The sequence below is a fragment of the Coloeus monedula genome (assembly GCF_965178545.1).
Source record: "Coloeus monedula genome assembly, chromosome: 2".
Classification (NCBI taxonomy): domain Eukaryota; kingdom Metazoa; phylum Chordata; class Aves; order Passeriformes; family Corvidae; genus Coloeus; species Coloeus monedula.
In genome coordinates this window covers 46,307,990-46,378,872 of record NC_138782.1, presented here as the reverse complement: position 1 = coordinate 46,378,872, position 70,883 = coordinate 46,307,990, and the positions used below count along the sequence as shown (strand labels likewise).

General features: G+C 42.9%; 3 protein-coding genes across 3 annotated transcripts; 2 read left to right on the top strand and 1 right to left on the bottom strand.

Annotated features, from left to right (window-relative positions):
* Positions 1-11,975: 11,975 nt before the first annotated feature.
* Positions 11,976-46,562, top strand: EGLN1 (egl-9 family hypoxia inducible factor 1). The gene is made up of 5 exons (XM_082302921.1): positions 11,976-13,321; positions 38,190-38,309; positions 40,402-40,538; positions 41,865-41,932; positions 43,753-46,562. The coding sequence occupies exons 1-5, from the start codon at positions 12,407-12,409 to the stop codon at positions 43,815-43,817; spliced, it is 1,305 nt and encodes a 434-aa protein (XP_082159047.1). The 5' UTR covers positions 11,976-12,406; the 3' UTR covers positions 43,818-46,562.
* A 10,581-nt stretch (positions 46,563-57,143) lies between these two features.
* SPRTN (SprT-like N-terminal domain) lies at positions 57,144-62,443 on the bottom strand. Its single transcript, XM_082277047.1, has 5 exons — positions 62,131-62,443; positions 60,800-60,899; positions 59,897-60,025; positions 58,881-59,148; positions 57,144-58,578 (listed from the first exon to the last, which is right to left on the bottom strand). The coding sequence occupies exons 1-5, from the start codon at positions 62,397-62,399 to the stop codon at positions 57,857-57,859; spliced, it is 1,488 nt and encodes a 495-aa protein (XP_082133173.1). The 5' UTR covers positions 62,400-62,443; the 3' UTR covers positions 57,144-57,856.
* A 173-nt stretch (positions 62,444-62,616) lies between these two features.
* On the top strand, positions 62,617-67,613 carry EXOC8 (exocyst complex component 8). Its single transcript, XM_082302381.1, has 2 exons — positions 62,617-64,229; positions 64,882-67,613. Exons 1-2 carry the CDS (start codon positions 62,706-62,708, stop codon positions 65,488-65,490), a joined length of 2,133 nt encoding a protein of 710 aa, XP_082158507.1. The 5' UTR covers positions 62,617-62,705; the 3' UTR covers positions 65,491-67,613.
* The last annotated feature ends 3,270 nt before the right edge of the window (positions 67,614-70,883 follow it).

Sequence of the window (70,883 nt, the reverse complement as noted above, 5' to 3'; positions counted from 1 at the left end):
AGTTTACAGACAGACTTATGCACCTCTGCACTGATTCGCCCCATGCACCCAGGAGCTGACTTTGGCTTGTGTTCAGTGCAAGCTACACCAAGAGGGCGAGTTTGGTCAGAGGAACTCCAGATGTGCCCAACACTTTTTCATCCCTACATGCTTCTTGACTGCCTCTTCCCCTCAACTGGCAGTCATGGAGAAGGTTCCATGTAGGTTCCATGTTCCAGCTGAGGTCAAGCAGAGCCACACCACCCTGCACACACTGCCAGGGGCACAGGCCCTCCCTCCTGGAACAACAGGGTGTGAAAACAGGGGGTGTAGATGGTCCTGGCCATGCAGGGTGCATTCCCTGTGCCTCAGCAGACAAGAGCATGATGCTGCTGAGCTGCCTTCTCACACCAGCAGTTTTCATGCCCCTAGTTGCTTGCAGCTAGTGAGAAATGGTTTTGGTGATGCTTTAAACGCTCAGATCTTGACTACTGGGGCCTAGCAATGCTCTTCTCCTGCATATAATACATGTCCTGTGGTGTAGATGGGTTTGGGGTTGAGCTTATGAGAGCACAGAATTTGCAAGTTCTCACCTCTTCCTTCCTTCCTTCTCAAGCACTCTCAAACCAAGATGCCACAAACAAACCACTTTCTTGCAAGAGCCTGTACTACTGTTTTCTGTAACTCAGAACTGCAAAATCACTTTCTCTGGGTACCTTAGCAGGCATCAGTGTGGGATTCTCTGACAAGGGATCAAAGGAGACCTGGTGTTGACTTCTCTGTACAAGCAAGAGCCTTAATCTCTAAATAAGATAATTATCAAGATGGTGTTTGTGCCCATTCTTGTTTTTGGGGACTCTCCTTTCTCTTTGCCACCATGACTCATAAAACTCATTAAGCCAGAGTATGCCTAGCAGAACATTTAATTACACAGCAGTTGAAGGGCAGTGATGGGATTTATGTTTAGCAGGCTGACAGCAAGATGGCTTTATCTACAAAGCTGTTTGGATGTCAGTATAGCCAGTGGCATCCGTAAGGCTAGGCAAGCCATACCGGGCACCAAACCAGCAAGGAGGAAGGTAAAATTTATGCCAGAAGTGGGCTCAAGACACTAGTGATTTGCATAAACAGTCTGAAAATCTGCCTGTCATCACCATGTCTGGGGCAATGTGTGGAAACATTATCTGGTAAATCAACAGCCTTGCACTGCACAGTGACCTAGATAGGAAATACAATGCAAGGAGGGGGAAGGTGAGACTCTGCACTGTTGTAACACATAGATCAGGTTATTTACTGCTGCTTTTATTCTAGCTATGAGTTTAATAGTCAATAAACCACTTGAAAACAAGTTCTAGCCTCTCCCTTCCTTCTCAGACACTCTCACAGCAACACAGCATGCAGCCAGACCAATTTATGAACAATGTATTTCAGTACTTAGCAAAATGTTAACAAAATACTCTTAAAACCACTGTACACATCTCAGCTACACGAGCAGGACTTCAAGAGTACAGCCTTAGGGTGTCTGAGAAGCTGCTCAGAGGGATTACACCAACATTGGAGTGACTACTTATCTCTCATGTGTGTGAACAGCCTTGTTTACATGAAGAACCTCTTTCCATTGTGGCCTTTGAGATTGCAGGAGGCGATTCAGTTGCAGCCAGCTAGGATATGCGAGGATGATTTTGCTCACTGGAATAAAAAAGCAAAGGGAAGTTTTTGGGAGCTAATGCATGACACTGTTAGAAATCCTCTCCCAATTGTACATTTTGTCCTGATTACTTAGAAGCCAAGCATAACCAAGTGATTTGTCACCAGTTTCGGTTTTGTGAGGTTTTTCTCCTTGTAATTTATCTTACAATTAGCACATTGTATCATATATTCTAGCCCATCTAAGGTCTGATCTTAAAATTCTACCATAAAACCTCAGCACACTGAAAGAAGTAAGTACTGTTCTGGTACAGAAAACACATCTCCCTCACCTTTAAAGAAATTGTAGCTGCATGACACTTTCAGGAAGGCAGAGGAATGATAGCCTTGTAGGGCAATGGCTCAGTGTTCCTATATTATTATTATTTCCATATTGTTTTTACATCAACAAAATAAAGATTTCTCTTAACTCTGAAACGCTGCTGGCAGGAAGAAAAACATTTAAAGACTGCATATCAAAGGTCTTCGAGATCAAACAGCTTATCTATAGAACAGTGTTCAATATGCAATCTGTCAGCAAGAAAATAGTTTGCTTTCATTTTTCATTCTTCTGCAGACAGAATACCGTCTCCAAAATTAGCGTTGTTCACTCCAAATTACTGAGCTTAGCCAAAATTAAGCCTCTTTTTTATATTTTCAGATTTTTTTCCCCCAAAAGTAACCAAACAAGTAATGGAGTATGCCTCTTTCAAATGTAGCATATACAAGACTTTGATATTGCCATGAGGCTGAGCTATCAGAAGTCAAGAATGAAATTTTCCTTTTTCAATCCCATTTTTTAAAGTTATTTCTTTTGAAAATAATACATGAAACTTTACCCAAACACAATTTCCCCCTCATATTGAAACTGTAGCTAAATCTTGGAAAATACACTGTAGCTAAATTTTGGAAGACAATGCTTTTTCATCTGCCATCACAATCAAGGGACCTACATTAATGGAAAGGGAGAGTGTTAGGACAGATTATTCTAGCTTCTGTAACAGTCACCCAGTTTTCTTCTATATTTACATATTTTTTAGAAACAAAATTCCAAGTGTTTTGCTCTTGGGACTTAGTCCAGAGTTATGTTTATGATTACTCTGTCACATATTATTACACTCGTGACAGTTCATCAGAGCAATTGAATAATTTCTGCATGGTAAACTACAGCATTTCTTACAGCATGTATTGGTGTTTTCACTGGTCCCAGTGAAATCATTTCTCCATTTGTTGTGGAAAGATCCCCTCTTCAGGAGTGTTTCTTGACTGATTGAGGCAGGTATTTTTTTTTGTCGTTTGCAGCTGATAGTCACTGTGGCTGCATTTTCCACATTGCTGGCAGTAGTTTCTGTGTAGCATCTAAGGGAATTTCTCCCTGTACATGCATTTTTGGGAAGAGCCTTACATCTTAATTATTCTCCTCTCAACCTGTCCTCACACCTCATCTTAAAATGTTCCTGTTCCCCTTCCTGGTCCCACCACACTGCTCCACAACTCTGCTTCCTCTGCCTCCATTGGAGCTCAGCACTCCCCCACACAACGACATTGCAAAACCTCCTCAGGGATGAAGACCTCCTCTATTTATAGAGCACTGAGGCTAGATGAAAGTTTCCAGAGAGTTTTCTGGAAGAGCACCCACTTAGCTGCTCTGAAAGCTTACAAAGGGAAACAAGCTTGGACCTTGCTTCAGAGCTTTGCCTGGCATCAAACAATCACTAAACCTTTGCAGTACAGTATATAGTGCACCAGGCATGCATTTGATGTTATACATTGGCATTTATGAACCTCTGAAAAGTTTTCTTCCTGGCATGCTTGGGGCAGATTCTCTAGCATGAACCCATATTCTCAGTTGATTTTTGTCCTAAGTCTGTGATTCAGTGCTATCTTAAGATAACAGAGAGGAAAAACTGTTTTTAGCTTTGTGCTGTGGTTTTTTCCTTAAAAGATTGAGGCTGATATTTTTAAATCAAAAACAAGGTTCCATTAACAAATGCGCTGCTGCATGTTGCTCCACAAAGATATGACTCAGCGTTTCTTTTACTCATGTCACAAGTTAAATACAGAATATGCTTTAAAATAGTGGAGAAATGGTTGCTGTAACTACAGTATGGTAGGAGTCAGGCTGGGTTCACAGGATGGGCATATCCACAAACACGAGTCTGTGTGTGTATATGACCTAGCCAAGCTCAGCCTCTCAAACTGATAAGCTGCTGTTTATTAAAAAAAGAAAGAAAAAGGCAGCAAGCCCTTGACTACTTTTGCCCACAGCACATGGCTTTTACTGGAGGATGTGTTTGCATAAAGGGAGGAGTGTTGCCTCCCACACAAATTTCAACAACCATTTGAACAATTTGGTAAATAGATGAGGACAGAATCTTCATCTATTGTCTGCCTATCCCCTCCAGTTAGAAGTCAATCACACAGTGAGGAAGTTCTAATATAGAAATCCTTTTTAGGAATCTGCTTTTTAATGAAAACTCCTGAACGTGGTCCCAGCATTACCAACAATCTGAGGGCACATACACACCCCAAAACAAACAAATGAACAAATAACAAAACACACTCAAAACAACAACAAAAAAAGAGATAATAATTCCAGGGAGAAAATGTAAGCCTAATGCAACAGGAAAGGAAGAAAAAAAGTGAAATCCACCTCCTGACAAGATAAGCATAATCATCTTCCATTGCACTGTAAGTGGATGAAGAAGCAGCAAATTCTTGTTGACCTGTTTTTGCTTCTCCATAAAAATGAAAGGCCATTTCTTCTAGTACCAATAAATGCCACCTTTTCTCTAGGTCACTAATTAGCTAACTGGGTGAGCAAGGAACAGGTTCGGGTGACTCTAACAGTGACAAACTGATGCAGAATGATAGGAAGACTCAGACACAACCCAGCACTAATTACAGCTCTGTAGCACATACTATCACTCTGAACACAAACCAAGGATGTTAATGATACAAATTCAGCTGTGTGTTTGCACAAAAACCTTGTAAGCTTAATTTTCCAGGACTTAGTATTTTGGTACTCCTTTGGAAAAGCTCTCCAATGTACAATTCCAACATTATGTTTCAGTGGATTCATGAACAGCGTTGTGCCATCTGAATGCCTATTGAAAGAGGTAAAATGAATAGTGTCAGTTTAGATCATGCAGGGAGGAGACACAATTTCCATAATATGAGAATTCAAATTATTGTATATCCAGTGCTAGCATTCCTGGTTTAGTAAATATCTGTCCTTGGTATAAGTGGCTTGGGATGTGCTTTAAAACACGATGAAATACCTTACTCTGGTATTAGTCAAAGAGTATTTGCACAGAGGGTTGTGCTTGTTAGCATAGGAAGAATAAGAATACAGAGAACACTATCATAATGAGTGTGCATCAATATCACAAGTTTTAATACCATATTTATTCAGTTCTAAAATATCAAGAACTAGTATCATCAATAGCCAGAACCTTTCAACTACTAAAACCTGAAAAGAAAAAGAAACAAACAAAAACTTACAAAATCTGAGTCCCTGGCATGCTGTTGGCACCATCGATAGCCTGAAACACCTCTCCTTGCATCCTTAGATAGCAGTATCAGGTGACGCTAGCCATTATCCTGTCTTGGTATACAATATCCTGCACTTTGGATCTGCTGATTCCCTGAATACAGTTTCAAAATGAAAAGCTTCAGTCAGAGAGAAAGTAGAAGTGGGTGAAGTTACATAATATGAAGTAAATAAGACTGAAGTTACATGACGTGACTGAGTCAGCTTACTATTCTGACTTGGGTGGTCCTGCTTTTCCCTCCCCAACTCCTGGCCCTGCTGGTCCACACCCTCTCTTACACCACATCAAACCACTTGGTAAACTGATCCAACTTGTTAATCCAACAGAAAACTACTCTCTTGAACTGACTCACCAAAGGGCTTGACAAGAGTGATGCCAAGGAGCATGGCTCTGGAGGGAGCAGAACCACCCTTTCAGGTGGCAGCAACTCAACACCATGTCTTAAATGAGCTGCAACTGAAGAAAGCGTTGAAGAAGGGCACAAGAGGAGCACTGAAGGCAAACAGAAGGGCATGGAGTAAAATCCTGTGTCTTTGGGAAGAATGCAAATGCAAGAATAGACATCACAAAGCCCTTGGGATGGGGTAGACACTGAGGGGTGCAAGGGCAGGAGAGCAACAGGATATTGCATTGTATTATGCATCAGAGGGGAGCATGGGAACAGGCACTGTCCTGGCAGAAGGAGGAATGGGTAGTGACAGAAGACATGCTACTGAGTCCACCTTGATTGTGGTGACTCTTTGGGATTCAGGCTCACAGTGCTTGTGTGTGTGTGTGTGTCTGTAGCCAGCCCTGGGAAAGGTGAGCTCTTCAGGACAGATGTGCATTCTCAATAGTTTTAACAAAACATGAGCTATAATATTTTATCCCCATTGTTCAAGAAAAGAGGGAGGACACCATTGTTCACTTGAAAAACAAACAAAAATGAAGCTTGTCGCCATTCTTCTCAAGAAATTGCCTCATCAAAAAAAGAACAAAAATCAAACCACCAAGTGTTACTGAGGAATACTACCCAGTCAGTCTTACCAGCTCACAACCTCACTCACTATTATCTTTTCCTTCCTCTCTTAAATTACTGAGACAGGTCTCTTCTTTCATAGCAGCAAATGTTTTAAGCTCACTGTTTTCTTGGAATCTCCCCTACTTGTACAACTGCCTCCATAAGAAAAAGAGTTTAGGGATAACAGAAATTGTGCTATCTGGAGAAAAGGAAAAGAAACTGCATCTTCAACCCAATGATAAAATGTCCAGTTTTTTAACAAATATGTCTTCATAATTTCAGGAACACTTCTTGAGTTCCTCTCTTCAGCTCTGGGTAACTGTTTCTAGGTAATCCAACAAAAAAAAACAAACCACAACTGGAGACTTTGTAACTCATTACATGGCTCGATATATTGCAAAACATGAGCTGAGGTATTCTCAAGCTTCCCAAACCAAGGGGCAGAGAGCAAACTGTCCTTGCCTACACCTCAGGGCATCCCTGTTCCCTTTTCCAAATACAAAACCAGGCACTGGCAGAAGTAAGAACTACGTGCCTGGCAGCCAAAAGATGAGGAAAGAGAAAATATGATGTGCAGCAAATCAGGTACACACAAAATAATCACGGCAGGTCACATCATCCTAACACTGCACGGCATTGTTTCCACCTTAATGATCTTTCAGCATGTCACCATGCTGAATCATGATGACAGAGGGGCAGGAAGCACATATCACATGCAGAATGAAAAGGTCTTTTTGTGATTGTGGTGCTATGAAGTGCTGGACTTTATGTTGGAGTCACCTGTTCTCACTCTGGAAGACTTGTCTGCACCAAAATCAAGAGAAGTTCCTGGAGTAGTTCAGATAAATTTGACCTACATACAGATAAAACAGGAATCTCTCTCTTTTTTTGCCCCCAAAACTGCTTATTTCTGTATCAGTGCATGAATTTCAAATGGGTTTAACAAATGTTCTTTGAAAGTAATTTTCTGTTCATAACTGGACTTTAAGCACCCTGAGGGCCTGCTGGCTTGCTAAAGTTAGAGACCAAAAATGTACATAATTGTCAATCTTTAGCAAGACAGGGAGTTCTTTTCTAACCAGAGCCAGAAATACTCCCTCTGGAGAAATCTCACAAACAATGTGAAAAAAAGGTTTTGAACTTTCCATGGTACAAAGTTGAAAATGAGGACAAAACTGGAATGAGTTGGTCTTGAGCATTTTCTAAGCTATGTTGCATTTCCACAGCTTTACAGATACAGACATCTGGAAGTAGAATTTTCAGCTAAAAAGAAAAAAAAGCCATTGTTCTGTACTTAACTAGCATAAATAATTTTCCTTAAATGTGAATAAAATTATTACAGTAGACAAAAATTTTAATATGTATAAATATCTCTGGATCAACCCTAACCATATTTTTGGTGTAATAAAAGTAGGCTATATTCCCAGATATGAAAAGGCATATAATTTCAGACAGATTCAGGGACAACAAAACCAATTTTAGTTAAATAGCCTAGAGGAATCTCATAATATTAAAGGCAGTATTAAACACAAGTTTACATAGAGTAATTGAGAATACTCCTTATAATTTAGTCCAACACTTATAAACTCAGACTATAACGAAAGGTTTTTTCTTTTAAACATTAGACTATTATGATATTCAGTGACAACCAACTTATTCTATTACTTTAATTTCAGCAAAAACTTTTAGGGAAACTCTACAATGGCATCAACAAGCACTAAGCAGGATGAGAGATGGTACAGGATACTGCAGATCATTTTCAGGGCTCTGAGCCAAATTCTCTGTTGTTCCAAGTGCCCTTTGCTACTTCATACTGTGGAAAATACCAAGTTCTTGGCATATCAAAGCCTGGATCTCGAAAATTTCTGAGACCCCTTCAGTTATGCTGCCCTAGTGATTGGAGGGGACCTTGTGTTTGGTCATGTGCTCCTCTGTAATGGTCAGCACTAGTCTCGCAGGGCAATGACCCCCCCACCTTCCAGATCACCTCTATTGGGTGACCCTTTCCTTGCTTTGCAGAACAGGGTCCAGGGGAGGTATCTGGGAGACAAATAAACCATCCTAACCCTTTGAATACCTCAGGAAAAGAGCATGCATTCAACAAAGGAGCACTTGCATAGCCTTGTGGATGTACTTTGTACACTTTGTCCTGATTAGAAAGGAAGTGACTTTAACAGAGAATCCAACTCAGACAAACAGTTCTCTCCTTTACTTTGGAAAAGCTGCAAACCTGTTACAGTTCACTTGCTAGTATGAAAAGCAAGCTTGAAAAATGGCACTGTTGAGACCAGTGAATAATGGTCTAAGTGGAATAGCAGCAGTCAGGCTGAAGAACATGGTGGAGTGGTCTGGGTGGAAGAGAGCAAATGCTACAAGCCCCCAAGTTCTGACTTTTAATTTTGACACCGTTGTGGACATGCATCTGTCTCACTGACACCTTACACTACCACCTACCTCAGGAGCACATGTAGCTTCCAAGAGGCCTGCTGGCAGCAATGAAAAACTTAGCCTGGAGTCCAAGCATTTTTTTTCCCATTCACAGCAAAACTATCTCAACATGAGATTACTTTTCATTCAAACTTTATTTCTAAACTGACTTTGTAACCTTCTATAACCTTGTTACTCTGCATTCCCCTTCTCCCCGGGCTTCAAGGATTCTTTTTTGGTTGCTTGTATAATCTCAGCGCTGCAGTACGCAAGCTATGTAAAGCATGGTATAAATGCAGCTATTATTACTACTTAATAAAAACAGAGAAGTTATTCACTGACCAACCTTTTCTTCTTTCCCTTTCTAATAAACATATCAGATCCATATCTAAGTGGTGATAAAAAACAATGACCTTACACTGAGTTTATCCCACAACATCCTCATTATGACTGGTATTTAATTTTAAAGACTTTTAACTGCATTCTCTGCAAAGCAGTATGTCTCATCATTACCTAGTCACTGGTAAAGCTCTTTTCCAACATCCACTGACAGACAAGAAATTAGCTATCTTGGAAAGGCCACTTTAGGGAGCAAGAGTAACCAGCTGAAAAGAAAGAGAAGGAAGTCCCTTCCTCTTCAGTTCTGGCAATCATCATATTGGTCATTTTACTTTGTATACCACATGTTCATTTTTGTTGTGCTTTGTCCTTACAGTCTTTTAAGGAACAAGGTCTTTGGCAATGAATAGGGTCTTATATGCTAGGAAAACATTTCTAGCATGTTGCAGACAATATTGTAACATAAATACTCATTGTCTTCCTGAGTTTCCTTACCACCACTGCTCCCCAACACAGCTTTGTCACTGTAAAACAACCTTCATTAAGTTGTTTTGTGCCACTGATGTAGTGCTGTAACAATAAAATAAGGCAAATGCTTCATACACCCAAAGATGGATTTTGTAGAACGTGGTATTTCTGTTGACCATGCTGTGAAACAGTATGATGTCAAGGCAACCTGAAGTAGCTTAGCACAACAGCAAATGTGAAAACTAAGACCTTTAATTGCATCCCAAAAGACATGTGGAAAAGAGAGGGAAAGAACAAAAGACTTCTGAAGCCAAATTAGCCTGTAAATTAATAACTATCATTAGATTTTAGCCAGGCACCATACTTGTGCCTTGGTTCTTTTCTTAGTTGTTTCATGGTTGGATGATTGAGTTTCAAGTCTGTGACTTTCATCTCCATTATGTTTGCTGAAGGAGTACACAACAAATGCAAAAGATCTTTAACTCTTCAGTTTCTACCTGGCAGAACACCATTGTTTACATTTCTCAAGGTTTTGAAAATAACAACCTTGACTCTCTTCTCATTTAGCCAGTTTAACAATGCTGCAAGTTCAAGGAAATCAGCTGAATTAATCTCATTTTAAAGCAAACTAGAGGAATGCCTAAGCCTAGTATTTTTGACATACCTCATATACCTATAGTTGAACGAAAAACTCTCATTAAGCCTACATTAAAAATCTGTCCACTTAATGCTCTGGACTTAAAACTTGTTTTTAATCCACTTCCTTCTGCCCTTATCACAAAGAAATTACTAATCTGGAACTTTGTTTTTAGTTTCCATCTCTTCCAGTTCATTTGCCACTTTTTTGTTTGTTTGTTTGTTTTTGGTGGTTGTTGTTGTTTTTAATTCACCCTTGGAGCTCGCTGGTCATATTAACCTTGAAATTTTATCCACTGGGCTTTCATGACCTTGTCCCCTCAGTACTCCTTCTGCCTTTCTAATAATTCACCCTGGTTTTCCTTCTCATTTTTCACAGGCACTTGTAGCCTTGGCACATTTTGTTTCTCCTACATTCTTCATATAGTACACTCAGGGCCTAACATTCCTCCAAGTCCTGTTACAATGCCAGTCAATCTTAAATCCAATTCTATAGGAGAGATGATAAGAACAAAACCATTTTATTTGCATACATAAACTCATCTCACTATAATACAAGTATATTACAGTCTTAAGCCTCACAAAAGCCTGTGAGAAGCAAAAGCATTAGTATTCGTCTTCTACAGTGGCAGAGAACAAGTCACTTATCCAAACTCACGTGAAATCCTGTGGCAGCCTCTGGGTTACCAGAGGATTCCCCTTTCCACACCAAGATCTGTATATTGGCACACGTATTTTACACTTCTTGAGCTATAGAATGGATTTGCTTAACTTACAGGCAGTGCAGACCAACTGTATGCATTGTGTCTCACCAGCCCAGCCCATGGAGCAGACTTGCTGTCTGTTCACCAAATGGTTCTCTGAGAAGATGGGCGGCAGAACATCCAACCCCAGAGCAATCCTTGCTCCACCTCACCACACGGCTCTGAAGCACCGACCACCGTGTTGGGCAGTACTGCAGGAAACAGCAGAGTACACTCCACTTTCCTAAACTATACCACATGCAAGCAAAGCCACGCTTAATCGGATCAGTCGAAGCTTAAACATCACCTCACAGGAGTCCAGGTCCACATGTGGCTTCTGACAACCGACGTGACTGAGCTGAGACCTTTGTCCCTCCACCAGCACCGCTCTGCCAAACGAACTTCCTTTTTCCTGTCAGGGACTTTGCCATGTTCATCACAGCACAGGCCGCAACTCCTGGCATCTCCTTATTCTGGCAGCTACATCAACCGGCTCCTTCTTCCTGCTTTTTGCTTTTTCTAATCAGCCTAGCTCCGGCCTTCATTACCACCGAGTTAGGTGGGACACAAGCCACGTGTTATTTATGAAGGAGACAGCACATGTCTCTCCCGCTCTACCAGCTATCCAGCGGGAATATTTTGGGGCCTACGGGAGTGACAAAACCTGCCCCTCCACAGTGGCCGGATGTCACCGCCGCCACCCTGCCTGTCATTCAAGCCACAGCGCCCAACTTCCATGTCACCCGCTGCTCCACGGTGCCGCCTCACCTGCGGCAGGCTCACACCCCGGAGGGGCAGCGGGGCAGCTCGCTACTGGGGTCACGGGCACTCACACATTAGCGACCTGCCCAGCGACGACGGGGCGGCCCCGGCAGCCCAGACCGGTGACATTCCCCAGCAATTTCCTCACTGTCCCTGCCGGGAAGGCCGCACTTGTCATAGGGGCAGAAGGGCGCCATCCCCACGGGAAGAGTGGCCGGAGGCCTGTCCGTGCGCCCAGGGCCGGGCCCCACGGCTGAAGACGGCACCCCTCAGCCCCTCACGCAGCGGCGCGGAGGACGCGCCCGGCCCCGGCCCGGCCCCGCCCAGCCCAGCCCGGCCACGCCCGCCTGACGCGCCAGCAGCGCTGGCGGGCTGGAAGTGGCGTACGTGCACAGTGGGTCGCTGGAGTGGCGCCTCCTCCTCCTCGCCCCGGCACAGCGGCGGAGGCGCGGTGGGGTGAGGCGGTGGCCGCGCTCAGCCGCACTGTACCGGGCAGAGAGCCGGCGGGGAGCGGAAGGCAGTCCCGCTCCGCGCCACCCTGCTCCCCCTCGGCCGTTCCGCCGCCGGTGGGGCAGCGATGAGGCGGCGCTAAGCGGCGTTAGCGGCGCAGGGAGGGTGGCGCGGGCCCCCGCGCCCCGGAGGAGGCCGCGGGCCGGCGGAGGGCGGCGGCGGAGCCGGAGCCGGGCGGCCATGATGCAGTGAGTGCTCCCTCCCCGCGCGGCCGGGCGGGGGCCCGCGTTAGCGCCGCTCCCGCCCGCCTCCTTACATAACACAACCCGGCGGAGCGGGGCTGCGGCGGCACCGCCAGCGCCATGGCGAATGACAGCGGCGGAGGCGCCGGCCAGGGCGGCCAGGGCGAGAGCAGCGGCGGCAGCAGCAGCGGTAGCAGCAGCAGCAGCAGCGAGAGGGACCGGCAGTACTGCGAGCTGTGCGGGAAGATGGAGAACCTGCTGCGGTGCGGGCGCTGCCGCAGCTCCTTCTACTGCAGCAAGGAGCACCAGCGCCAGGACTGGAAGAAGCATAAGCTCATCTGCCGCGGCGGAGGCGCTGCGGTGCTTGGCGCAGCAGGGGGCGCTACCGAGCCCCGCAGCGGGCACCCCCCGCCGCCCCGCGCCCACGGCGGAGCCGCGGCGGGCGGCGGCGGCAGCCGGGCGGGGGTCGGGAAGGGCGCAGCGCCGCCGTCCCCGGAGACCGCCGGCGAGGCCGCCCCGCTGACCAACAACCACGTTGCCGCTGCAGCTGCCGGTGATGAGGTGGAGGCCCCGGCCGCGGCCCAGTCCCCGTCGTCCTCCGGGGAGGCAGTGTTGCTGTACCGGGACAAGTCGAACCTGTACCCGGGCGGCGTGCAGGCGGGGCCCGGCGGGGCCGCGCTGCGTCCCAACGGGCAGACCAAGTCGCTGGTGCCGCAGCGGCTGGCGCTGGAGTACATCGTGCCCTGCATGAACAAGCACGGCATCTGCGTGGTGGACGACTTCCTCGGCAAGGAGCTGGGCGGACTGGTGGCCGAGGAGGTGCGGGCTCTCCACCACACCGGCCTCTTCACCGACGGGCAGCTCGTCAGCCAGAAGAGCGACTCCTCCAAGGACATCCGCGGCGACAAGATCACCTGGGTGGAGGGCAAGGAGCCGGGATGCCAGACCATCCGGCTCCTCATGAACAGCATGGACGATCTCATCCGGCACTGCAACGGAAAGCTGGGCAACTACAAAATCAACGGCAGGACGAAAGTGAGTGAGGGAGGGAGGTGGGACCCCCGGTGCCCGTCCTCCCCCTGCTCCTGCAGCCGGGGGGATGTTGCGCGGGGGGGCGGGAGCGGGGCGGCGGAGCCGGCGCTTCCCCGGGAGCGGGCGTGTGTGCGCGCACGTGTGCGGCTGTCTGCGGGGCTGCGTGCGTGTGCGCACGTCCGTCCGGCTGGCTGGCTGGCTGTCCCTGCGGGACTGTGCGGGTGTCTGTGCGGGGCTGTGCTCCCGCTGCCGCTCCGCTCCCCGGAGCCGACTCATACTTGCGAGTCGTGTCCAGTTCTGGGCTCCTCAGTACGCGAAAGAAATTCCTTGTCTTTCTCTAGAGGGTCACGCAGATGATTGGGGGCTTGGAGCATCTCTATCCTGAAGAGAGAATGCGGGAGCTGAGCCTTTTTAGTCTAGCGAAAAGAGGACAGAAGGGATCTCATTAACGTATGTAAATATCTCAGAGGTTGATGTAAAAAAAGATGGTGCCAGCCTCTTCAGTGTTGCCCAGTGACAGGACGAGGAGCAGTGGCCATAAACTAAAACACAAGAAGTTCCACCTCAACAAGAGGAAGAACTTCACATTGAGGGTGGCAGAGCACTGGAACAGGCTGCCCAGAGAGCTCGTGGAGTCTCTATGTGGAAACATTGAAAACTCGCCTGGACGCCTTCCTGTGTAACCTGCTCGAGGTGACCCTGCCTTGGCAGGAGGGTTGGACTGGATGATCTGCAGAGGTCCCTTCCGACCCCAACAATTCTGTGATTCATTCCCGGCCGCGGTGGGACCCCCAGACCCAGCCGGCCTGGGCCGCAGCCTCGACGGGCTGGTCGCTGTCCCGCGGTCAGCCTGGGGATTGCTCTCTACCGGGAAGGTGCGAAAGGGTTTGTTTGCCTCTTCACTTTTCCAAAGCAGGAAAAAACGGTGATCTTGTCTATATGTCTGTGTCTTGTTAAAAACCCCTTGACCTGGAAGCTTATCCACTAGGCGATGAGTATTGAAATGTGAGTTCTTTCGTGGACTCCCAAAAAAAACCCAGGGTAACAGTGATCTGATGGGCTTTGGGAAGCAGGGGGCTGGCTGGAGAGTGTGGAAGCGTTCGTAGGCTCGCATGAATAGGCCGGGTTTTGGTAAGCCTTGGCTCAGGATGTGGCCTGCCAGGTGCAGGACTTAAAAATGTGGGCAGGAGACCCGCATCAGTGAGCGAGTGCCCCGGTGGCACAATAAACCCATGAGTTACAGTGCAGCACTCTGGCAATGGTGTTGCAGCAGGAAGCGGAGTCACAGTGGAGCAGGGCGGCTTTGGGCAGAGTTTTTATGTTACTGTCATCAAACCACTTTTCCGCAAAAATCTTAGTCCTTAGCTCTATTTCGAGACCAGAGAACTGAGTCAAAATCTCCCATTGTATTAGCCTAATTTGCGATTCCCTTCCAGTCCTTTAAATAAAATTCATGCCTTTGGTAGAGGACTAGTAATGAATATTCATTAGTATCTTTTCAGTTAAAAAAAAAAAGAAGAAGAGGGGTGAAGCCCCTTCAGACTTTGCTACCTCTGTTAAAGCATAAGGAAGCCAGTGAAATGGTAGGAGTCATCCTGCCGAGGTGGTTGCACTGTCACAGATGAACTGTTGTTGCTGCAGCTGCAGAATCTCAGCTGGTAGGAAGCTGCGAGAGGGAGGAAGGGAGAAACTGGAAGGCAAAAAACAGCCCTGGATTTGTTCAGGGCACGGGAAACTCCCATGATAAAGAAAAGGGGGTGGGAATTTTTTTTTTTTTCTTTTTTTGTGATGCTGTCTTTGCATTTCTTCAGTTGAACCAGTACTGTGCTAAAACTTTCCAATGGGAACATGATCTAGAGTCCTCATAGGTCCCAGCAGGACTTTTCTAAGCAACTTATATTTCAGGCAGTCTTAAATCTCTTCAAGGCTTCAAACTTGCACTCTAAAAATATCAGTGGTTTTGCTAGATTTCAGTTTTATGCAGCAAAAAGGAATATTGCATCTGTTTTTATGTGATGTGGTATGCTTCCGTAAAGAATAGGTGCTGGGGCTTTGGAAAAAGGCTTTTGGAGTTGTAATCCTGAATCACACATGTAATTCCTGGACTACTGTATTTTACGTTCCTACTTGGTTTTCAGTCACTGCTGAAATCCCTCTCTTTGGGGGATCAGAACAAGTGCAGGAATCGGATCAGTAAAAGCACAGTACTTTACTCCTTGGTGGCATGGAAATGCATTACTTTGTCTTCTCACTTTCCCTTGCTTATTTCCCCATGGAAGTCAGTGCTTTTAGTGTGCAGGAGAGCTCAGTTCTCTAAAATTTCAGCAAAAGCAGAATGAAAACTGTCATTCACTCTCACACATTTACCTCAGAGTCGAATAAACAGAAGCAGGTGATACCTAGAGTATCACTTCAAATAACTTGTATTGTAACCATATAACTTGTAGCCCACTGGTGGTGTTGGCATTGAACTTGCTATCACTTCTATAAACTGTCTAGAAGCATTGTATGAAAAAGCAAGAAGAAATTGGTCTGAGATTTATAGCCTGAATCTCTTGGCTTGTAAACCTGCCTGTCAGGGAGAAAGCTATGTTGTGTTAATAGGATCTAATTCAAACTGATTTACATTCACCAGGGCCAGTCAATTAAGGTAAAGGACATGAAATAAGGTAGAATGTTAATTGTGAGCGACCTGAGATTTTTACATTTTAAACTCTCTGATAGGTGTTTTCTCTAGACTACCTGGGCTACCTAGAACTGATCTACTTAAACTGACGTGGTTCTGCCTAGTCCAGAGTGTCAGCAAATTGCTCTCCAGCCTGAAAGACATCTATACAGTAGTAGTTATAAACTAGCCAAGTGCCTTTGAGGTGTGTGGAGACAACAGCAAGTATAAGAGAATGGCTAACTATTTACTCATCTTGGAAGTCCTGACTTACTGCATTCCTTGCTTTTGTTCTCTTACTTTCCAGACTCTGCTTCCTTCTTTCTCTAGCAGAGGGTGGCACATACTTGCATATTTGAGCACTCGTGTCTTTCTCCTTCCTGTTATTTTCTAGTTTTTCCTTCTTTCATATTTTCATAAATTCTCTTTTTTTTTTTCCTTTGTCTTATCAGTTGCCACATTTGTACATGCATGTATTTCTGTTTCCTGCCTGTCCTTTTCTTACATACTTAGTGGAGGTAAAAAGCTGCTCATCAAAATCAGGAAAAGTAATCATCCTGAATCTCACCCAGGTGAGAAGTTTTTTCCTCCTTCCCCATATGGAGCATGAAGAAGGGGTTAAGGGTGGGGGCAGGTTTATGATTTTTTCGCTAGATTTTTCTTTCCCATATTGCAGACTCTGCTGATCTGAAGCTGGTCCTGGAATAATGCTGCAACTTCCCAGTTGTGGACTGGGTTCCTAATAATCACCATATAACCAGACATTAGATCTATCTGCCTATCCCTGTTTCTGCTTGCCATTACAGCCAGTGCCAACCATCTCCTAAACCCTACCCCCTGCCTTTTACTGGAAGGACATTAAATAGACAGTTTGACAGGCCCTGTTACATCCCTTTAGTTTTTCGTTCATTTCCACTCCTAGAAACCTGTCAGAAGACCAATCCTGTTCAAATTGCTGCATTTTAGTGCTCTCCTCTCTCTACTAGTAGGCCAGTGGCACCCACTGCTTCTCAGCCACCTGTAGCTTAAAAAATTGCTTTATTTGTTACACATTGTGCAAACATGTGCAAAGCTTGCTTTTCTGCTTTTTCTGGCAATTGCTCATCTCTTACTCTGGAGATCCTGGAGTTTTCTGAAGACCTAGGGGACTCTGGATTCAGACTAGTCTGACTGTGCCCTATTAAATCAGATTCTTTCAAAGCTAGTAATGCTTCTTCAGAAAATAATTCTCCAAGAGTGAGTGGATTTCTCATACCCTGCTGTTAGCGTTTTTATAAACTAGGCAGAAGAGGCTCTCTGCTCTTGCCACTTATTTATGTTACGACTTTTCTACAAACATGTTGGATTAATGCTACCAAGAAAAAGTAAGGTTTATGGGTTTTCTTTCCACTATATCTTATTCTGCAAAATATGACTTCGAGCATGTGTGGCAATACGAAAACAAATGAAAAATAAGAGGTAGGGAAAAAGAACTTGCCAACCAAGCAGATACTGGAAAGTGATGATGATGCCAGAACTCTGGTAGAAGAAAGGAAAGCGAGCACAGGTCCAGGTGTGCAGCTTAGGTAAGTCCTGCCCTGATTGAAGAACCCGAGAGCTGTGGCTGGAGATCTGGGCTTAGGAATGTCTATAAAGTGGGGTTCTTCCCTTCATTTTGCTTGTGGCGTGTGCAATTACATTAATCCTTCTGTATCATTCTGGAGATTGTTTCACTATCCCACCTTGAATTTATTTCTTGGTGGAAAACTTACTGATCTAAGTAGTTCCTCATGTATGGGTTTGAATTTGCCACTGACTTGGGGGAAAGTGTGGCTAGGTCTCTCTCAGTCTCCCAGTACTCACTTGTGTTGCTTGACCTTGATACAGAATATGACCAATGCTTGTCCTTATCTGTTCTTCCCCTCACAGCAGTGTTTCTGTTGATGTTGTTTTCTTGTAGATGAGTGTGCCGGTCAGCGAAGGATTGTGTGGTGATTCATGGATAGGCATCCCACACAGTTCTTAAATCCCTATTGGAGTAGAGCCCTGACATGTGATGACTATAGTTTTCATTTGTTGTTCCTCATGTACAAGCCTTTTGAGTCCCAGGTGGAGCAGATGATCGGAAGACTGACTGGGGTTTCTCCTGCAAATGATCTTTTGATTGAGAAGCACAGCAGCATCCAGAAAAGAATCTTGTTTACAGCCAACTTTGACATTGCTGAGATTCTGGCAGGTTCTCCTACTAGAGAAAATTAAAAAGATATGCTGGTTTCTGAGGGGCAGCTGTGTGGTGATTGTAACTTTGAAGTGTGGTATGAATACAGTGTGTCTGAGGGTGGGGAGCAGCACCTGTGACTGCTAGAACTTCTCCACACCCCTGTGTGTTAGGCTGTAGTTCAATGAACACTTTGGGCTGGCAGTGCTGGAGAAGTAGTCACTCTTCTTTGCCAGCACAAGTATTTACATGGCCATCCTGTGAACTGGTTTGGGGAACTGATCCATCTGAAAAATAAACTGGCAAAAGAAGTGCTCCTGGTTCAGTGTTCGGATGTTTGTGCTGGCACAGGGGACTGGCAGATGGTGAGACTTTCTTTCAGCAGCAATGCAAATTTATGCCAGTTTAAAGTGTTTGCCAAACTACAGCCTTAGTTTAGCACTTGGAGTCTGATTCTCCCAAAATTTGCCCTTGAAAATTCAAACACAGTTTAAGAAATCTTTGCTAGCTATGTATTTTTTTTCTTTCTTTTTTTTTTTTTTTGTACTTTTGTGTTCAGTATGAGGCTTGGTTCTTGCCATCAGAAATGCATTCTTCTGTCCTCCAAGAATCTTTCTTGTGACAATTTTATACAGAAACTTTGCTTGTCTACCCACCAGGTGATCCTATGTAACATGTACAGTGGAAATGTATTTTCTCCACATGAAAACTGATTTCCCTTACGCTCCCAGCTTCAAAACCAACCTACTCTTACAGTTATTGGCTGTTTCTATCCATTACTCTAGAGTTTTATTAGCATCAAAGACATTCTTGACTTCCCTGTTTCAAGACAGAGCTGGATTGGCATCCTCTGCCATGAGCAGTGTGCTGCAGCTTGCTGCTGTTTGCTGCTGGTAAGGAAGGTCCCTGGTCAGCTCCATCCCCTTGTGCCAGCTCCAGCACTTGTTCTTCTTCAGGGGCTCTGTCTGATATGGGCAGTTCCAGTACTATTTCACATTTCATGACCTGCTCATTTTTTCTCTATTGCCTGGTGCATTAGGATAGCTGTATGAAATTCTGGGTTTGTTTGTTGCTTGCTTTTCCAACCTTTTTTGACTGTAACTGGAGTTAATGTTTTTTAGTTGTTACTGTCCTGGAGGTAAGGAAACTGTAACATTGTAGTTTATGCACATCAGTGATTTCAGTACACTGTGGATAATGAATTTTTTCCTGTCAGTGATAATCAATGATTTTTTGACCGTGTTGCTATTTTGATGTTCTGTGCTGTCTCTTCTGCACAGAATGGGCTCATTTAATACTGCCTGAGAATCAAGTGGGATGCTTCTCATCATAGCTGTACAGCTTGAGAGGAAGAGCTGTCTTCCCTTCCCTGTGGCCTCTTGGACTGAAATTCTTTGCAAGTGATGTCCTGCCAAGTCATAGGACTGTCTGAACAGCAGTTCTCAGATCCCTGGGTTAGTTGTATCAGTAACCTTGACTGGTTGGTTGAGAGATGTTTTCCTTTTTTCTAGATGGTGCTTAATTTCTGAATAGGCTGCTAGCTATTTCCTGAAAAAAAAAAAAAGGGCAGCATATTATTCTCTTCTGTGGTATTTACCATGTTCATTATATTTGTAATTCAGTTGTGTTTAGCCTGTCTTGGTTAATATCTGATGGCTCTTGGCTTGAACAGGCTAGATTGCTATTGGAATTTTGCGGGATGCTGTCTTTCTAGTTGCTCCTGTGTTGTTCTGTACTGGGTGCTAGTATGTATGTTTGTACCTGTAGGTATGTACATAGCGTACTTGGAATTTAAATGAAGGCTTTCTACTGCAGCAGAGAGGAAGCTTGTTAGAAAAGGGAAACGGATACTCTGTATAAAGCAAAAATTTCTTCTTGCCCATCCGCAGACTAAATAGTTTCTCTTTAGGCTCCTTAGAGAGCTCTTGTACAAAGACAGCACTTTTTTCAGTTCAAAAATTAATTTTGGGACTGTTGTGAGTGGGTTGATTAGTGAATTCTTCAGTAGGACACTCGTGGGGCTCCCTGGCTCTTGTGCTGCTGTATTTTGTTACTTTTCAGTGGGGGAGTAACTGCAGACAATGCAAGGACTGTACAAGTGTTTTTTGGAAATCAACATACTCAGATTATATCAATTCAAGTACTTTGTCATTGGCATGTTTTTTACACAGCTCTAAGAAAACAGTATTTTGAAAGTAGTATTTTTAGTGAATAGAACAGTAGAGTTATTTGACTTTGCAGTTACTACTGAGTGAAATAATCATTATTTATGATACCCTTTTTGTCTTCTGCATTTGTGGTTTGCTATTTAGACCCTTCAGAGGGAGGACTAATTCTAGGCTTTGAGGCTTTTTGGAAAAGTCATTTGGTGCTGATTAAATCCCTGTAAACGTCTTTGAGTTTCTGAAGGTTGTTGGTTAATGATGGGTGGTCAGGCATATTTCCAGTGCAGGCTTGTGCCAGAATTAGCTGGTAAGTGGCAGTCGTAAGCATCAGGTCAAAATCCACTCGCTGTTCCAGGGCAGTGTCTGTCAAAAACAGAGCAATGCTTTTATGCACGTAACAGCTGCTTACGCTTGAAGACTTTCTTGTTCTTTGGTACTTAACTTAAAACTGCTTCAGAGTATTTTTGTTAGCGTATGGTGTTATAAATAGGAATCGGGTAGAAATGTGCGTGTCTGCACGTCTGTGTGGAGGTTGTGTGTGGAGGTATGGTGGTTATTGATACATTGTGTGCCTAGTGCTCTGACAAAGAGATGAAGGCCATACCTGTAGGGTAATTACTGGGGCCTAAAGAGAAAAGTTATTTAATACTCAAGGATTAATTTTACACATTAATTTAGGCTCAGACCAGCTTAGAGCACAGAGTTTGACCGTGAAGGATTCTGGACTGTAGAAATTATGTACAGCTTTGAGGAGGTGCTGCTTTGTCACCCCAATGTGCTGCAGTGACAGCAGAGCCTGAGATTGCCTTGCCTTTTTTCAGCAAAAACAAACATGTTGAAAATGATACAAAGGTGAATGCACTGAGGGAGTTCAGAAAGCTGTTTTTCCTTTTAGTCCTAGCAGGGTAAAGGAATTGTTGCATTGATTGTAAAGTTATAAAATGCAATAACAGCTGAAGACTTTAGGGGCTTATATGTATTTGCTTGGTTTGGTTTTTTTCCTGGGTTTTGTTTGATTTGTCTTTTTTTTTTTGTATGAAGATATTTTAAATCTGTTTCCAGGAAGAGCTTGAATTATCAATTCACATCAATTTGTTCTGTTGATAGCTTGAAATTCTTGGTGAGGTGGCAGAGGCTGCAGGATTTTCTGCTGGGCTTAGCCTTGCTGTGGTTTCCTGCCCTTCTGGTGTGCCAGGGTCTGTTATCTTCCTGCTTGAGTAGGTCAGAAGGCTGCAGCTATATAGTTACAAAAGTCTTGAAGTTACTTGTCAAATGAAGCAAAAAAGTTTCAATAATAGTTTAGCCTGACTGTTGTGATAATGTGGAATTTAAATTGCTATAGATTAAAAACTTGTCACAACTTTGAGGCAGAAATCCTCATATGTTTAAGTTCTCTGTGCTGTGAAAGAATCCAGGGATGCAACACGTGTAAGGTTTCCAAAGCAATTTATAGTTGGTTAATAACGTATCTCTCTTGTTGCTGCTCTCTGTCCTGTTCAAGCATCTGTTCAAGCAGCTAAACCTTGCTGTGGATGCCAAGATCCCTCAACAGCTTCTGATGTATTCGAACAGTGTGTGGTCTGTTCTCTGCTGAAGGCATTGGGCCCTTCCAGTTTCAGTGGCTGCTGCATTGTTGTTCAGGCAGCTGGCATGCAGCCTTACTGCTGTGAGAAAGGAAACTGTGGCCAGTTGATAAGGGCATCTTAAACTGACTCCTTTTCAGTTGGCACGCTGGATGATGCCCAGTGAAATAGATGCTGGCTTAATCGTACTTCTGTTTGGCTTAACCTTATTTGTGTGTGTTTAGCCCCTCTATGACAGCACATCAACCAGGCAGTAGCACTGTTCATAGTGGTGGATTTGCTCTTTCAGGTCATACTGGGAGAGACTGAGAGAGCTGGGGCTGTTTATGCGGCAGAGGAGAAGGTGTGAGGGGACCATACCAGTGTGTACAGATGCTTGATGGGAGGAGTGAAGAAGAGGGAGCCAGACTCTAGGCAGCAGTGTGCTCAGTGGCAAGGCAGTGGTACACCGAGATGCAAGAAATTCCATTGAAATGTAAGAAATGCTTTTTCCACTGTGATTGAACCAAAGAAGCAGGTTGCTACAGAGGTTGTGGAGTCTCCATCCTTGGAGATACTCAAAACCTGATCACTGGTCACCCAGCCTGCTCTGGGTGACCCACCTCTGAGCAGTGGGCTGGACCACATGGTCTCCAGAGGTGCCTGCCAACCTCAACCCTCCCATGGAAAAAAAATACTGCAGTTTGAAATGGAGGAGATACAAAACAAGCCAAATTTTGCAATCTGTTAAAATATTTTTTCCAGCAATGGCACTGTCAGTATAAGTCCTGCTTATTGCATGTCTGAATGAAGTTACCAGGAGTCTGTCTTTCTACTAGTGGTCATTTGTTCCCTCAAGGATCATTGTGGTCAAATATGCCAGTAATGTAGCTGTTTGAAATATTCCTACCTTGGATCCCTTTTGGTCATCCAGGGGGTCACTTTTACTAAGTCTGTGCTGCTGCCTCTTTCCTGTTTTCTCCCAAGTTGCCTGTTTTTTCCATTCGTATGTGCATATGCTCATAGCACAGTCCTTTCCTAGCATAGCTTGCTGATACAAAGCATGTGTATACTTCACAAGACTGATTTAAAAAATTAATTACCTATAGGGCACTCATACTTTCTCTTCAAAATTATTTTATATAATATATATGATTTTGGGGCCACTTCTGTACTGAGAGGGCACAGTACAGCAGGTATAGTTATCCTTTTATTGCAAAACAGACAGAAAAATGAAATATGCTGTTTCAAAGCCATAAACTACCAAAAAGTGCTTTGCTTGAATATTTTGCGTATTTTTATTTATGGAGGAAATTTGTAACGAACATCTGGCCAATATTTTTGGTACATTTCAGTTTTATTTTCCTTATGAAAAATGCCACCCACTCCATTTTAAAAAATATGAGTGTGAGGAGGAAACATTTGAACTGATAAGAGTCAAGCTTATGTATTTTGCCAGGCTGTTGAATAAATCAACAACCTGCAGCTCTCAAGTTACAGTCCTTACCTCTTCCATCTACCTTCTAGCAATTTTCTTTCATCTGTATTCCCCACACAAACTTGCTGCTCCTGCCCTCTTCTATCCTGCCTGTGCTCCCCTGAGGACCTTGTTCTGCAGTGGTATGTCCCTTTTGTGTTGAGGGAGAGGAGAAGGGAGAAGGAACAGGTGCTGAGAGAGGCCGGCTGCCCCAGCAGGGGTGCAGAAGGACAAGGCTTGCCTCAGTTGCTGCTCTGTGCCAGGTACAGCAGTTACAGGCACCCTGTCAATGGCCTGTCCTCTGCAAGGACTGCGTTAGAGAGATAAGAGCCATGTGCCTCTTGGGAGATGTCAGCTTGGCCATCCATACCATATATCTACTGGGAAATTGAAGCCAGATGGAGTTGTGTTCATCTGAAGTGGCCTTCTGTAGGAGCTAGATGCTAGGCCTTGAATTGTAGGTTAAAGCTAAGTGGTTTTGAGGAGTATCCATTCTTACTATAAAAAACCCCTAAAATTTAAAACCATTTGTTCTTATTGTTCTGATGCTGAGGACCCACTCTGCTCCAAACTTACACATTTTGCACTCTGGCTAATTTGGTTTAGGTTCTAGCAGGCTGCCTTCTCATGTTTGCTCAGTGGGAGTTCTTCCTTATCAAATGTCTGTTTCACACAAGGATTTTTTATCTATGTTTATACTATTTGTATTTGTTGTAAATAATCAATAATTGTTGTATATACAAGGCTTCAAAGTGTAGATAAAATTATGTTCTCGTATACCATCTACCTCTGGCAATCCAGGAGCTCTGAGCCAGAGGTTGTATCTAGACCACAGCTTGTAATACGTGCAGATAGATGAATACATTTGCCATTAATTTATGTAATCTTGTTTTAAAAGCCATTTGTACTTTTGGCCTCTGCAACATCCTGTAACAGCGAGTCCTGCAGTTTGATTAGATGGAAAAGGAACTTCCTTTTGTTTAAAACCCACTGATGGTGATTTCAGTGTCTCCTAGACTGTATTGTGAAAACTCACTTCCCAGTAGCTTTACTTGTCATATTCTTTAAAAAAGTCTGGCATTTGCTTGCATGCATTTTTTTGGCTGACACGCTTTCCCTCCTAAAATGAAGAATTGTAGTCTTTATAGTGTTTATCCAATAAAATATTGTTCCATGATTCTAGTTATTCCTGCTGCACTTCTGTGCAGCTTTCCTGGTTCTGCTAATCAAGGTAAGGCAAGCAGAAGCACAGTATTTGATGTACAAATATATCCTGATTCTGTATGCTGACAGGGTGATGTTGCCTTTCCTTGTTTAGTGATTTATGACACTTTAGGTGCCTCCTCTGCTGTGCTGAGATGAAGTTCTTGGGAGAACAGCCTGTATTTAGTATTTTTTTTTTTCCTAAAGTGATGTTATCCAGTTTAGAAGACATCACTGTATAAAGAAGCTCTTTTTTCTCCCCCAAGGGGTATTTCTTTGCACTTACTCTTTCCTGAGTTTCACCTCCCATTTTGTTGTCCAGGTGGTTGCTATCATTCTACACCTTTCTGTGTTCCTTTCTGCAGCCAGGGCTAGGATGCGCTGCAGCATATTTAGGTACTGCAGGTAAACACGATCACACTGCTCCTTCATCCCCTTTTCCCAAGTCACACAGGAATAGTACAGGTCTTGTGGGAATCCTGCTGGTAATATCTCATTTTTCACTAAAAGGAGGTTAGTTTGCTGTAGTGAAATTGCAACTGGAGTTTACTATTTTATTGGTCTTTCCTTTGCCTGTTCCATTATTTTGAAATGCCTTGGAAGTAAGATCCATGGTTAAAGTGCTTTATATTTAAAAATGTCTAATGTTTGCATTAAAATTAATGGGTTGAGTAAATTTGTATTAAATCTCCACTATAGCTTGGACAAAATGACATGTAATGACTCTTGAAGGCCTCCTAACACCTGGCACAGACTCAAGAACAACACAGAAGTTCCTATACTGGAGTCCTGACTTTGTCATTTTCCTTAGTGAAAATAGAAAATGGGAGTTGTCTCTCTCATAAGCCAAGGCTATGCCAAAATTATATTGTGGGAGGTAATAAGATAAACACACATTATTTTTACCTCTTAAGTCCTATAGCTTTATAAAGGACCTTGTAAAAATGAAAAATAATATTCCACTGCAGGACATGAAATGTAGATGAAGATGCTATCAACTAGCTTTGCATTCAGTTTAGTTGTCTCATATAGCAACTTGAATTTTGCAGATTTCTAGTTTTTACAGTGTCCTTTACTCTTTCTACGCTCACATCCTGCTACTTAGAAGGAACACACCCACCAAAAGACAAAGCTAGTAATAAATGATGCTTCCTCACAATTGAGACTTCAAGTTCTGCAATTCAGCTTAGAATAGCTCCATATTAAAACCCCAGAGAAAACTTGCCTTTGAAGAACGAAAATTCCAATGCACCCCCACCCCCCCCTTCCTTCTGCCCCCCCCTCCCTTTGGGAACAGCTTTCTGGAGGGAGTGATGGAATTCTTTAGGGTCTCAGTGGGGAAGAGAATTTGCCAGTGATGGGAAGATGGAGTCCTTTTGAGATTTTTTTTCCTCTGAAAAATCTGTTACACTTTTTTTTGTCATCTAGCCTTCATTTTTATAGAAGGGTTATCTTGGTTTGGGAACCCTTAATTAAGGGTTGTCTTTACAGAGGAAGTAAATTCTTGGAGTAACTCTTAGTTGTCTTTGAGGTAGCTGTATAGTATTGCTTGTATTGATCCTGGCAATGAAATACATTGGTCTTTTTAGTGATTTTTGTGTGTGCCAAGTGGGGGGATAAGTTGCTAGACAGGCTGGAGGGCAGAGCTGCCATTCAGAGAAGTAGAGGTAGCTTTTTACAAGGCCAGTCCATGTGAACCTTTTACCTGGAGTACAGATGATGTGAGTGGCCTTCTGCACGCAGTGGGTGGGTGCTGTGCTGTGTGTGGAGCGGCAGCTTTTTTCCTATCTTTGGTTGCAAATCTGTGTGCTGAGAGTAACCTCCAATGTCCAAGATGTTTTGTGGTGTGGTTCATTAAGAGGCCAGAAGACGCCCAAAAGCAATTACAGCTGAGGCCTGCTGAGATATCTCACTTGTTAGTGCTTGCAGCTTGATTTCATGGGGTTAGTAGCAGGGCAGTCGCAATTAAAACCCATGCTGTGGGATTTGCTCCCTTCATTACTGCAGCACATGGTTGGCAAGTGCATCCACTGTCCACAGGTCCTTGTCCACTCCTCCCCTTCCTCCCTGTTCTTCTCTACAGCCTTTCTCTGGCTTCACAATCAGCTTTCCTCTTCTTGGTTGCCCGTCTCCAAACAGGTGTGACTTAGGATACAAAAAGAGTTTTGGGATCTGTAGTGTCTTTAGCATAAAGATACAGGGCTATCTACTACACATAGTAGAAATTAGTAAATTGGTTGGCTGCCCACAGATAATTTCTTGAAGTGCAGTCTCCTATTTAGAAACTGCTATCTAGTGTTAGTGTGCAATATTAGATACATGTTTTAGGAGATCTGTTGTTTATTTTCAATATGGTCTCTGCCTGAAAGACTATTTCTACCAATCCTGAAATCTGAAATGATTGCTTGCTGACTTGAAAGGGAAGTTGACTGTACAGAAATCTGGAATCTAGAATTTTTAGAATTGGCTGCTTGTTCCATTTGTTCCTTAGTTCTTGTGATATTCGGCATTATTTTCCCCCTTCCAACAATGCAGACTTTTGTCAGTGTTGCCATTCTTTCCGGTGTCTGCTTGCTTCATCTTCCTTTCACTTCACTGTACATTATCTGTCCACCAGTAATTTCCACTGCTGTTGCTTGACTTCATGATGAGTTCATACCTTTGGGTGTGAGTTGTTTCAGGGTATCTGTAGACTGAGGCAAAGACTTTGTCATCCGTTATGCTGTTGCCTCTGGTTTTTTTTCTTTTGTCTTTAATTGGTACAACATTAAGCTGGGAACAGGCTTTACTGAAGATCTGCAGATCTTACATGTAGGTTGCATAAAGGTGTGATGTGGAACACTCCTCTTGGTCTGACGTGACACCTCTGATCTGGGCTACTACTGCTAATCCCTGCGATCTCTCTCCAGTGAGTACTGTGGATTGCAAAGCCCTAGCTGTCCTTTGGCTTACCGGGAAAGTTTCTGCTGATTGGATTTTAGGGACATACAAATAAGCCTTTTTGCAGAAACATGAAAAAAGGAGGTGTGCATATCCTGTCTTGAAATCCGTTATTTATAGGTGGGGTATGGAATAGTGTGCTTCTCTTTCTTAGTAAATACAGTGCTTTTAAGAAGGCTTAAGAGTATGTAAGTGCTGGCTGCATGCTAACACAGCTGGGGTTGAGACTTTTGACTTTCTGTGTGGGCATTTGAGGGGAGGGATCCTGGTTCTGTGCTCTTCCGAATACCTTCGAAGAGGGGGGGAAAAAAGTCTCTGTGACAACTTGTTTAAGAGAAACTTTCTTGTTCCTGTCAGGTGTTGTACAGCATGGCTTTTCTGCTTGCATCATCACTTTGTGTGGAGTTTGGATTCCATTACCTTCTGATTTTTAGAGTGGGAAATTTGGAGTTTGAGGTTAGCATGTGTTTTCCAACCACAATACTTGTTGAGTTACAGACAGTCATAACCATGTCAATTGACAGGAGCCTTGTCACTTAACAGGCTTTTCAGTTGTTCAAATGAAAGGACTGATCTGTCAAGAACCCTACTTGCCTTTTAGAAAGGGTGAATAATATGATATATATAAAAAATACTATTTTTGTTATTGAAATAGTGGTAAAGACGAAAAGAGGTCACTTTTTTGATTGGATTGGTTTTCTTCATAGCAGTTTCCTCATGCCAAGTATAAACAGACTTGGAACAAACCAGATGGGTCCATTTTAACCAATTTATAGTTGGTAATGCAGCAAGTTCTGTTTTTCCCGAGGCATGAGAGTGATGTGTTTTTCCATCACCCTGGTCTCCTGGGCCAGTGGTTGTGATAGACTAGGAAAAAGCCTGGTGAAGCAGCACCAAGGAGCTCTGCAGGAGGTCCTAACCTAGAAATGATCTTGTTGCTGCCATGAACATAAACTCACTGTACGATCAGCTGAATTGGCATTTCAGAAGACAGTGGGGATTTTGTATCAGCCAGACAAGCACAGGCAGTTTCTTCAGGTGTTTTTTTTCCTCCCTGAAGTCAGTGTTGGGTACGTTCAGATCTTTCTCGTGCTCACGAGGCCACATGCTCCTAGAGCAAGTACACGGCGTTCCTGAGCCACTCCTCCAGGAGATCCACTGAGCCAGTGCAGCCTTCTCATTGCAGCAGAATGCCTCCTTAACCTGAAATGACGTGGCTGACTCTGCTGGGACATACAGAGTAGGGGTGGGTTTGGGAATCGCTTTTCTGACTTGGCATGCCAACGTCAGCAGTCCTACTCCTGGTGTTTATGATCAGCCTGTAGTGCTGCATGGCCTCAGCTGTTCCTCAGGGCTTTGCCCAAGGACTGGTAGGAACTGAGACAGCTGGAATACCAGTAGATTTGTATAATGCCTGTGTGCATTTGGACTGGATACTCTGGATGATCTGGTTAAAATAACAAAACCCCTAAGTGTTGTTTATGCCAGCTGGGAAAGAGGCCCTATTACGGGACTGTGGTGGGACTGTAAAGAAAAACTGTCTCCCTCCAAGCCTATGTGTGAAAGCCCATAAAAAGTGACGTGGGCAGAGTCAGCATTTCTTGCATTTAAATTGTAGGTGGCTTGAAAGTGTATTACAGGCTGTTCATTTCTATTTGGCTTTAAACCTTAGTCAGACTTCCGTGCAGTGCTAATATAAATTAAATCAATGCCTAGAAATAAATGTCTATTAGCATTTCAGTGCATAGTTATTTCTTTTTCTGTAATATATAAATAATTTCAAAGAATTGTCTGGACTCTAATAGTAGGAGTGAATGATATAGTATGTGGTGTGAAGTTTGGAATTCTGTGGTCATGCTGAATCACATATGTCCCCTTGAAAATAGCCTTTAAAACGGTTTTAAAATCATTCTCCTCAGCATACCGTTTATGACAGCAAATCTTGATGTGGTTAAAATCTAGAGGTGGGTACCTGAGGCCTAGGCTTGGACACTTTACTGTATCTACATGAACATTTACTAAACTTAAGGAACTTGCAGTACACAAGTACTTCCAAGTATCTGGCTAACCATAGTACTAAACAAACAATCCTGTTCCCATGCAGCTGTGCAACTTTCAAATTTATATAAAGATACCTTTCCTGCGAGCTAAATTTCACTTTGTGGCTATTTTGTTCTCTAAAACAGAAACAAAATTGCAGTTTTAAGTAAGAAATGAATCTCCCTCCTAGTAGTTAGCAAAATGTGTGGTTTGTCTTCTATAGGAAAGAAATTCCAGGCTTCTCAGTATGCACAGTTTTGAGGAGAGAATGGCAGAGATGATGAGTGATATTCTTTAAATGGCAAATTTCTCAGCCATTTATTTTCACAGATAATAAAGTTTTGTTTAAATAGAAAAACAAAAAACAACCACCTCTTGCCCACCCTTAATCCTTAGTGTTTCTTCCTTCCCAGCCTCTCCTAGTGCTAAGAGGTTCCCAGCTTTGACATGTGGGCTAATATGCATGCTTTATTTTTAAGGTAGTGTGTCACAGCATCATTAAGGATGAAAAAGACCCCTTAAGGTTGAGTCCAGTTGTTGTTGAAAGTTTACCCAGTAGATCTCACACAACTGAACAAATTTGTTCATATTCATTAGTACAATAATACGTAATAATCTAAAAATAGGTAACCATGCTTTTTTATGTGTTGTGCATCAATGTGCCTGCTGATGTCATTTGGTTGGCTCTGGAAATCTGATGTGCACAAAGTGCTGTCAGAATATATTTTAAGTGATGTAGCTGAATGAGACTTAACTTCATACTATTTTAGTGCACTGTTGTAATTTGCTTTAGTGTTGTGTTATTTTTGGTTCTTAAAGATGTTGCTGCTCTGTGCCCTTTTTGAATGGGCAGTGATGAAATTAGGAAGTTGAGTAGTCTCATGTGAGAGCAGAAAGCTCTGCCCCATCTTGGGCAAAAATGTTTCAAAGTACTTATTTTTTAAATGGTATTATTCATGTCAAAGTAATTATGGCGTTAAATTAAAAACAGACTCTTAAAATTTGTGTTGACTGACTTACTTCTCTCTCAAAGTTTTGTACAGCGCCAAAACAGTGAGTCATGAGTCTGCTTCTCTTGAAGGGAACAGGGAGTTAGCCATGGAGGCCTGCCAATTCTACAAACGTATATAACAGTATTCAACAGTTGTTTGAATCTGAAATGTATTGGTCAACTTATTTAATCATACTGTAGGCAGATTTAGGCTGGCACAAATCAAAGTATGCTTTAGACCCTTCTGAGCTGAAAAGTCAAGTGTTGTGTTTGCTCGTAGGCTTTTAGGAGAAAACTTTCTGCCTCTGGTGACACTGCTTTTTATCTGATTTCTTTGGAAAGCCTCAGTTAAGTGTATCTGGGGGATTTTTTTTGCTTGTTTTGTATTGTTCACCTTTTTTTAAAAGTTTCTAATAGACTTTGATATCAAAACAATCAGAACGTGTTCTGTTGAACCTTACAGGAGGGAGCTATTACTGCTTTGAAGCACTGACATATCTTGGATGTGCTTGTATAAATTCTTTTTTTTTTTTCTTTTTTTTCCTTTTTTTTTTTTCCTTTTTTTTTTTAGGGAATGCAGGTGGTTTAGTCTTGAAGACATTGTTTATATTCAGAGATATGTTATTTAAACTTCACTTTTTTTTATTACCCTATTTAAGCCAGTGCACAGCTCTCTGTGTACATTTTTAGATTTGAACTCAGTTTTATTTTTCTGATAAGCAGTTGCATTAAGTTAATGGAAACGAGGCCTTTGTAAGATTGAAGGACTGCAGGTGTATTTGCAGTGCCTTCACTGACTCAATTTTAAAACAGCGCCTTGTGGTTAAACTGGCACAATTTTGAGAATAGGCATGTCCCACCTAACCTGGCTAGCAGCCTGGAAAATGCCACTGTGTTAACTGTTACAGAAGATACAATCTTTGTTTTTCCCTGCCGTTTGTAAGTTGACTCAGCCCTCTCTTGGCCTTTGGAGATTTGAGACTTCCAGCTTTATGAGCTCAGGTACAGGAGAGCAGAAAAGCTCATTAATGTTTAAGCACTTTCATCTTAGTTTAGTAGTGGTGAGAGCTGCAGAACTTCAGCTGGGAAGTGTGTTTTAGTTTTCCCTGTTATGTCTGTCTGTAGCACTGGTTTCAGTTGCTCATGGGCTCACCTTTGGAGAGGTGTTCTCCAAGTCTCCGTCAAAACCTCCATGCAGGGAATGTGCCTTCTTCTGTCCCCATGTTGAGAATCAATACCATCTTCCCCTGGTTAATGCCTCTTTCTTGATAGTTTTATAAGAGCTTCTCTATCCTATTTTTTATTTTGTTAGATGTATTCATCAAAATGTAAGCATATCCCACATGCCCAGTCATTTCCTAAATATCAGATTTAAGCAACTGCAGTTCTGTGTTTTTTCCTGTGCCATGTGTAAGAACTGATGAATCATCTAGACTTGTATGCACATTTCTTCAGCAGTTCAAGAGCTGAAGAGTATTTCTTGGAGCCTATGGGCATGCATGGATTAAAGGAATGATGCTTGGAGATGAACTTTGTGTGGTCCTGTGTTGAGCACAATTAGTATTGAATGGTAAAGGGAGAGTACCAAACTTGATGTTGCTACGGTGAAAAATACCTGACCTGGTTTTTGCTGAGTGGCACCATGGTTATGTTTAAGCTGTTTGGATCCAAACTTCATGTGGCTCTTCTGGTCCTGGAGAGCTCAGCTGAATGTGGCCGCTGAACCAGCATGAAAATTGCTGCCTTCTGGCTTGTGTCAGTTTATTAGGATGTTAGAAGCGAACATTGTGAGCAGGTAAATGTCATGTAAAAATGAAGACAGGAGTAAAGCCATGACTTGAAAAGGAGTTGAACTGCTGGGTTGGCAAAGCTTTTTCTGAAATTTGGTTTGAGAAATCAGCATCTTTGGCAAGTTAGAAATAAGCAATATATAAAGGTATTAATATGTTGTGCCAAACTTTTGATAGTATGTTATGTTGCTTGATTTTGTATGCATATGAAATGTGGTTCTATCCAAAGCAAGTAGAAATCTTGTACTGGCCATTGCCTTGAAAGCCTGGGAAGGAGGGAGGTAGGTCGGGTTACTGAACTCCCTAGAAGGTCATGGAAGATGTAATCCATGTACATAGCTGTGTGCTGATTCTATTAATAGTATAAGCAGCTATGTCAACTCTCAGTTTTTCCTCTCTCGCTTCCTATCTAAGTTCATTTTTCATCTCTGTTCTTAGTTCAGTTTGCCTTCACTTTGCCAAGCTTTTTCCAACTTTGCTGTTAATACTTTGCGAGGTACAAGAGAGGGTGACCTGTGTTTGTCATCCTTGCCTTCAATTGTTGGGGCTTTTTTCCTGAAAGAGCAGCTTACTCTGTTCTTGCAAGAAGATGGCACAAATAGCTGTTGTATGCTGTAGTTAGGGTTTATTAGTTTGGGTGGTGGGGAATTGTTGGTTTGTGTTTTGGTATTTGGGGTTTTTTTCCTTCACTCTGCAGCCGGGTATTTACTGTATCTGCAGAGAAAAATGCAGCAGAAAATAATGGTTCCTAAATCCTTTGACAAATTGACAAATTGAATGGCTGTACTGGTAACTTAATAGTAGGAGAAATGGCTTAAAGATCAGTGATTCAAAGCTGCTGCAACATGTCAGTTTTTTCTTTAGTTTCTAACTTAGAGATTCCTCTCTTCTCTTGAGGATGTATAATGCCTTGATTAATTTTTAAGCTGCTGAGTAGCAGTTTACTTTTCCCTTGCATGTTCTCCAGTTGACGATGACTGCAAGGCATGAATTTTTAATGTGAAAACTTTGCAGGGCCCGATATTTCTCTCCAGCTTTTCTAGTTTCACAATGTTGACATGTGTGAAAACTTGTTTCTCTAGGCCTTGCTTACTGAGCCGTGGAGCATAATAGCACGAAATTTTACTCAGATGGAAGTTAGTATGGAAAAACTTATATTAGCTGTGTCATAGATTTATTTTACACTTTTTTAGATTGCTCTATTTTGATTAAGGCTGACAGGAGTTTCTCCATGTTGACATTTTCATCCTGTTGCAAGTGTCTGTCTGTGCTTGTGAAGGATTTGCAGAAGAGTTACGAATCCAAACCAAGTTGTACCATTCTAGCATGTTTAAGTCTGTAATCTTGATCCTGCTCACACAAGGTGATACTAAACCAGTCTTTTTCTCCTTTGATCTGACTGTTACTTTGTTCAACTTGTGAAAAATCATAGTCTGATGTGTACTTAAAGTGAAATGTATTTCCTCAGGACTCTTGTGTATCAGGGATGAACAAATTTCTGAAATAGAAATGCACCACAGACTGAACAGGGATGGGTCACTGTTAAATTTTATTTTCTTTTTCTTTGGTTCTGCATTGCACAGTGGTGTGTGAGGTTTTTTCTTTCTTTGAATAATCTGTCAGATGTCCTATGCCAAGGATTTCCAGTGAAGTCTTTGTGAACACATCTGATAAATTTTGGTAGGAAGTCATCGGTCTTGCATTTAGACATCTTGTTTTGCTCACTGAGATTTGCAGTTCCTTCAGCAAACAGCAAAAGTGACATCTCCTTGACTGATGCAGCTTTAATCTGAGCTAAACAATAAAGTTTAAATATTAATATATTTAAAATATTTATTTAATAAATTAATAGAACACACATCTTCTCCATTATATGTTTATGGTTTTGGGGTGTTTTCCCCCCCTTATGGAATTTTGTGTTCTCATGTTACTGGTGTTCTCCTCTCTTTCCTAAGAGTTTGCTTTAATGCTTCCTTTTTTTAGGGAACAATACCTAAGCTTACAGGCATCCAGCAGTGCAAGGAATGGAGAGGATAGAAGAAAAAGTTTCAGTGTGTTTACCTGCAAGTCTTCCTTCCTTGTAGATGGTAGAGGCTGTCATATTTCTGTGTGAAAGGAGGCTGAGACTAGTCCCAAAAGAAATCATGTTTTCAGCTCCACTGTTGTGCTCTGCTTCCCAGGGACGAGTCTTAGCTTATGTGTCTTTACATAGTGAAAAAAAACCTGTATGGACTATGGTTTATTCCCTTTGTTACCTTTGTGCATTTTATTGTTAATTCGAGTAATGCCTGGCACACTAAGGGTGCCTATTCTTAGCAGAAGATCTGTGGTTTTAATTAGTTCTTCTGTTAACAACTTAATGTTGCTTATTTGAGCTGATGGCCTTATTTTCCAGAGTTAAAACATTTGCAAATAGAACATCTGTATGTGAATGAGTGATCAGCAGCAGCTTTAGCATGTGAGTACTTCAGATTTGATAGACACAGATATCAGAATTGGGAAGGTACTTTCATGCTTTCCTGATTACTCACGAATTCCAGGGGGTATCTTAGGACAGCAGCGCTCATGTGCTAGACACAAAACAGAATGCTCTTGGGTTACAGAAGGTTAATAATAAAAGTGTTGGCACAGGAATCCTGTGAGTGAACAAATCCAATGTATGACTTAAATAAATTTTTTGCAGAAAGTAAGTTTACTGAATGCTTAAAAATTGTGATGCCCGAGAAGCGCAAAAGAGGAGGCTCCTTTTCTGTTAAGAAAATGCAAATAATACCTTGAGTTGAATTAACTGATTGCTTTTATGGGACAACTGATGAGACAGGTAGCTCTTTGTTTTGAAAGGCTAGCAACTTTATTGTTTATAGCCCAAAATGTTAAGGATGGACTTCCAGGTCTCAAATGCCTGGCTATACTGAACGCCGTTCACAGTGTTTGGAAAAAAAAAAGCCACAGACACAAATTTTTCTCTGTTCTTGATATACATGGGTTGGCTTGCTTATTTATACTGTAAAACGTTAAAACAACAACAAAAGCATGTAGCTTCATTACTTATGTGGATCACTTTTTTGCCCTTTCCATGTGGGTAATCTTGCACTACATGACAGTTTGGCATGAACTCACTTCACACTGTTGCACAACGCAGTATATTTCCCATGTCTGATAAATTGTTACATTTTGTACCTTTCCTTATCATAGGTTAATTGGGGACATGGAATTGTCACACTTAACTGGCAAAAGCAACATATATTATAGTACAGCAGCTGAGTTGCAAATTTGTTTGCTTTCCAATTTGCTGCTAAAGGCTGAGTCATTCTCACTGTTATAACAAATACATATTAGATAAGTTATCGCAGCAAAACTGTTTCTCGTCACTTGGAGTTGATGATAGGAGAAGTTTCAGACTCTAAAGTCAAAAACAAGAGGTCTTTTTAAACATTGAAAATATTTTAGACTCAAATGATTGTATGAAATGAAATATGGCCACTGTTTATGTGAAGCTGGTAATAACTGGTGTTTCCCCAGACTTCCCAAAAAGTGGTGCTGGTCCTCTTTTTCTTCAGCAGTGCGGTGTGAAATATTGTTTTGTTGCCTCGGAGTCTAAATCCTCATGATTAAAGTGAGAATTGACATTGCTCTAGCTGTTTGATCTCAAAGTTCTCATTCTGAGAGAGTTTTAGTAGCTCTTTTCACACAGATAGTGAGCAACAGTTAGTGTCAGAGTTTAATTTGCATGATATGTCTCAGCAAAGGCCCGTAAATTAAAACCTTCCTGTTACTAGGAATACTGTCACAGGATTGGCCCTAGATCTGCTTTCAGCACTGTTCATACTCCACGAGAGCTTGGTAGGATTTATGTGGTACATGGGACTTTTTTGTCAAGAGTGTTGGCTTTCAGTGGAAACCAAACCAAGTATCTTCCTCTTCCAGCCCAGCTTTGATTTTGTTTTCTTCCTTTTTTCTTTTTTTCCCTAAGAAAGGAAATTACGGAACCTTATTACATTATTTGGTATATTTAACTCACTGTTTTGATTTCTGTGGGTTTATCTTCCTGCAGCAAAACTGATAAGTCACGACTTTGCCAAATATTCGATCACATTCTTGATATGCGTAATTTTTTCATAACGTGAGGCCTGTAATGATAAATGCATTATGATTACAATAAAGAGGTTGAGAAGCTGAAATGCCTAATCAAAATTAGAAGTGTATTTGAATTTTGTATTTTTGAGTACCTTTTATGAAGTGTAGTCACTTCCAGCTGATGTGAATGAAGTTGGACTTAATTTTAGGATTCATTTTAGTCACGGTGTCACAACTTGGCAAATACTGTATTCTGATTTCTGCCTAGACAGAGCTGCTAAAAACTGCTTTTTCCATTAGTAAAATATATATGGAAATAAAGATTTTTAAATGGTTGCTGCTACAGCAAAATCCATTCTGCTTACATGTGATATGCAAATGTTTTACTGATTGAACTGCAAGTACTTTAAACTATTTCTCAGTTCTCACAAAGCACAGTTTACCCAGCTACCTGCACTGAATGTATTCCTCAACGTGTGCAAGTATTACAAACTCTGGAAAGCAATTGCTTTATTGGGAAAAGATTTTTTATGTATTACATGAGAGGTGAAAGAGTTTGCAATGCAGAGGTCTGACTTAGAATTCTGACTTAACCAGGCTAAATCTAGACAGGAATGTTTGTTTATAAAAGTTTTTACATTTTTTCATACGGCCAACAGTAATTGAGATTAGCAGTATGTTGCTTTGTTGGTAGAAACTCACCTCTTTGCTTGGTTTTTGGCTGGTTTTTTTTTTTTAATTCATGCTACAATTTCTTGCAGGTAGGATAGTGTCACTGCAGACATCTGAGCCCTGTGGTGGCAGTGGGTGACTTGGCCTGGAAAACTTTGTTCTGATCTCTTTCAAAAAACTGAAATAATTGTTATTTTCGAGCAAAGGCATAAAGATACAGGGATGTGCTGTGCAATGAGCCAGCCATGTCCTCTGATAGCTAATCAAGCTAATCAGGCCATCTGGAAGCAAGCGCCAGTTTGTTTCACACGCACATCCGCATGTCTGAAGACTCAGAAATCACCTTCCAGGGGTCTTTCAAGACTGCTGAGCAAAGTGCAGCATGGGAAGTTTAATACACTGCTGCACTGGGAGTCGTTTGATGTCAGAAGGTTATTGCAGTTTACTGCTTGGTGTCTGTTTTCCATTTCTCACTTCTTGACTAAAAAGGATGTTTTTGTTGTACATGTAGGTTTGTTTCTGCAAAGGTTCAAAGACCTCCTATGTACAGGACAAAACACAAGCCCAAGAATGCACTTGGAGTGATGGAGTAACATGGGCTACTGGTTTTGTCTAAAAGTCTCCTAAAAATAAAGTTTGACATTTTTTGAAAATGAATTCTTTGCATTGGAAACACAGGGGGGAAAAAAAAAAGATAAAAAGATAGCTGTCTGAACTTGAGTCTGGAAGATTTCTTATTGCAAGGAGAAGCTATTACATTGTACACAAGACATTCTTCTTCTCTTCTGTGTCATTCAGGGGAGGGAAGTCTGAATGATTAGTCACAATATGACAGTGGCCTCACCTTCCATGCCTTAATTAAGTGTTCCTCTCAGTGTCTTTCATGCCTTTGTTGTCAACATCTGTTCGTGTTCTAAACCAATTTTTAATTAGAAAGAAAACACAGCTGAAAACATTCTTTGCACATTATTTCTGGTTTAGTTTTTTCTGTTGGTTATGTATTAATTGCTGAAGAATTAATACAGAGAAAGTGTAGACTTTTCCCACACACAGAGATTAAAGTAATTATTGTATTTGGTTCTTTGACTCCAGGCTATGGTGGCTTGTTATCCGGGCAATGGAACAGGATATGTGCGCCATGTTGATAATCCAAATGGAGATGGAAGATGTGTTACATGTATATATTATCTTAATAAGGACTGGGATGCCAAGGTATGCAATAATTTCTTTCCAAAACGTTTTTCACATACATACAGATATATATATATATGTAACGATATAAATAAATATATATATACACACTTGTAACTGCACCTTTGCTACAGGGTTTTGTTTATGTCCTTATTTCTGTGCCTTTGTTGAGTTTTTACATTATATTAACTGTGGGTATCCTTTGCCTCCCTAAGTCTGTTGTTAGTGAGAGCAGATAGAGATGAAGCATTTATTTTCAATGTTTTGGATGATGCCAGCAGGACCTTCTTGACACTAAGATTGAAGGAAGGTGGTAAATACCAAAGAGAAATTAAAGGCAATTTCATATATTCTTAATTTAATTTTTCCTTATATTCCTGCTAAATCTTGAGTTTACTATTTGTGCAACTAGATTGCTTATTTGAGTATGCTTATAAAAAGTAAGATGCTGTATCTTGGGAGCATTTTCAAATACGCCGAGTGTTACAGTCATTGCTACATCAGTATAGTTCAAAGGAGCACAAGTCTTGTATCATTGTAGATACAGGGTATAGAACAGATTTATACCACAGTTCAGGTGGTCTGAGAATTTACTACTAGTGGTTATGATAAAGTGAATTTTTAATAAGGATTTTCCTAGTGATTCAAAGGGACTAGGTAGATTTTAAGAATAGATGTAGCTAAGTGTGGCAGTATTGAGACCATGAAAGAGTAATGCCAGGACAGCTTTGCTAATTCTCTGATTTCTCTGCTGTTAACAATGGAGAAGTTTATTCTCACAGTGTATGGGGGAAAAAGAAAGATAAAACTACTGATGCTTCATCGTACATACTTAGGGAGCAGTATGTGGAAGAGCACATAGGAGCAGTCAGATTCTGTGCATTGCGTGCACCAGATATGGATAACTCAGATTGCAGATGAGAGTTGTTTCATACTTGCATAGAACTGGTAGATCAGAAAGCTGAGTCAAATGGATGCACTTCAAACTTTCTGTTTCTGATGGGCTCTTTGACACGTTGTAGGATTCAAATTGAATCCTACAATTAGAAAACACACTTTTTTACCATTATAGCATCTTTGCATATAAGCATACTGTTTGTACTGAACATCTTAAAATGCAGCTTTGGGGCATTTTTAGTTGATTTATGGTTTCTCTCTTGGAAAAAAAATGAATACATACCAGAGTGTAGAAGTCAAGCAAATTGCATTTTCACAATAATTGTGAAATATTTACTTGCTGGATATTTAATATATGAGCAAAGGCATTAATTTCCTGCAAAATCTATTTTAAATTACAAATTAATATACTACCAAGGATATTTCTTATTGAAAAAAGAAGCTCGAACTTTCTTTAGGAGAAGAGATGGATCTAAATTGTCACTTGTTTGCTGATTTAGATCACAGATGCCCCTGTCATTTATATTGATTTGCCTTGTTAGTACTTGCACTGTTATGTCTGTTATGACATGAAGGTCTGTCGTGGCCATCTATAGTTAGATTTAACAACATCAATACCATCAGTAGGAATAAGTTAATGTGATTTAAATATAATTAACCCCACTTACTTGTGCTTGTTTCTAGACCTACATAGGTAGGTTCAACAGTTTTCAAAACCTGGAAGAGATCTGAATTGACCATGAGTAGTACGGATTCAAGCTTTAGTTTGAAGTTGCCTACGCTTTCCTTATTTTAATTACACATAAACTTGTGCTTCAGTTAAATGAAATAATCTCTTTAATAGGAAGGGTGAAACTCAGATGTGAAATGTTTCTCCTGTCTATACTGGGGTGTTTTTAGCCACCTGTCAGTCTTGTCCATTTATTTTTGCTGATAGGTAATGCATCACTCCCCTTCCCCCCATCTAAGCTCACAGCTTTTACTTAAGCATGAATGCACATTTAATATTTGCAAGCATTCTGAAATCAGTTGGTGAAACATGTGTTAAACATTTTGTTAAATGGAAGGTATTGACAGAAAAGCTATATTTCTCTAGCACCTGATAAAGTCTGCTTCAGTTCCAAGTGTCTGAAATATTTTCAAATGTGATATTCAGTACTTTTAAATACAATGAGACATCGTTCTCAAGCATTGCTTGAAAATATTTCGTTTGTAGGTAAGTGGAGGCATCCTTCGGATATTTCCAGAAGGTAAAGCCCAATTTGCTGATATTGAACCCAAATTTGATAGACTGCTATTCTTCTGGTCTGATCGCCGCAACCCTCATGAAGTACAGCCAGCATTTGCTACAAGGTAGGAATGATGGACTCTCTACTGCATGATGCCTGTTTTAGCAAGAAATGAGAAAGTAGTGACACTATGAATTATGACCTGACAAAAAGGAGAGTTTTTTCTGCTAATGGCTGATTAGGCTTCCCTGTGTTGCTGAGTTTGTAGTGATGCCTGATCTCTTATTTTGGAGAAAACCTCCCGAGTGGGTCGGTGGGAAGTTTCTGAGCGTGTGCTTGGCAGAAGTGGGTGGGAGCACGCAGAGCCATAAGCAAACCCCAGCTTAGCCAAAGGGTGCGGTCTTCGTTATTTCTCTGTAGTGGCTTTAAACTCTTCTCCCTTCCCTTTGTCCTTAGCACCCTACTGTGTTACTGGAAGATTGACTGGGTACTTCAGTTTAATGTTCCCTCTTGTTGGGAGGGAGCTGTCAGAAAATAGTAATTTTCAAACTCAGCTGCCACATTCTAATTTGGGAATTGGGTGAGGTTTTTGGAACAGAAACAACCATTGATACACAAATATTTTTCTGGAGTAGTAGAGGAGTTGCTCCCAGTCTGAAGCACAGGGGGAACTTGATCTCTCTTTTGTCCCTCAGTGCAGGGCAGTGGTTGATGCTAAAGGTACCCACATTCACTGCCCCCACATAAGTGACATTTCCAGACAGTGATAATAGGTAAATCATTTGAGTCATTGATCCAGATTTCCTGTTGCCCATGTTCTAACATGTTTGAATGGCCAGAGCACTGAACATTGACTGGAGCTGTGAGATAACACAACTACCTTTGCAAGAAGTAACTTGAAACTGCCTTCAGCGCATCCTCTTGCACATTTTCCAGAAGCTGTACTGCTTTCCCCTCCCCCTTTCTGCTCCCAGAAGAGTCAGAGGGTGAAATGCCATTTACTAAAGCCCCTTAAAGTCTTTTCTCAATAAATCCTCTACAGGCAGTGGAAAACCAGAGGAGCCACATAAGAAGGGGTAGTTAATTGTCCCTTGCAGTAGATGTCCAAAAAAGATGATCCTGCAGTGTGACTCAGTAATGAACTTGACCTAATAAAAAGATAAGGTCACAGGGCAAGGTGATGTGGGCAGAGACTTTTCTGGATGAGAACCATAGTAACAGCTCATTAGGAAAAAGAGTTTAAACTTAGAGCATCAGTGTCACCCTTTCAATGACTTTTCAGTTAATACCTACTAGGAGGAAAAAAACCCAAACCAACTGCTTGCTTTATGAAAACTTTCTTCTGTCTGACTGCCGAAGTATCATCTAATTTAGGTTGTGTTTCATGTCAAGTGCTTCACTGGTATTTTCCTTCATAGTTCAGGAGTTCTTTTTTCTTCTGTTTCCTTAGGTACGCAATAACAGTTTGGTATTTTGATGCAGATGAAAGAGCACGAGCGAAAGTAAAATATCTAACAGGTAAGCTCTTATTCTTATTGTTATTTTCTTGTGGAAGAGTAGCTAAGTCTAGCCTTGTCTCCGTAGCCCACCCTCTGCACAAAAAGAGAGCGAAAGCAGCATAACTCAAGAGTCAGGTTTTACAGGGAGGGAGACCCAGGGATTGAACTCCTGGGCAGTGATTGGTGAAATCCAGGTCAATGCCTATCCTGCTCACACTTCCTCTGAGACCTGAGGCTGCTCACTATTTTTACGTGGGGAATACAGCTTCTCCCACTCTTGTCTCCCTAATATATGTGGAGGATAAATACACCAGAGACTGTGTAAGGCACTGCAGAACTGAGAGCTCTGGAAATAGTTTTGATTGAATATAGGGATTCAACTTTATTCAACTTTATTCAAGTGAATACAACTTTACTTGACTAAAATTTTTATATTGGAAAAACAAAATCCTAAAATTAAAATCTGTAATCAAAGAATGGATTTACTTCCTTCATTTCCAATTTCACCTGTCTAGCATCTGTTTTCCTTCTCTGGCTTTTCCTTCAAGAGGAAGTTGATCTAATTTTCCTGTTCAAATTAGCATTATAAGGAGAAATGGCCTAGGACTTCTATCATGTTTGTAATTGCCATCACAATTTTGTGTTTGTTACAGTAGTTTAAAAATAAACTCAATTCAGGTGTACTTCAAGTGCACACACGCATGAACACGGTTTTGTCAAGAGCTCTGAATGATGTTGAAGACGTGTGCCAGTCATTCCCACCTGAGACGCCCATTCACTGCTGCTCGGTATCTGGAGCTCCTAAGCAGCCCCAGAGCTGTGCACAGCTCAGTTCAGCCCCTGCTGGTGCTCTGGGTGACCGTGCGTTTTGGGAGTGGCAAGAGCAGTGCAGCTCCTGCTTGGCTTTCAAAGAGAACCGCTCATCTCTGGCCCGGCAGGCTGTCCCAGTGCGTGGTGGCATGTGCCTGGCAAGGCACAGTGACTTCCCAGGTAGTCAGGACTGCTGGATAACACCTGCCTGGTCTCCACAGGAAGCCTGTCTGTCTCGAAGCCGGCCTTCATGTCACAAGTATGCAACTCTGCAGCTCCTGGAGTCAGCCTTGCTGGATCAGAGCTGTTTTGTTGCCTCTGCGCAGCTTCAGCTGCTGCCCTTTCAGAAAGAGTGCAGAGAAATGGTTGGGGGGGGGCTCAAGCCTGAAGGGAAGGTGCTCCCCCCTCTGCTCCCCTCCCTCTCCAGGGTCCCCCTAAAACTGCAGGCACTTAAGGAATGAAGGCTGGGTTGTTTAAATTTCACAGAATCACAGAATCAGGTTGGAAGAGACCTCTGAGATTGTCAAGTCCAGCCTATGACCGAACACCACCCTGTCAACTAAACCGTGGCACTGAGGAGGTGCCCCAGAGATGGTGACTCCACCACCTCCCTTTGCAGCTCATTCCAATGTTTAAACCACCCTTTCTGTGAAGAAATTCCTCCTCCTTCAGTATCGGTTTGCTCTTAATTGGTTTATATTACCATATTGTTGTGGTTTCAGTTTTCATTTGCAATTAAAATTACATTCTTTGGTCTGTATCTGCAGCAAGAATTGTGCAAGATGCAATTTATTTTCTGCTGGCAATAATATATGAAATTATAGAATAAAATGTCATAAAATAGCAAACTATTCATTTTTTGGATAAGTGTCAGTCTAACTAAAGCCATGCAGAATATGTGTGAGTTTTACTTGCTCATGGGATATTGTGTTTTGATAGTAAAACTTTATTCTGGAAAGTGATGTAGCCTGTTTGACTGTACTTTGATAAATGCTTTAAAATACCATTTTCCTTTTCATATTTCTGCAGGTGAAAAAGGTGTGAGGGTTGAACTTAATAAACCTTCTGACTCCATTGGGAAAGACGTTTTATAAGCCTCTGATTTAGCAACTCCCCTTGCTATTCTCCCTGATAAATCTTGATGCTATCTATTAACTTTTGAATGTGAATAACAAGATAAAGGAAAATCAACAACAAACCAACATCTTAATATGGAAGCAAACAGTGTTTCAATGTTGCATCAAAAAGAAGGTTCTTTGACTGCTGAAGCATTGTACTATGTGATTGTGACTCCAGGCCTGTGACTGCTTATGTGAAGAAGATAAGCAATCAGTAAGAAACACCATTATGCATCTGGACATAAATAAGTGCCCTACATAGAATTTGTCCATCCTTATATTTTGCCAGACCTGTCATCCAGCTGAATCCATTTCATCTCTCCCTTTTTTTATATGGTAAAAGTTTGAATTTTGGGTAATTTTTGTATGACCAGGTACAGTTTATCAAAATTGAGTCTTAAAAAAAAAAAGAAAAACTGAAAAAAAAAGGAAAAAAATCGCAGTATTCTCCAATATAACATGGATCTATTTTTGTAAAACTGTTCATACTGTTCTCCTCTGCCGTGAAAGACCTAATTTAATGTTAGGGTTGCCAGTAACTGATAATCACTTTAATTTTCTTTACACCTTAAGTCAGAAAAGGAGCACTTTAATTACCAGCTAAAAATCTGATTGTTTTATATCATATCTCACACTAATCTTAACTTTTAAAGATTGCTGCTGTATTGGTTTTTTTTTTGTTGTTTTTTTTGACTTTGTTCTCTTGAACCTTATTAACAGAAGCAAATCAGTATCTTGCTATTAGTAACATTGTTTGTGGTTTTGTATGTTGAATCCACAGAGGGGAAGTTTCTGTCTCTTTTCTTTTTTCTTTGGTTTCTTCTTTTTTATTTTGGAGGGGGGGATGTTTGGTTGTTCTTTTATTTTTTAAGTGACTGGCACTAAGTGAACTTGACACTATCGGTTGCTGTCATTGGCTTTGGGGACCTGGTAAATACCATCAAGTTACAAGAATATACAAGGGCTTTCCTAGGCTATTAGAGGTACCCAGAACCTCCTTACTTACTTGACAGAAATTTTTGAGCTTTCTCCCTTTTCTAAAAAATACTTGCCACCCCCCATTTCCTTTGTATATAAGTTAATAGAATATCTAAAATTCACTTTTTAAAATTTCTTTTTCAAATCTTGGTGTCCCATGCAGTCTCTAAGTTGACACCTTGGTCTATTATATAGTATCAAGGAGGTGGTCAGCACACTGAAGCTTAAGTGCATCACTCTGTAGGCTCCTTGTGCAATAATACTACTTTAAATTGTCACTGTTGCTGAAGGATTTCCCTGAAAAGGCAGTGCCCTTTGATCAATACTGAGGTATATATTCAGTAAGAAAACATTTGCTTTCTTTTACATTGTTTTTATTTTATCAAGGAGATGGGACATCACAGAATAAAAGTGAGATGTGCAGAAACGTTGATATTCTTATTTTTAAGAAATGGATGTTTTGGACACGGATCTTTTTTCTTCTTCTTCTTTCCTTTTTTTCCCTGAGCTTTAAAAGCACGAGAAAACAAAAGCAAACCCATCAAAAACAGCATTCATATTTACAGGAGTTTGGGGGCTGTTCACCTTACCCACTGCAGTTTTCTATCTGTCCCTTATTTCCTTACTTAGCCAAAACAATGTGAGTATACAGAAATATTTCTGTATATATTACAACGTGTGACAATTTTAGCATCTGTATAGTTTGTATTCAATTAGAGACCTTTTCTATGGAAAGCTCAGTAATTTTTTATTAAAAACATTACTATTGTTCATGTAAAACATGAAAAAGCTAATTGTTTAGTAACAAACTGACAGAAGGTGGAAAAATTCAGTATTGGTATGTCATTTAGGAGAACCAACAGAAATCTCAGTTTTGTTTTGATTTCACTTTTTTAGTAAGTTCTTGCCCTGTACTTTTCTCTTCCTCTTTCCTCTTTTCTTCCCAGTAAAACAGACAGGATACCTTTACTGTAAGTGCCTCTGCCAACCTGGCCAAGGAGTGCAAATCTTCATTACTGTCTGGTCTGCAGTGCATTTAGGCTACCAATGAAACAAGCAAAAAAGTCACCTCTTTTACTTCATCTTCATTAGTACTGCTTTAACAGAAGTTTGGTTTTGTTTTAGAAATGTAAGCATAAGCCTTTAAACTCATTTCAGTCCCTCTGTAATTCAAACTGCTGCAGTTAAACAGCGTATCAAATTCTAATCACACTGTAGATTCGTGCTTGCCAGACAGGTTTAAAAAGTGCTTATTTTTTCACTCCATGTAAGTCATTACAACAGGGTCAGCAAATCAGGTCAGCCATTTCTTCCATGTCCTTCAGAAACTGTTCATTTCATGTCGGTTGAATATTCAGTCTTGAGCATCACCAAGCAGGTCCTTGTTTTAAAACTATTTTTTAAACTGTCTTATGATCTGTATGTGTCTAGTCCTGGTTAAAAATAAAGCTTCATAATGCTATTTTTATTCATGATGTTAGCTGGCTGTGAAATATGAGACCTTTATCTATAGCAGGCAAAGAAATTCAGGATTCGTTTACAGGTTGCCTATAAAGTTGTGTAATTTCAAAAGCAGTGTTCATTATGAAAGAACTCTCAAGTTGCTTGTAAAGCTAATCTAATTAAAAAATGATGTATAAAGGTTCTTGAAAACTATGTGATTATTTGTAGTCTTTGTAATTTTTAAAACTACTCTGTAGCAACTAACTTATAAATGCTCCCTGATAAAGGGGTTGTGTGGCATTTTGGTTGTTTTGTTGTGGGTGCTTGGTTGGGATTTTTGTTTGTATTTGTTATTTTTTTGTTGTGGTGGTTTTTTGTTGTTTGTTGGGTTTTTTTTTTTTATGTCAGAACTGTTTCTGCTCTGGAGAAGGATCTGGGACTTTTTTTCTTTAGACTTAAGAGTTAACTTCTTAGAGTTACCTGGGTGTGATGACCATTTTCCTGATGATTTCCTCACTCAAAAACAGGACCATTTTTAGGCTTTCTGAAGAGTGATAATGATGTAGAGTCAGCTCTATTTTTTTCACCACTTTTGACAGGTATGTAGGCTACAACATGAAAGTCACATTCAAACAGGATTTGTAAGGTTTTATGGGATCTCCTCAGTTTTACATGGCTCCCAATGAATTATGTACCCTTGAGGGATGACAGAAGAATGGTAGAGTCTGCAGGTGCAAACCTGTATGAGATACCACACAATATTCCTTCGCTTCTGATGAGCTTTGTAATGACTGTATGGAAAGCAAGGAAACATCTGGCTGGCTGTGCTTGTGACATTGCTCTAGCTTTTGTGAAGCCCCCCCCGTATGTGCTTGTCTGTGTTCTGCTAGTTCAGGAAGAGTTACCTGGATCCTCAGATGAGTCTCCAGCATTAGTGCACCTTTCTTGGCACTTGGGTACCAGTTGTACACATTTCTGCTCTAAGGTAATCATTCTCAATGATTTTTTTATGTTGAAACCCAAGTGTAGCAGCACTGAGATGATGGCAAAGTGCTTCAAAGCTTTTTCCGTGTTCAGTGCTGTGTAACTTCTCTGCAAGTGCTCTTCAAAGTACCTCTTCCCCATCCTTGTTTTACATTGAACAAGGAAGAAGCCTTTCTTGCAAGCATCCTGTGTAGACCTGGTTTGGGTTTTATTTTGTTTTTTTTTAATTATCCCACTGTTGAGCACAATATGCAGGGGGATTGTTTTGCATAGTAAAATCAAACACTGTACCAGGGAAAATGAAGTTTTTCTCTTGGGTGTTTCTCAGAAAAGACACAGATCTGAGAGCTGACAGCCTGTATCATATGGAAAACATCTGGCTGTGCTGACCACTTCAAGGTCAGGTGTGGAGGGATCACATCTCCATCATACTGGTAAGTATGGCCAGACTGAAAAGTACCATTTCTGTGCATGCTGAATGCTTTGAAGAAGAGGGGAGAACATCAAGTGACAATAGCAAACTCAAAATCTCAAAACTCCAGGAGTCTAGCATTTGCACCTCGCCTGCAGGCATGCAGATGGCTGCATGCTCTTGCAAATACCTAGTGGGAATTTATGGGTACTGAGCAGCAAAGACCTTGAAGAAATTCGTGGGTCTCAGCTGGATTTGGATCTCACCTGCTTTTTGGAGGGAATGGGAGTAGAAGTATGCATCGCTGGGTCTCCCATTGTCAGCTTTTTTTCTTTTTTCACATGGAAAGCTTGAATGTAAGTAATGGCAGCACATGTACTGAAGTCTGTTTGTACAGGAGCTGTGTTCACTCTGGAACATCTGCTGCATCAGGGTTGCTTGATCCTGTATGTTAGGGGTGGATAGCAGCTGACAGAAGCAGGTTTCAAGGTCCTCCTACCAGTCAAAACCAGTTCCAGAGAATTTGCTCTGTTGACTTTTACTACCACTTACTGAGTTTCATCAAGCTTTTCCTGATGGCTTTGAAGTTGAGTGAATATACAGAACATTTATCCCTTTCCTGAAATACTAAAAAAAAAATCCCCAGACTCATAGCTCCCAAATGAGTTGGCTCTAAAAGTGGAAGGGACAGATGAGATGTAAATTGCTAACCTGTTGGGGATAGACTCAAGTCCTTAGCAGGACAGGGAGGAAGTAATGAGTTACATAGAAATGGTAAAGTAGGATGGGAAGAGACTGGCACATGAGACCAAGATAAAACATGTTGGGTGGGTATGAGGAATATGGGACATGCCAATTAAAAGTATGCTCTAGGTGTGTGCTTTGGGAGAAATATGAAGTGTAGGGAGAAAGTGCACAATGTGTTTGTCTCAGAAAAAACAGTTGTTTATGCATCCCATCCATCCTTTTCTTCATGGATGTGTGTTGCAAACAAATATATTTTTATCTCTGAAGATGAGATGTTCATAACTTTACTTGAACTAGGAGCTGGTTTCCTTGTCTGTATTCCAATAGTAAGTTGTTGGACTTTCCCCATATTAAATATGCATCTTGGGATTAAACTTTTATTGGGAAGAGTTTATGGGGTCTTCTGGAGAATTTCCTGTAACTACCTTTGTGTATAATGTGGTGATACATGCTGGAAGAGGTGACTGGCTCATTTAGTCTCTAAGCCCAGTACCATCCTTCTCACATGGCTAAAAGTTTGCAGGGCATGCCTCACAACAGAGTGGGAGGAATGCAAAACACAGAGATGGGCTAACAACTTGCCAGGATCACACACAGGCAAACTGTGATACAAGGCACACTGCTTCAGGGCAGTGTCTGAACTGAAAACCATTATTTCTTTAAAATATTGTTGGAGATGGGAAGTAAAATTTAATCTCTGAATATTCTGAATATCCAGTGCTCCTTGTGGGCCAGTCTGTCTGTGTCAGTGTGGTTTGCCAGGGTGGAACCAGTTCCTCTCCTGGGTTTGTTTCAAGGCCTGATGTGGTTCTATTTTATTTTTTTTTTTAAATAAAAGATGAAGCCAGCATAACTGAAATGTAGAGATTTGACTCCTACTCACAAATGAAAAGCCTAGTGCCTGAACATTGTATTGGGTTGTGAGCTGGTATTTTACTACCTAAAGAAAGCAAGGGTCAACCAAAAAGCCAAGAAAAAAAACTATCAAAAGTGTCTGAAGGCAAGTCACTTAGGTTGTAAATGTGTCTTGCTTATGTTACTGCATGTAAGCAAGCTTTATAAATCTATTTGAAAAGATTGCAGTATAGCAGAAGACATGGTGGCAGCTCTGAGGAGCAGAAGGAAACTGGAATTTTGGAGCTGGATTAATTGCTGTTGGAATCCTGAGAGTTTTTTCATGCAGTAAGATAGGAGTGAGTGTGTCAAAAAAACCCCCGACCAACCACTATGGAAACAAACTAAATGCCACCACCCCTAGATGTGAAAACTACAGTCCTGGTGAGTGCTGTACCATGAGTTACCAGAGCCGAAAGAGACTTCAGAACTGTTTTTATAGGAGCACTTGGGAGGATCTGTGGACATCAAGAAGAATATTTCTTCAGGGAAAATGTGATTGTGGACACCACTAATGTTTGCCGAAGGCCCATGGGTAATAACAATCTGTTTTCTGAGGTTAGAGTCCAGTTGATGGTGCTCCCGATAGCAAAGAGCAAAGTTTGAGCTGTCACATTAGGCATATTTATTTTCCCTTCACTTCCCCTTCCCCAGCCATGACATAATAGTGAGTAATGTGGTGCTGGGCACGTGTTCTACACAGTCATGTTTTAATGAACAAGCAGAAATTGTAGAAAGTTAACTCTCTTCAATCCTAAATATTTCTTGTATCTAGAAGAACTCCTGCAGGAGTGGAGGTAGCAATTTCTAAACTTCTTTGACTTCTATTTTTTCCCACCTGCACTATAAGAATATTTTAGATGTTTGTGGGTTTGGTTTTTGTTAAAAAACCCTTTATTTAAAATAGGGCATTAGGGAATGACTGTATCTAGCTGAGACTTTCTGCAGCTTCGCAACCATGCAACATTATGCAATGAGATGAGGAGGGAGGGCACGTACTTTCCGATAAACCCAAGGCTTATTCAAATCCAAGAGGGCAGGCAGGGAGCGGGGTCCACCTGTGGCCAGGCTGTGACTGGGACACCAGGAGCAGGATTCAGAAATGGTTCAGGCTCCTGCTCATGGAGCTGGCTGGAAGAGAGAGTGAGGGGGGTCCCGCTGTGTCACAGCCAGGACAAGGCTTCGTCTCAAAGCAGAAAAACATGGTCTTTGTGTCCCAGAGGTGACAGAGACACACCGCTCTCTTACAGGGGGAGGATGCTGTGTGGCACAAAAACCCACTGGGGCAGGGATGGAGGAGCAGGGGAAGTAGGAGCACAGTGGTCACACCTCCAGTGCTTACAGCAGGTTTGAAAATTTGCTCAGGTTTCTTCGTGTGAGAGTGCCTGGAGAGCAACCGCTCTGTTTCCAACCTGCCCTTGCTCTTTCTGCTCCCACATGTGCGTGGTGGGGGCCTCTCTGCTGCCCCCGTGCTTTTGCATCCTTCCACGGCTCCCCGAGCACTGTCCCACCTGCTATCAACTGAGCTGCAGGCCCTTCTCTTCTGCTGCTTCCCTTGAGTGGGGGTTGGATTAAATTGTAACATACTTGGCTGAAGAAAACATTTGGGGGGTTTTTTTGTGAGATAACGGCCGGTCACGGCCTGGTGGCTGCCTTTCCAGGTGGTCAGGTGCTAGCCAAGCTCTTGGCTGAGGGCTGTATGAAATGCCTGGGAACCATGGCTACCAAGTCATGGCTGGCAGCACAGCCTCTGGCTAGTACTGCTGCCTGCCCTGAGTTGGTGCTGCCTGACAAAAGCTCCATGTGCCAAGCTGCTGACACCTCTGGGAGGCCAACTAACCTTGAATTGCTGAGGGTGCTCCCTCTCCTTTGCGGAGGTGGTGAGGTCATACACAACACAGCTGAACCGTGGCAGTGCGTGGGACATACCCTCCACCTGGCACTGCATTCAGAGTATCTTAACCATGCAACAACCCCCCAGCAGCAGCTTCACACCAGGCTTGGGGAGTCTTTCTGTTGAAGAGGCATAGAGAGAAGGAGAATGAAAACTGTTGCAGGTTTCATGGACAGGACATCTACTTGTCTGTCTCCTAAAAATGGTGTCACTTCAACACAAATCCACAGCCACAGGTGAAAACACGCTGGGGGCTGGGATCAACCCATCCTGTAACATCTCAGGGCTGAGTGAGGGTGCTTGCCCAATAGCAGAAACCTCCCATCCCTCTCCTCTTCCTGAAGAAGTTAAGGCAGTGTTTCCCTCCATACCTACTGCAGGGTGTGCATGGACTGACTGGGACCTCTACAGGGATTAAAAGGAAGCTGGCATTAAGGCAACAACTTTGCAGTGTTTTCCTCCTAACAGAGGGCTCCTCATTCCTTCAGGGGATGCTTGTGTTTAATGCTTGTGTCCGTAACCCGCTGCAAACAGCTCCGATGTCATGGCATTGCTTACCACTTGGGATGTGTGTCTGCTTCGGCAACATTGCATTTCATGGCCCAACCATAAGCCCAAATATTAGCAGTGAGACCTCTTGGCAGAGTTGTCTTAACTCTGCCAAATTGCCTGGGAAATGCTGCCTGATAGCTTGAATAGACTAAGGGTTTTGCAGTGCCTGAAACACCTCCTGTTTCCTCTCATGGGATGCTTTTCTGGCATTCTAAATCTCTTGTAGGTACATTCAAAGTTAATTAAGTCTGAATTTTAATTCATGCTGTCTGCAAGGCTGATAATCCTCTCTCCCAGTGTGACTTGGCGAGGATTCAGCAATTAGGCTTGCGAGGGCAGAGCTTCCTTGTACCTGTCCTTGTGTCATGGCACATACCCAGCTCCTGCCTGAAGTCCCCCAGTCTCTGATGTATGTGACAGGAGGCTTTTCCCTCATCCCCATGGTTTGGGTGGCAGTGATGAGAGCTGCCCATGCAAAACCTTGCAGCGAGAGGAAGAAACGCAGAGCTGGAAATCAGCTGATTGTTAGAGTTGGTGTGAGCAACTCTGGGCTGTGCCAGGGCAAGGGCAAGCAGGTGGGCCTTAATTGCCTTCAGCTCTAATTTCAGTTTTACCTGAAGTGCTCCTGGGGTTGTTAGGCAGAAACCCAGGGCTGTTTAGATGGGAAGGGGCTCCTGGAGTGGTCTGGTCCGGCTCCCCTGCCCTTAAACAAGGTCACCCAGATCTGGCTGCCTAGGACCATGTCCAGTTGGGATTTGAGTATCTTCAAGGATGGGAACTCCACAACCTCTGCAGGAAACCTGTTCCCATGTTCAGTTACCCTTGCTGAAGTAAAATTTCTACTTTCAATGAAATTTCCCATGTAGGTACTGCTAAATGTAAATCAAAGGAACAGCCCAAAGGATTCTTAGCAGCATGTCCTGGAGAAGACGGCAGATGTAAGACTGAAGTCCCTTCCTTGCGGCTATCCATACTGCAGCTGGTACAGGTGCCATCCTCTCTGAAGCCCCTGGGGTGTTGACTTATCCTCAGGATGACTACCCTTTGGATGTGTTTCTGTTTGCCATCTGCCAGAGCAGCCCAGATCTGTGCCATGTCCTTCCAGAGCCCTGTTACCCAGAGCAGCCCGTGCCCAGTGGTGTGGTCCTGTGATGCAGCAGGGAGCTTTTCTTGCTGTTGGTGCTGCAGCAGGCCCTGTGCTGCCCTGCACTGGCTGCAGGCAAGTGCTGCAGAGGCATCTGCAGGAGGGCACCCTCCAAGCGAGTGGCTTGCACGGCTCTTCAGCTTTGTGCCTGCCTCCAAACACAAGCTACACCTTCCCAGTGGATCAAAAACTGCTTACAGATCAGTGGCAGCACGCCCACCGAGTGGAGCCTTTGGGAAAGAAAGCAGATCATTACTGGGATGCTCCAGGGAAGAGACCAGTGTCAGTGGGAAGACAAAGGCAGGGGAGCAAAGCAGTGGGGAGAAAGTGGGGTAAGAGCAGAGAGGCCCTATGGCCATTCCTGCCATTGTAAATTGCTTGACGAAGCCACGAGAAGAATCAAAGCCCCCAACTAAACCATGTTCCTATAGCTCATATCCTGTACCAGGCCTTCACTGAGCTCAAGCCCACATCTTGCCCCAGACTTTTTATGCCACTAGTGACAGATCTCTGAAGAGAAGGTACTTGCAGTAAACACAAAACTATGATCCAGAGATTGACACCAGTTAAAATAATCACTGCTTTTCAATTAAGCAGTGGTGAAGCCAAATACTTGACTTGTTGGGTTCTGCCCCTTCAAACACTCTTTGTTATGCACCTTAGGAAATGTCACGTCTAAGACATGCTAAGGCAAAAAAACTGTTGAAATTATGTGAATGATGGGGGATGGATGGAACAGAGACAGGGTGAGCTATTCAGGCCCAGCTGCTGCACCTGCTTAGAAATTTAATCTAGTCTTAAAGCAGCCTGGCCTGGCAGAAGCTAAAAGGAAACAGAATAATTAAGGCCACGGCCACATCCCATTTTAAGTTTTCACACCTGTGGTACACTACCCTTCACTGGGCCTGTTACACCCCTCTGGCTCCCTGGCTTAGCTGAGGCACAGGAGTTTTGTATTTTATAAACCCCTCTGACTTCCTAAAACTCTGTCCTGCATCTCTTGTAGAGCTGTGTTGATGCCAAATGGTGACAGAAAATTAGCTTTGTCACTGCAATGGATGCAAGCAGTGCAGTATCTGTAACCCACAAAAGGGTGCTTTGGGGCTACTCCTGAGCCTTGAACTAGAAGAAGGAGCTACTCCCTCATCTTCCAAGTGTTTCTCGCAGCAAAGTTAAAGAATCACTCACAGAATCTAGTTAGTTGTAAATTTACTTCTCATCCCCAGCTAGTTGCAGATTTCCCCCCCACCACCACCACTGCTCCTCCTCCTTTAACTTGTTTGTGGTCCAGCCAGGGTTGCTGCTCGTCCACGTTCAGCCTGGAGTGCAGTGTAGGTGAAATACGAGCCGGCCAATGCTGCACCCTTTGTTCTCTCCCGGCACAGGTTAGAGAGGAAGAAGTAAGAGCTCCTTACGTGCAAGGAGTGCCACCTAACGGCATGGTGAGGAGTCCCAGAGCTCCACACAGCCTGCGGTCTTGGCTTTTTTTTCGCTACACACGGGTATATGAAATCACACACGCGTGTTTTCACACACAGTGAAATGCAAACCTCTTTCATGGCCTGTCTGCGCAGAAACGACACTTCGAGGATAATTTTATGCAGAGTCTTTATATTCCTATTTTTAAAAATAGTTTCTTTAAGCCCAAGACCTCAAGACAGCTGTAGTAATGCAGATGCAAGTAAGAACTTGGGTATACAATTTGGAGTGTAGAATTGCTGAATGCTGGCTATCTGTTAAAGGAGCAGCTGCTGGAGACCAGCGGTTTCACGGCTGCCTTCACCATGTCAGGCAGCAACAATCATGCTCGTAGGGGGATGTAGGTCAGGTGTCACCTCATGAGGACCCCTGCTCCAACTTTTTAGTGGCCTTTCAATTTAAGGTGACAAAAGGCACAGACATGGTGCTCTAGGATGACCAGACCCAGCAGTGGTGGAGCAAACTGCTGTGGTGGCAGTTTCTTAACATTCTCCAGCCAGAGTAGTCTGCATCATCCCACCATCACCTTGAATTGCTCCAACCACTTAGAAGAGATGTCCATCTGGCTTTTTCCTCAGAAACTTCCTGTTGATTCCTTCTGGTTGTTACCCTTCAGTAAAGTGTATCTTGCTTTACTTGAAGAGATGCTGTGTGCATGGAAAATGCAAGAGAATTGAGGGGCACCAGAAGAACACACGAGGAAGAAAGCCCTCACAAGCCATTTAGTCTACTGCACATCCTCCTGCTGCACCAAGGGAAGTTGGAAGTTTGAATAGCTACTTTGCACCTCCGGAATTCACTCCTTGTCCAGTCATGACTAAGCCCTCTCTAGCCTTTGGTTTGGTACTAGATTATTACCCGGTGCCCTTCATTGCACTGGTCCAGAGGCAGGTAGCACAGCCTGTTCCAAATGAACAATATTTCTCTGGTGGTTCTCTTGGAAAATGCTCCTAGAAAGGGCGCTCAGGTAACAGGTTCCTGATGCCACACTCTGAGCAGCAGGGCCTGCCCTGCCTGAGGGGGCTGCTTCCACCCAGACATAAATAGCCTCCACATCAGCTTATGCCCAGGCATTAGGGTTGAACTTGCTGTGAGAATACACTTCTCCCATGTGACCCAGATATGCCAGGTGAAAACAAAGAGTCGTTGGACTACTGGAGATGCTGAAGGAGAGATGAATGCACATTATTGCTTTTAAAATACCTTATAAAGCAGACTATTTCTATTGCATCTCTTCTTGCAATATATGAATATATTTTAGTAGTCCTGAGAAAAATTCTTCCCACTGCTTCATCAGAACTCAAGTATTATGAAAACTTCCTAGATAACATTTCCATAACATAAAAAATACTTGCTAACATTCAACCTTAAAGATTTCTAGCCTGATGACCAGTTTCAAGGCATCTGAAGAGCAGTCTCTTATTATAATAATGAAAGAGCCAAGTAACCCCACTTACGTAGTTTTAATCATTCAGAGTCTGAATCGTTCAGAGCAATTCTAGTAGGTCACCACAAAATGAGATGGCTTTTTCCTTTAGTTTGCAGAACCTTCTGTTTACAAAATGCACGCACACGCTCGACCCTCTTTCATAGCTGCTTTGCCTCAGAAATCGAGTCTATTAACTTGTTTCTCAGATTTCCATTCAGGCAACTGACGCTGTACTTCAATGAAGCGTGTTTGTTCAAGGCTCACTGACAGCTTGTGTTGTTCTAGGCAGTATTTAAACTCACTCAAGGACACAGACAACTGATAGAGGAGATGAAATTTCTCACCTTTGACCCAAATTGAGCAGCGTATTTTATACTGGCAGTCATTGTTATCCTTGTGGGTAGGACACTGTATTCAAGCACAACATTTTACAGAAACAGCATTCATAGTAACATACCCAGAATGAAGGTGGCCATGACCCATTAATAACAGGCTGCAATAAGTAGCAACTGCAAAGCCTTCCTCTCTGGATAAAAGAGATCCTGGTATTAGAATACTTCCTTGTAAAAACACATATGACAGAGGTGCTCTTTTTCCATAGCTAATCCAGAATTGCTCAATTGTTTGGACAAAGATCTATTTTAGGACGTGTATATGAGGGACAGACTTGCCTACAGCTTAAGTTCCCCCTCCCTCCACAGGCTACACCAAATTCCTCATTTGTTTTCTGTTTGGCCTTCAGATGAACAGTTTAGAAGTAAAAGAAGACATTAGGAAAAAAATCCCCACATTTAACAATACCCACAGTCCTTCTCCTTTACTCCCATCTGTCACAGTAGGAAAGACAAATGAGGAAACTGCAGAGAACAATTGTAAAGGAAATACCTCTCACAAGTGCTTCATGATGTGAGAGATCCTTTGTGGCGCAATTCTCATCCTCATCTTAAAAACATAAGATAATACAAATATTTCTTGGTAGTCCTGCCCTTGAAAATGTCAAGTATCACTGGAAACACTGATAGATGTTGCAGCTTTAAGAAGGAAGTATGGAAAATTAACATGGGAAAGCAAGTTTTACTATCAGTATTTGTAAAATTTTTCACAGAAGTGCAACAATAATGAAACCATTTTAAAAACAGGATGGTGAAAGCAGAAGTTGATGCAATCTGTATTCACCAGCACCCGTTTTACAGGGAAATTTAAGAAGGAAAAGTGTTAATACAGAAAGGCTCTAATAAACAAGACTGTTATTAAATATACAGGTAAACCCACTGGTAAGTAATACAGAATGGCCAGGCTTAGTGGAAATTTAAACTTCAGTAACAATTTATTTAAAGTATGCAAGAACAAAGTAATTTACATTAATCTTCTGTAGTGTCAATATTTTTAAAAATATGAAGCATTTAAAAGGAGTTAAGAGAGCAGCAGTAACACAGTAAACATGTACGAACCAGGCTGATACAGCCATTTGAAACTACGCTAACAAGACATAAAACGATTTTGTTTAAAAACTATTTATATAAAACAATTTTTATATTTAAGCAAACATATTTACAATCAGTTTTACTGATTGTAAGGAATCAAACCGTTTAATGTTTAACCCGTTAAATACCTTAGCGCAGCAGGAGAACATTTCAGGAAGCTCATATAGAAAACACATGTGCCTGGCACTCAAAACTTTTCATGGCACAGTGGCTTTAGTACTCAACTGACTGGCCTGCTAACCACCAAGCTGGCTGGCTTCCAGAAGAAGCAAATTGAAGACTGTCAGGTAATGTCACTTTAATCCTAATTTGTCCTGTACAGCACTGGAAGTTTAAATGGGAAATCATGAAAGCTTGTATGACATGTCCAAGAGCAGTCTTTACCAGTATTCCTAGCAGCATTCCACGCAATTTTTACTTACTAGTGTGGGGATACGGAGATCAGCTACATTTTAAATTCCATTTCAGAACAAGCACACAGGAGTGTAACCACAGCTAAGCAAACCCTGAGCAAATTACCTTTCAAGCAACGTTTCCAACCCGGATTCGTCTTTTTGAGACAGATTTCTGCTGTTTTATGCAAGACAAGAATCAAGATGTTCATTTATTTTAGATTCCAAAACTTCAGTCTCGCAGACAGGACAACTGACTTTTCTATCCTGCCTCACAGGATTGCTAGGACTTGCAGAGGACTGTGTAAATTCAGCTCTGTTTTTTGTAGTTGTAGTGACATCAGTACCCCCCTTTTTGATGAAATACTTTTCAAAGGCAGTTTTGTCTTCCTTTTTTGGCCATCGCTGCAGGGTATTAACACATTCTAAGCTTTTTTTCTCAGATGCACCCTGAGCTGTTGGGGTCTGCTCCAAACAAATTTGTTTTGGTGACCAGTTAGAAGATGGCATAGCCCTCTTGTCAACTGGTGAGCCTTGGCCTGATGTTCCTTCAGTAACACGAGCCATCCTAGCAGGCAATCCACAGTCGTTCTCGTCATCTTCTGTACAGGCAGCAGAGGGTTTTGGAAACTCACGCTTTACAGCTAAGTTGGTCTTTTCACTGGCACCATTGGTACGAAGTGGAAAGATGCCACTACGGGGTAATTTTTCCCATTTTATCTCATTTTTAGGGATTGGTATTGTCCTCACTGCTGAATGATGCAGTGAGCCGTGTGCTTCACTGTTTCCAATGGAGCTGCTGGTATTTGTGTTTTTTTCTGAAAGGACACCGTCTCCTCCTCCAAGCCGATATCCCGTTCCACTAAAAGGCATCAGGTCTTGCATACCATGCATTTGTGTCTTGCCTGAAAAATCAGATTAAAAAATAAGTTAATGACGTTTTCATTAAAAAAACATGGCTCAGTATTTGAGGTGCTTCACACAAAAAAATCTGCTGTTTGAAAATAGTGCATAAAACGGAACTTTTTGTAGACAATTCAGTTGAGGGATTTGTGCCTAGAAGTGCACAAACAAACAGGCCCTGTTCTTTGGCTATGTAACAGTAACATGTAAACCAAGCTTACATAGTGTTCCGTCCATATTTGTTCAAGAAAACATTTGGACAAAAATCAGTCTGGCAAAGAAAAAAAAACAAACCATAAAATACCTTTGTTAGTTGACTTGAAGTGTGGAAGTTTTGCTGTCTGAGTTTTCTGCTTGGACTTCTCTGAGAATTTCTCTGGCTCCTTCACTTTGGTGAACGTGCCCCCACATGTCCTTTGATGTTCATCCCACCAGAAGTCATGTGGATTGGGTGCTCTGTTCATTGAGCGCTTCACATACCCAAAGTAAGGCGCTCTGTTCTGGCAGGGGCCATTGCATCGCCACCAGTGCTGGCGGTACACATCAATCTCATCATAAAAATCGTGATAGATCTAAGTTAAAAAAAAACACAAAAAACAAACAGTCATTCAGGAAGTTACAAATTTGATATCACTAGCTCTATAATATTAAAAAAAAAATCTATTTCCATTCAATTCTTTTCACTACTGCTGTGATTTTTATATTAGCAGTTAAAAGAGCTGGACCTGAATAAAATTTGGTCAACATTTAGCTACCATTAAAACAAAACTTTAAAAAGATAGGATACATAGGACTATGTCCTCGTTATTTTGTTTAAACTGCAATAAAATAACTTTGGAAATCTATCTACAATTTCACCTAGAAGATGAACTGTTTAGAATGCATTGCAAGCAATACCAGTGTTGTATTCTCCTTTCAGCTGTTACCTTAACTGATCTTATTAGACACATTATTTTTAAATATTGACCTAAGTATCATTACCCTCTATTGACATAAATCTTGACTGCTCTTCACATGGAGCTCTTCTGTCCCTGCTACCATTAAGCTGTTTCTAGTTTACCACAAAAGCTTAAAGAAAAGTTCTTACAGAGAATATAGCTGAAAATTATATGACTAACAACTCACCACATCTTCCTCAACCTGTTCCCACCACAGTCCCCAACAAAGTAACTATGGAACTGGCACACACTTGGATGCAAATTAGTGTTGGTACCAACTGTGGAGTGTCTAACAAGAAGATCACTCATACCACACTGGGCAACTAAAACACCAGATCGGGAAGAAAGCTCTGTTAAATCAGGAGAAGAGGATTATTCTTACTGTGACATTGGCTCCAGTCAAGAGATTAATGCGACGCATGTGCTTGCAGAACTCCGGTCCATGAGACTCACGATCTTTGTAGTTATGAGTAACAAAGAGCAGGGCATGGATCATTTCGTGCAACAGTGTCTGAAATGACGCAACCATTAGATATTTACTGAAAAGCATTGCGTTTTCAATTTCAAAATTAAGCTGCAGCTATTTTAGTCCTCTACATTGATTATGGTACTGATCTTACCTTTGATTATTGGCATATTCAGTGAATAAAAACATAATACTTAGATCTATCAAACCAAATTAGCACTATTCCCACACCACCAAAACATGCTGGAGAATATCACTTCAATAAGCAGCATTCCAAAAAGGAGAAATAATCTTCAAACTTAAGTCACATCTTTAAAGAGCTCATCCCCTACACTCAAAAAAAGAGCCACTTTTGAACAAGTTGAAACTCTACAGCATTTCTGTCCTTAGGCAAACCTGAATGTTCAGCCAGCTGAAAGCAGCAGCTCTGGCAGAGGCCCAGGAAGCAACACAAAGTCATGTTAAGTTATATCCTATATCCTTATTTTCCGCCGTCGGCCCTTTCAAAACTACAGTCCCTATTTGAATATTAAAGGATAATTTAGGAGTTAAAAACTTGGGCTGTTTTTTTCTCTTTATAAAGTCAATAAAATAAACAAGTGACTTTAGCCTCCTATTTTGAGTTGCCCACTTAGAAACATAAAACTAAAGATTACCATGATACTGCAACACAAGCCACACTAGCATAACAGTATTTTATGATCCATAAGTTACTGCACATAAGAATCCCACTACAAAATCCAGAATGTTTGTATGGAGCAGAGGAGGGGGCAGGCACAATGCACTTTACGTGTAGATTCATAAGCCATGTTCAAATACCTCCACAAGATCCTTCCTTGGCCTTAACTTTAGAAGCGGCTCACTGAGACGAATGGAACACAACCCACTTCTTTCATGATATGAACAGATACCAGCAGAGCTGAAAGGAAAAGCAGAAAGAAAATGTGAAAATCTGTTCTTTCTGTAGCACATGAAGAAAATGGAGAACTTAGGCTAAAATACCATCCCCTGTAAACACATGCTAGGTCACTCAGAATAAGGAAAAAAAATCACTTTGAGTAGTTACTTGAAAAACTCAGCACCATTAAGCTGAGAAGAAAAAAATCCACAAGTTCCTTAGAGTAGAAAAGCCTGTTTTGAAGGCAGAAGAATGTTTCCTTTAGAACTCGTGATGGAGTGAAATAACACTATATGGATGCTGGCGAGTCACAGCAGCAAACACTGACTTAATTGCTGATTGCTTCAATTTCACTTCCCACCCTCCCTCAACTTTAGACTCATACCAAACCTTCATATACCTTCACTTCTGTGTGCTAATCCAGCAAACACCACTATTTTTGTGTGTTACTGAGTCAGTCCTCTACCAGTGTAATATTCAACTATTTCCAAATGTCTAAAGAATACTACAACAGCAGAGGATAAGAGGGGGGCAGGACTCCAGCCGCCAGCAATTGCATCTGCTGCGGAACTGCAGACTGCACTTCAAAGATTCCTGGTTTTGTTTAACCTCAGATTTCTTCTATATTCCTCTTCCTAGTCTGTTCTAGGTTTTTGTAATATACTATTATTGGTTCTTTGCCTTTCGGCCGTGCGGTAGAACTATCATGAAGACTGAGTACGTGTAGAACTATCATGAACACGAGTACGTGAAGTTTCCACACACATCGTCTAAGACCAAGTAATTTCTTCCATCTTAACATCCCTCCGGCTTGCCTGCACGCCGGGGAAAGCCATAGGTGGCTGCCAGGGACGACAGATGCAAAGCAAAGGAGACAAGGACAGCGACCACCTCATGTCCCGCCCTACGGGATATGCCAGAGATGCGGGACATTCAAGCGGCCGGGAAGAGAAGCCTTGGCACCAGCACGGCGCTAGCGGGGCACAGCGAGGAGCAGCACAGAGTGACAAGTGCGGCAGCTCTTCTCCGCCTCCCGACACTCGCAGCCACACACCAAGGCGGGCTGCGGCTCCATGGGTGCCAGCCCTTTCCCACCGCCCCGACACCGCGCACGCTGCCGGGGCCCCGAATCACAGGGACCAGCCTCCCCGCCGCCTCTCCGCCCCTGGCGACCACCCCCGCACATCCCCCGGCCCCCGGCAACCCCGGAAGCCGGGCCGGCGCTCCGCCCCATACCCCGCCGGTGCCGCACCTGGTCATGCGGGGGCTCCAGGACACAGTGACCGCCTCCAGCTTCCCCCAGAAGAGCGTCTGGTTGAAGTGCACGAACAGGGCGTGCACGTCGGGGCTGGGGTCCAGCAGCTCCCACGCCTCGTCCACAACCGACAGCGGGCGGAGGGACGAGCGGTGCGGCGAGAGATCAGGGCATTTTGCTGCTGCTGCTGCCACCGCCGCTGCCTTGTCCTGCTCTTCCCACTCCTTCTGCAGCTTGAGCGCCAACAAGAAATCCTCGTCCTCCATCCCGAGCGCAGCTCCCGTCGGGCGGCAGTGCCGCAGCCGGCATCCGCTGGCGCCGCGGCGCACGCGCAGCAGCAGTGCCCGGGCTGCGGCCGCGTCCTTCCGGAATGCGCGCGCCGGCAGAGTCCCCTCCGCCCCTTCCCTTCCCTTCCCTTTCCTTCGCCTCCCTTTCCGTCCCTCCGCTCCCGCCCCGCCCGCCGCGTCCCCGCGCGTCACTGCGGGCAGCCGCTCCCGCCGACCGAGCCGCGGGGCGCAGGCGCGGCGTTCTCGGCGGCGGCGGGGCGGATACCGGGCGGCGGCGGCGCGGCCATGGCGCTGTCGCTGGGCGAAGGCGGCGGCGGAAGCCGGCTGCGGCGGCAGCTGGAATCGGGCGGCTTCGCGGCGGGGGAGTACGTGAAGCAGCTGTCGCAGCAGTCGGACGGGGACCGGGACCTGCAGGAGCACCGGCAGCGCATCCAGGCGCTGAGCGAGGAGACCGCGCAGAGCCTGAAGCGCAACGTCTACCAAAACTACCGGCAGTTCATCGAGACGGCGCGGGAGATCAGCTACCTGGAGAGCGAGATGTACCAGCTCAGCCACATCCTCACCGAACAGAAGGGCATCATGGAGGCCGTCACCCAGGCCCTGCTCCTCCAGGCCGACCGCGACGACCCCGCGCTGGGTGCCCGCCGCGCCGCCGCCGCCGACCCCTTCCTGCCTCTGTCGGCCAAGGAGGCGGCGGCCAACGAGGAGGGGCGGCAGCGTACTCTCACCACCCTCCTGGAGAAGGTGGAGGGCTGCCGCGACCTCCTGCCCGAGAGCCCTGGCAAGTACCTGGTCTACAACGGCGACCTGGTGGAGTACGATGCCGACCACATGGCGCAGATCCAGCGGGTTCATGCCTTCCTCATGAACGACTGCCTGCTCGTGGCCACCGCCCTGCCCAACCGCCGCGGGGCCTACCGCTACGATGCCCTGTACCCCCTGGACGGGCTGGCTGTGGTCAACGTCAAGGACAACCCGCCCATGAAGGACATGTTCAAGCTGCTCATGTTCCCCGAGAGCCGCATCTTCCAGGCTGAGAACGCCAAGATCAAGAAGGAGTGGCTGGAGGTGCTGGAGGAGACCAAGCGCAACCGTGCCCTCAGTGAGAAGCGGCGCCTGGAGCAGGAGGCCCTGCCCCGGCCCGCCCCAACGCCCCCCGAATCCACCAACCCCTTCGACGAGGATGAGGACGAGGAGGAGGAGGATGAGCCCTCCGCTGAGGACGAGGTTGTTGACCTCTCGCTTGAGTGGATCCAGGAGCTGCCTGAGGACCTGGACGTCTGCATTGCTCAGCGGGACTTCGAGGGGGCGGTGGACCTCTTGGATAAACTCAACGAGTACCTGGCGGACAAGCCTGTGAGCCAGCCCGTGAAGGAACTGCGGGCCAAGGTGGACGAGCGGGTCCGGCAGCTTACAGATGTTCTGGTGTTCGAGCTGTCCCCAGACCGCTCGCTGCGAGGAGGGCCACGGGCCACCCGCCGAGCCGTGTCTCAGCTCATTCGCCTGGGCCAGTCCACCAAGGCGTGCGAACTGTTCCTGAAGAACCGGGCAGCCGCGGTGCAGACGGCCATCCGGCAGCTGCGCATCGAGGGCGCCACGCTGCTCTACATCCACAAGCTCTGCCATGTCTTCTTCACCAGCCTCCTGGAGACGGCCAGGGAGTTTGAGACGGACTTCGCCGGCAACAACGGGTGCTACTCGGCCTTTGTTGTCTGGGCCCGCTCGTCCATGAGGATGTTTGTAGATGCCTTCAGTAAGCAAGTATTTGATAGCAAAGAGAGTTTGTCAACTGCGGCAGAGTGTGTCAAGGTAAGAGGGGGTTGGTGGGACACAATAGCTGAAACAAAGGCTTCAAAGCTTTAAATTCTCTTTTCTAACCCTAGTTTAGTTATTGACTCTTGTGTGGGTCTCCAGAGAGGTTTCCTGCGTTTAAAGGTTAATATTCATTCGAGGTTTGTTTGGTTTTATTCAGTTTAACAGAGGAAAGCCTAAAGATTATAATACATGTCAAGAAAAACCCTGCCTTTATCAGAAAGCAAAATGGGTTTATTCTTAATTTGCCTTTAACTGGTAGGAGATCCTAAAATTTACATAAATTACATCTGAATTATAAGTACTTCAAAACTTTCTCTTTGTTTTCCAAGGCTGTCCTGAACTACATTTTCATATTTTTTTGCAAGACTAACTTTCTCAGGCTATGCTTTCTTTCAGCTGCTAATTGGGAGGGGGAAAAAAAAAGCTTATGTGTGAGTTATATTGTATTTGTCCAGGGTATTTTTGACAGCCAAGGTTTATCTTTCAGTTATTAATTTCTCATTAATGAAGTTCTTAAATCATGAGAAGTAAGTGAAGTAAGAGTAACACTTCTCAGTTTTCTGACAGCGATAAATTTGGTAAACGTGTAAGATGTAAAGGGTACCTGCACACTAATAACATCCTTTGCTTTTCTTTGTTATCCCAGGTAGCTAAAGAGCACTGCAAGCAGCTGAGCGAGATTGGACTGGATCTCACCTTCATCATTCATGCCCTCCTGGTGAAGGATATCAAAGGTGCTTTACAGAGCTACAAGGATATCATCATCGAGGCCACCAAGCACCGCAACTCTGAGGAGATGTGGAGAAAGATGAACCTGATGACTCCAGAGGCACTAGGGAAGCTCAGGGAGGAGATGAGGAGCTGTGGGGTGGGCAATTTTGACCAATACACGGGTGATGACTGCTGGGTCAACCTTAGTTACACTGTAGTAGCTTTCACCAAGCAGACGATGGCCTTCTTGGAGGAAGCGTTAAAGCTTTACTTTCCAGAGCTGCATATGGTTCTTCTGGAGAGTCTCGTGGAAATCATCCTGGTAGCTGTCCAGCATGTTGATTACAGTTTACGGTGTGAACAGGACCCTGAGAAAAAGGCATTCATTAGGCAAAACGCCTCTTTCCTGTATGAAACTGTCCTTCCTGTTGTGGAAAAAAGATTTGAGGAAGGAGTTGGAAAGCCAGCCAAGCAGCTACAGGATCTGAGAAATGCCTCAAGATTGATGCGTGTGAATCCAGAAAGTACCACCTCTGTGGTGTGAAATGAACCTAATTGTTCCTGTGAGCAGGGGGGCAGCACTTACTGAAAATGTTGTACATTGAATAGGTGAACTAAACGGGGGTTTTTTTGAGTCCCTGAAAGTTGCAGAACTCTTAACTGCTGCATTCCAGAAGCTGAAGACTTTGAATCAATGCCTGCAAGCATGCAGTGCTTTACTTGGTGGATGAGGTGTAGGGAAGTGAGAAGGTGGAGGTCACATGTCCTTGGGCAGCATATCCTGTACTAAGGGCTTGTATAGTATTTATGACTTGGGAAATAACAGTAATACAAGTTTTGGCCAATTGTTTGTGAAAGTCTTACATATATACAGCATATGGCAGGAAAAGATCAATTCTCATCATGTCACTGTAGCAATTCTTTTTTAAGGCAGTGTTCTGGTAGGAGGGGAAGTGCTTGAAGCATTCCCAGGGTGTGGTATTCAGTGAGGCACATCCACCATCCAGATGTGACTCAGCACTGCAGAGAAATTATGTGGATTTGCACAATGTGATTTGTGTGCTAGCAATGCAGACTTTTCATTTTCTTTAACCTTGAGATTATCTTCATTAGTTTCAGAGGCAGATTGAAATAAAAAATGGTTTTTTAGTATAGGATCTTGTGTTTGCATGAAGGGACTTCTTCTGTTTAATAAGCTGGCCTGTCAGCCTAAATTATAGCTGTCTGAACCATTTGTTCCCTTCAAGAGAAGTGAGAACAAGTTGCTTCCCTTTCTCTTTTTGTTCCTCTTCCGTGTTTTCTTATGGATCTAACTGAGGTCACGTCCAGTGCGAAGTGTGCGCTGTTGCTTGAGGTGCTGTCACAAATGTGTTATGGGCCGTTGTCTGCTGGTAGGAACCATGGTGAAGAGGCATAAATGCTCTTGAGACATGCAGGGCAGGGAGAGGGTCTGAAGGGACTGTTTCATTTGGAAGAAATGAAATGCTAGTTTTGCTGTACAGAAGCAGAACCTGGTGAAGAGACTGAGGCTTTTTGTAAGAGACGTGAACTTTGAAATATTCATTGTCTCCCGCAAGAACTAGCATAATTTCCTGTAATACAGCAATAAGCAAGAAGAACTATCTTTTTTGCAGAAATCACAAGGATTTGGTTGGCAATTCTAATGTTGATGGGGAAAGTTTATACAAATGCTCTTATGTTTGGATTGAACAGTGTTGGCTGTCTTGTGCAGTATATGTCTGTGAAAATAAAATAAGCCAAGTATTGTGTCAAGGCTGGTTTGGAAAGCTGTCAGCATCAACTTCTAAGCTGTGCAAACTTCTTCCCCTTTGGTGCACACTTTCTTAGTTGTGAGAAAATCATGTTACGGCTAAGGAACCTTGTATTAATCCCTCAAAAAGTGTCCTTAACTGGAATAATTAGGTATTCTATTCTTGTAGTGCTTTCAAAATAAAGCTTTTGCAGTTTGTATCATGGTAATGAATGCCTTGTGACTGCCTGAGCAAACAAAAGGTATCACCAGTGAAACATTCTGCATAACTGTTACACTGAAACTTCTTAATTTCTCCCTGTTTTCACAGTGCTAGTTCAATGCAGTTTTCACTTCAGTGGCTGGGTTTCGTTCTCCTGCTCTTTGGATGCCTTTTGGACTGTCAGATTTTGCAAAGCATCCTATTGTTTCTGCTCACTTGCTTTTCGGTGTTTGGGCCTTTTGCTAGCAATTCACAAAAAAAAGTAATACAAAATATTTTTAAAGGGTAACTTCGCTCATTGCTCCCAACTTAAATTGATGGAAAACCAGTGAAATAGCCCTTCTTTTATTTTAAGGGACAGGGACAGTGAGAGTTAGAACTTGTGTAACATGTTATGTCCAAGAGAGAAAGGCCTATTGGTGTTATTTCGGTACTGAACTGTTTTTGATATCAGAACCTAGTGAAGTATAGCAAAGTAATATAATCTCTGTCATCTGTTTAAATTGGGCAAAGGTAGCATCCTAATCTGAGAAATACTTTCAAGTGTATTATAAATGAGAGCTCTCTGTGGTGATGGGTATTTTGGAGGAGAGGGAGAAGAGATGGCTTTTTTTTCTGTGAACACAGGTATATTTCTTTTTTTTTTTTTTTTTTTAACAGCAGAAGAAAGCAGAATAAATACAGATGAGCCTTATCTTTGTGTGTGTGTGTCTTTGCAAGAGGAGGGTTAGATCTGGAACTCTAGACTGATTATTGTGATGCTTGAGGATTTTTTGCAAGAAGCTGAATTGTAGTTTCCCAAATTCCCGAGCATTAACATAAGGCTGAAAAGGAGAGCCCTGTTCATGCTTCTGTTGTGAGCTGGTGTAGCACAGCTTACCCTCATCAGAGGATGAAATGTAGAATGTAATTCTGCCACATGCTCTGTTATGCCTCTGTCACTGAGCCCTCATCAATCTATTTATGGCACACTGAGCCTACTGATTTTGTCTCTACTGCATCCATGGAGCAGTGGGCTTGTGTTGATGTTGGTTTTAATGAGTGAGGGAATCTGGCTTTTCATTTGGGTCATCAAACATCATGTTCATGTGCCTGTCACAATTCAAACAGGTGTGGATTTGTATAAACTGCTGTAAGTGGCATTGATATTTTGTAACTTGTGAATCTGTTAAAGTCATAATAAAAGAAAAACAATAACCTAAAGAAAATGGTGTGGAATTAAATTAAGCTAAACACCCTTTTTTGTTAATTTAGTTAACAGAGAAAAATCAATGTATGGTGAGTCATGGTTTAATAAATTTCAGTTTTGGAATGGCACTTTCCTTTTCCTGAGCTGTGCACTTGTGGGGACAGTGATGTTCACACTGGGATTTGCAGTAACTACTGAATAATATGATAACAGTTCTCCTGATTTGAGAAAGAACTAATACTGGTTTTTTTTGAGACAACTGCATATAAAATATGGTTTCCTTTAGCTGCTGTGGCAAAATGGTGCAAAATGACTTTTTTTTAAAATTCAGATAAATTTATGTATTAGAATTTAATGCAATAATTTTTCTGAACAGTGAAGACCATGTATTAAAACTTTTGGACATACAACACTAGTGGTGTATTTATTTTGATCGTCAGAAAGGAGATGTTGGTTCGAAGTTGGACTTCCAGCTAAGTTGGAGAGCTTCAAGTCAGTCCCTTGTGAAAGAGAGGTGAGCAGCAGCCAGCTGATGAAAACCAAGTGATGTCACTTCAGGTACATTCTTACAAAGTCACTTCAGTGAGGTCATGCTGGAAGAAAATGTTTCTGGACACAGGGGAGAGGCTGTACTCTCGCCTTATGGGACCTCGGGTGGGTGTGTGATGGATTATCAACACCCAGGCAGCGTAACGCTAAAGGGTTTGTTAGCTTCCAGACTTTATTGTTTCTGGAGTCCATCCGTGCTTAACTTGGATGCTGAATGTGTAGTACAGCCTGTCCCCTCACTAGGTGGAGCTTTGAGCACTTAAACCTCCGTAGGCTGGCACGGGCACGGGCATGGGAGCTGTGCTGCCCGGCGGCGTGGCTTGGCAGGTTATGGGCAGCATGCTGAGGGGGGCGGAGATGCTGCAGAGAATGATCCAGATGTTAGGGTCAACTCTTTTTCATTGCTTGGTAGTGCTTGTGTTCTGCATTTTCTAATTCTTGTACGGTTTGCTTTTAGTTCTTCACATTTTCCTGAGGTGTTTCTGTCCCGTTGGCACGTGTTCTGCAGAGTATCTCACCTTTCTGCCTTTCCTTAAGGTGAGTACCAGCATGTGACTTTTGTTCTGCCTGAAAAACACTGCTACACTTCAAGCCCCTGCAGAGATGTGAAAAGTCGCTTGTCCCAGCTCAGTTGTCTGTCTCGTGGGATGTTCAGATTAGTGACTTCTCAAAGTCAAGTCTGTGGGACCTCTGGTCATTTCACTTCCATATTGGACTGAAATTCCTGCGAAACTTCGTGCTTACAGTGCAGCTTTGCACTCCAGCACAGTAACACACAAGGTCCCCACCACCTATCGTTATAACTTATACACTCTTTATATTCCCTTTGCTGCACAACTGTTACCATTTAATTGGGTTACCTTTTACTTTAAAATGTTAGCGGTTTTGTCAACTATTCAGTGTGTTTTCTCTGAAGAAAATAAAATCTGGGATGGGGCTTATCTGTCAAGCAGCTCTGTGAGCACAGACATCTTTTTTCTCACAGGTTCAGGAGCTGTGATACACCTTCAATCCCTGCAAAGTCTGAGGGATAGTGGAGAGAGAAACACTGCAACCTGTGTGGAAAATAGATTTATGTCATTTATCATTTCAAGGGATGTTGACTGGAGTAATAGATCAGAATTTGATTGAGCCACCTTGGACACAGAGCTGTTACCTCTCATGTATTTAGGAAATGTTGCTTATACAGCTCCAGCAGCCTCAACATGCCCTGTAATACAGTTCTCAATTTCAGGGTTACAAGCTGAACTAGATTCTCTGCTACAGATGTGCTCAGTTTGACACAACAGGGAGAAAGTACTGGCAAGGGACCTGGCCTGTGCTGACCACTGAGCAGTAGTACCCTTCCCAGGGGTTTCTGTGGCTAATCAGGGCAGTTTTAAGGCAATTTTAGATCACCCTTCTGTAGCCCTGTGGTATTTATTCTCTTTCCCTCCCCACGCAGTAGCCACATTCCTTTCGATGGGCAGAGCGTCCACTTTCCACCCAAGCGGAAGATATTGTGGGAGGATGGAGAGAAGCTGCTCCCCAAATTTCTTGAAGCGAGCTGCGATGGCGCAGGGCCACCAGCGGGGGTCCCACGGGAGCTGTGCCTTGGCGAGCATCCGCTCGGCGCAGGGAACGCGGGCACCACCCGCGAGCAGACACGATTGCGCTCCATCTGTTCTCACCATGCAGGAGCTAAAAGCAGGTACGAAAGCTGAGAGATTGATCTCTTCGTGTCAAGGCAGGAGCTGGGCTCTGAGGCACCGTCTTAGATTGCCCAAAATGTAATGTGGACCTCCAGCTGCTGGGAATCTTGCTCAGATGTGCTAGTAATATCTTGGCATGTGATTAGTGAATGCAGTGCACTAGGAAGGTGGGCCAGGGAGAAGAGCAGGTAGTATTAATTTCACTGCTGCTTAGGAACACCTTGGAGATGTTTGGATTGATGATGTTTTCAAGTTAATGAAAAAAAAAAAAATTACAAACATACAGCTCTTCATCTCATTGCACCAAGAACACACAGTTCTTCCTCTGTCCTCCCAGAAACAGATCCAAACAAAATCAAAATTCTCATGAAGGTGAGAGTTAGCCAAATCCATCATGATGCAAAGCATATGAATCTAAACACCTGCAAACTTGCACAAAACTAAGATCTGCATTTCAGACATTCCCCAGACTGACTGGGATGAGGGAAAACTTTGCCTCAGACTCTTCCCGACTTCTGGACTTTGAGTTCTCTGG

Bases quoted from the DNA above. Each gene is read 5' to 3' on its own strand.
- EXOC8 (XM_082302381.1), top strand. From the start codon at position 62,706: ATGGCGCTGTCGCTGGGCGAAGGCGGCGGCGGAAGCCGGCTGCGGCGG. The intron at 64,230-64,881 runs GTAAGAGGGGGT...TTGTTATCCCAG, and splicing joins CTGCGGCAGAGTGTGTCAAG to GTAGCTAAAGAGCACTGCAA.
- SPRTN (XM_082277047.1), bottom strand. From the start codon at position 62,399: ATGGAGGACGAGGATTTCTTGTTGGCGCTCAAGCTGCAGAAGGAGTGG. The intron at 60,900-62,130 runs GTGCGGCACCGG...TTTTCCTTTCAG, and splicing joins TGGAGCCCCCGCATGACCAG to CTCTGCTGGTATCTGTTCAT. The intron at 60,026-60,799 runs GTATTTGAACAT...GCGTCATTTCAG, and splicing joins CAAGGAAGGATCTTGTGGAG to ACACTGTTGCACGAAATGAT.
- EGLN1 (XM_082302921.1), top strand. From the start codon at position 12,407: ATGGCGAATGACAGCGGCGGAGGCGCCGGCCAGGGCGGCCAGGGCGAG. The intron at 13,322-38,189 runs GTGAGTGAGGGA...CTTTGACTCCAG, and splicing joins AAATCAACGGCAGGACGAAA to GCTATGGTGGCTTGTTATCC. The intron at 38,310-40,401 runs GTATGCAATAAT...TTTCGTTTGTAG, and splicing joins ATAAGGACTGGGATGCCAAG to GTAAGTGGAGGCATCCTTCG.